This window comes from Anolis sagrei, chromosome 2, assembly GCF_037176765.1.
Source record: "Anolis sagrei isolate rAnoSag1 chromosome 2, rAnoSag1.mat, whole genome shotgun sequence".
Classification (NCBI taxonomy): Eukaryota; Metazoa; Chordata; class Lepidosauria; order Squamata; family Dactyloidae; genus Anolis; species Anolis sagrei.
In genome coordinates, this window is record NC_090022.1 from 15,014,828 (window position 1) to 15,066,060 (window position 51,233).

At 43.5% G+C, this 51,233-nt stretch overlaps 1 pseudogene; it reads left to right on the plus strand.

The window, feature by feature from the left end:
• Window positions 1-5,987: 5,987 nt before the first annotated feature.
• On the plus strand, window positions 5,988-45,788 carry LOC132765887 (zinc finger protein 658B-like; annotated as a pseudogene).
• Window positions 45,789-51,233: the final 5,445 nt, after the last annotated feature.

Genomic DNA, 51,233 nt, shown 5'->3' on the forward strand with positions numbered 1-51,233 from the left:
CTACATTTCTCCTCCAGCTTTTGCACAGCAGGTCTGCACGGAATTGCAACATTCTTCCCGTCCTTTCTAGAGTATCTACATAGCAAGCTCTGCTAGGTCCTGCTACAGTTTCCAGCAGAAGCAAGCTTTCCCGCTCTTTTGATTCTGCTTTGCCTTTCAGATTTCTGGAAAGGGTTTTTTGCAATCTCCTTTGGCTTTTTACAGCCTTTCAGCAAGAGTTTGATGTTCATTTGAATAACTGTGTATGCTGTGTCTATTCTGCCAGTAAAGTGATAAGGTTTTGAGTGTGTTTGCAACTGTATTGATTGAATTGCTTGCTTTACTTGTCATTATTGCATTGCTTCAAAGTGATAAGCCATTTGTGTGTGCATAATTGCATTGATATATTGCATTGCTCTATTTACTGTTATTTGCTGCATATTGCATTTTCATATTGATATACTGATATTATTTGTTATTGTGATTGTATTGCTATACTGTTTGGGCAATTTGCTATCATGGCTCATACCTCAAGCTCACCAAAATCTGAGGGCAAGCCTTATGATCTAAGATCCCACAGTTTTCATGCAGCCTACTTTGATCCCTCCCCCAGAAGGGACAAAGATGGTCAAGCTTCGCCCGTTGGCAGCATGATCCCAGAGCCGCTTAAGCATTCCCCAAAGGCTTTAAGTGCGCAGAGCAGTCAGGGAGGTGCTTCTGGCCAAAGCAAGCACAGCCACACCAGCAGGAGGCATAGCAGCAGACATAGCTCCGCGTCAGGATCGTCTGTCTCCAGAAGCAGCTCCTCATCTATGGCGGCTTTTTACAACAGGGAAACAAGGCGTCTCAAACTGCGAGAAAAAATCCTAGAAGCAGAAGCTGAGGCTGCAGCGGCAGACCTAGGCCTGAACTTTGAGCGGGCTCAACTAGAGTTAGAGGCGAAGCAAAAGCAGTCACAAGCCGAGTTAGAGGCGAAGCAAAAGCAGTCACAAGCCGAGTTAGAGGCGAAGCAAAAGCAGTCACAAGCCGAGTTAGAGGCGAAATTAAAGTTGTCGCGCATCCAGCAGGAGGTAGCGCAGAAAAGAGTCCGTGCCAACATCTTGGCAAAGGCACTGCAAGGAGAACTGTCTCAAGAAAATGTCAACCGTTTGTCAACACCTCCAACCACGCCTTTTCTGCCAGCCCACGTTGGTTTCCAAGATGGCAAGCTGGTGCATGCGGACAGCGACATCGCGCCACACAGGCTAGTCGAGCAATTCAGGGCCAGGAGCCCACAGCCATCAACTCAGGTACCAAAGCCTAGCCCAGAAATCAGAGTGTCACCCATTCCTGAGGCCACAGGTGTTCCTTGGAATGGACCTTCGACATTTCAGAAGAACTTCACCTTTACCCCTGACCAAACACCCCTTCCGTTCCTTCAGACTCCTCAGTTGCAGCTTGAGTCTTTGTTTAGGAACCCAAGAAAAGATTTGAGGGACAAAGGTGTGGAGAAATTCTCTGACCGGCCAGAAGATTTCCTACTTTGGAAAAAGACTTTTCAGCGAGCCATTCAGAGTTTAAGACTCTCCTCTGAGGAACAATTGACTCTTTTGATCGCCTGGCTTGGTCCAGTATCGGCTCAGCAGGTGAGAAGGATTTTCTCGGCTCTCATCGACCAACCAGATAGAGCTTTGGACACTGCATGGAGAAGGCTTGACCAGCGCTACGGGTCCAGTACCCAAATTGAAGCTTCGCTGATGGACAGACTTCATCAGTTCCCAGTGCTCAAACCAAAAGACTTTGAACAGCTTTGGGACTTGTCAGACTTATTGATTGAGCTTCAGTCTGCCAAGGGAAACCCACAGCTTCCAGGGTTTGCCTGCCTGGACCAACACCTGTCCCAAACTGCCATCATCCAGAAGCTGCCATTCTCCTTACAAGAAGAGTGGGGCAAAGAAGTCTTCAGATTCAAACAGGCCAACCATCAGGTCTACCCACCGTTCACCCATCTTGTGGACTTTGTTACAAATGCAGCCATGCAACTCAACGACCCACAGACGGGATTTCCAACTCTTTATGGGACCCCAAGGATGGACAGGCCCATCAAAGACCCTAAGAAACCTGCAGACAGTGGCACCAAAAGAAACATCACCGTCAAGTCCACGGAGACCAACTCATCTCCAGCTGACCCCGAGGATGTCTTGTGCCCACTGCATGCAAAGCCCCACAGTTTGGCCGACTGCAGGGAGTTTGCCAAGAAGCCTCACGCAGACAAGGTCGAGATCCTCAAAAAGTCCAGGATCTGCTTCAGGTGCTGCGGTGCAACTCCCCACCAGTCAAAGTCATGCAAAGAAAAGGTAAAGTGCGAGGTGTGCCAATCCGAAAAGCATTGCTCAGCCATGCATGACAAGGATTTCGTGCCCTCCAAGGTCAAGAGCGGGGCCACCAGTCAACGCTCCACAGAAGATTCAGCTGGACCTTCATCGGTCACTGAGGCACCCTCTGTGGCCTGCACACAGTTGTGCGGCAGCCCAAAGAAGACTAGGATTTGCCACCCTATTTGTCTGGCAGAGGTTTTTCCTGCCAGCAAGCCTTGGATGAAGAAGAAAATGTACGTGGCCCTTGACAACCAAAGCGACGGTTCCCTGGCCACCCCTGACTTCTTCAAAATCTTTAAGGGGCAGGCAAAGACTATTGACTATTGTATTTCTACTTGTACAGGCAAACAACAAAGACAGGGCCGCGTTGCGTCTGGATTTATCATTTCGCCATGTGGCAAAGACATTTGTTTTGAGTTACCTGACCTTATTGAATGTGCGTCCATCCCACGCAATAAGGACCAGATTGCTACCAGAGAGATGATGCAAGCGCATCCCCACCTAAAAGGACTACAGGACCTCATTCCACCCTTTGAGCCGGGTATCGACATAGTCCTGCTCATTGGATCCAACTGCCCCAGCTTGATGAGCATCCGAGCTGAAAAGAGAGGTCCTCCTGGTGCACCTTTGGCACAGAAGACTCCATTAGGATGGACCATACAGGGACCTGTATGTGTCGACAAAATGCATCCTCCGTCTTCTCTGCGTCCAGATCAGCCAAACACCCTCAGCTGTGGCAGAGTCACCCTCATGCAGAGTTGCCTCAGCCACATTTCTGTTTGCTGCCAAGGAGTTTCATCTGAGGTTTCATCCATCTGCGATGTATCCCAGGACGACGAGAACACTGCGCTGTCCCGAGATGAACAAGAGTTCCTGAACATCATGAACTCCAAGGTGACTCTCAGCGAGGAAGGGAATTGGATCGCCCCTTTGCCCTTCAAAGCAGACCGGCCTACCCTGCCTCCCAACAGACAGGTAGCAGATAAAAGACTGCAGTCTTTGAGACGCAAGATACAGCGTGATCCCAAGACCAAACAGCAAATCGTTCAGGTTCAAGATTTACACCATCTGAGCATCCCACGCCAACTCACGGCCAGGAGCCCTTTACAGAGCTTGCACACCGAACTCCATGTCTTTTGCGACGCTTCGGAGAAAGCTATCACAGCTGTGGCTTATGCCAGACAAAAAGGCTCTAGTTCTTGCTCTTTGGGTTTTGTTAGGGCCAGGGCCGAGATTGCTCCATCTGATGCCACCATCCCTAAGTTAAAAGTGCCCCCAGATAGGACCCCAGTGTCAATAGGTATTTGAGTACAGAAAAGGTTTCATGATTGTTTAATGCACTGCATGCGTCTCACATGGGGGGTGTGTGGGAACGTATGATTGGTTTGTATAGAAAGACTTTAAATGCTATGTTTCTAAAGTATAAGAATTTGACTCACGATGTTTTGGTCCGTTTATTATAGTGTAGATTTCTCATCATTGAGAAATCTAGGCCAGGAGTGTTCTGGAACAGCTGTTCCAGGAGCTCCAGATGTATTTGCTGTGTTTAAATGTTTGTGTGCAATCCTATGCTTGGGATTTTGCAGCAGGGGGTTTCCTGTTATAATTTGCATTTATAGGGTAAGCCACCTGCCAGTTATAGTTAGGTTCCCTGATCCCGCCCCTTGTTGAGTTTTGGAGGAAAAAAGCCATTTTGAGTTAGTTCTCACAGAGAAGCCTTTCACACAGGACATAGAACGAAGTGGCTCCTGTAGAAAAGCTTCGTCTTTTACAGCTTGGCCGGGGTTATACAGCCCTACGGCTTGGCCAGGAGACATACAGCCACAGCTTGGCTAAGGGACTCCAGCCGGCCATCACAGCAACCTGAACTCCTTCTTTTTCCCTGGAGGTCTACAAAGCTCTGTTGAGGCAAGTCACTCGCGGAAGCCAGACGCAATTGGTACCGGGTGCAGGGGCTCCACGTCAACAGAGGCAAGTACAGACTGCCCAGATTAGAAGCTAGGATTTCCCCATTGGTTAGCTACAGTTAAGAAGACAGTGCCTGTTCCTAGAGGACAAGATTTGAAAGAGCCTATAGACTGTTAAGAAAACCGTTAAAGTACCTGTTTGTTCCTGTTTGTTCCTTAATAAAAGAACTTTGTTGGACTTACTTTAAGCATTCTAAAGACTCTGTTTGGGGGAATCTAAGGGCCTTTATTCTGAGGCAGCCCCGGCGTCCCGTTGGGCACAGAGAATTTATGTCCTGTGTACGGTTTAATGTACAGGCCCAGCGTGCGACAGCACAGACTTCCTCTCACATATTTATACATGGCTATCATGTCTCCTCTCAGCCTAGCCCTCAGTTTTGCCTAGCCCACAGTTGACTACATTGACTAGCATTCTCTGTCTGAGAAAAATAAGTACTCAACAAAGATAGAGCCCCTGGTCGCACAGTTAAACCACTGAACTGCTGAACTTGCTGATCGAAAGGTCGCAAGTTCGCATCCAGGGAGCAGAGTGAGCTCCCGCTGTTAGCCCCAGTTTCTGCCAACCTAGCAGTTTAAAAACATGCATAAGTACCACTCCGGTGGGAAGGTAATGGTGCTCCATGCAGTCATTCTGGCCACATGACCTTGGAGGTGTCTATGGACAGCGCTGGTTCTTCGGCTTAGAAATGGAGATGAGCACCAATCCCCAGTCAGACACGACTGGACTTAACGTCAGGGGAAATCCTTTACCTTTACCTAAAGAGGGAGGTGTATCTAGGGCAGGCTTGGGTAAACTTGGGTCCTCCAGGTTTTTTGGACTTCAACTCCCACAATTCCTAACAGCCTCAGGCCCCTTCCTTTGAATCGCAGGTACTTCTCTTATATAGAATCATAGAATCATGGAGTTGAAAGAGACCTCATGGGCCATCCAGTCCAACCCCCTGCCAAGAAGCAGGAATATTGCATTCAAAGCACCCCCGACAGATGGCCATCCAGCCTCTGCTTAAAAGCCTCATAGAAGGAGCCTCCACCACATTTGGGCATTTGGGGCAGAGAGTTCCACTGATGAACGGCTCTCACAGGAAATTCTTCCTAATGTTCAGATGGAATCTCCTTTCTTGTAGTTTGAAGCCATTGTTCTGCGTCCTAGTCTCCAGGGAAGCAGAAAACAAGCTTGCTCCCTCCTCCCTGTGACTTCCCCTCACATATTTATACATGGCTATCATATCTCCTCTCAGCCTTCTCTTCTTCGGGCTAAACATGCCCAGCTCTTTAAGCCACTCCTCATAGGGCTTCTTCTCCAGACCCTTGATCATTTTAGTCGCCCTCCTCTAGACACATTCCAGCTTGTCAATATCTCTCTTCAATTTTGGTGCCCAGAACTGGACACAATATTCCAGGTGTGACACAATATTCCAGGTGCGAATATTGTGTGACACCTGGAATATTGTGTCCAATTCTGGACACCACAATTGAAGAGAGATATTGACAACTTTTGTATAAATACAAATGTTGATGGTGAAATTATTGTGTATATTACAATCTATAGCCTCTGAGAATCCAGGTACAGTACTTAGGGCAAGAAATCCCAGGCAATCCTTGCACAATTCCTTGCCAAATCTGTACACTGAAGGGGTTAAATACACAGAGCCGTGGCGGATAGACAGGCCTGTGCATTTGTGATTTCATTGGAGGCCAATTTCCTTCTTTTCTCTGTCCCAGGCTGAAGCCACTGGAGAGCGTGTTGCGGAGGCTGAAAGGAGGGGGTGAGTTACAAATGGTAGCAGGCCCCTTCGCTGCAAAGAAAAAGAAGACAAGTTGAGCATCTCCTATCCGAAATGCTTGGAACCAGAAGTGTTTTGCATTTTAAAACTCTTGCCTAAACATAATGTAGTATCACAAAGTTGAGATCAAAGCTTACACATGAAATTCATTTATACAAATCGCCTGAAGGTTATTCTATGCACCATATTGTAATTATTTGGTGCATGAAAGTCAGGCTGCATTAATGTCGCAGCAAATTGGCTGGGTTTCTTTGTTTAGCAACAAGCCAACCTCCTCCTTCAGCAGAAGCACTCCCCCCTCCGGTTAAGGAGCAGGCAAGCACAACTTGGATCTTTTGTAGTAAACTTTACACAACAGTAGTATAGAGGGAGAAAACGTGGAGGCCGTTACAGACTTTGTATTTCTAGGTACAAAGATGACTGCAGCCAGGAAATCAGGAGACGCTTACTTCTTGGGAGGAGAGAAATGACCAATCTCGACAAAATAGTGAAGAGTAGAGACATCACACTGCCAACAAAGATCCACATAGTTAAAGCAATGGTATTCCCCGTAGTAACCTACGGATGTGAGAGCTGGACCTTAGGGAAGGCTGAGCGAAGGAAGAGAGATCATAGAATCATAGAATCAAAGAGTTGGAAGAGACCTCATCCAGTCCAACCCCCTGCCAAGAAGCAGGAATATCGCATTCAAATCACCCCTGACAGATGGCCATCCAGCCTCTGCTTAAAAGCTTCCAAAGAAGGAGCCTCCACCACACTCCGGGGCAGTGAGTTTCACTGCTGAACGGCTCTCACAGTCAGGAAGTTCTTCCTCATGTTCAGATGGAATCTCCTCTCTTGTAGTTTGAAGCCATTGTTCCTTGTCCTAATTTCCATGGAAGCAGAAAACAAGCTTGCTCCCTCCTCCCTGTGGCTTCCTCTCATATATTTATACATGGCTATCATATCTCCTCTCAGCCTTCTCTTCTTCAGGTTAAACATGCCCAGCTCCTTAAGCCACTTGTTCTCCAGACCCTTGATCATTTTAGTCGCCCTCCTCTGGACACATTCCAGCTTGTCAATATCTCTCTTGAATTGTGGTGCCCAGAATTGGACACAATATTCCAGGTGTGGTCTAACCAAAGCAGAATAGAGTGGTAGCATGACTTCCCTAGATCTAGACACTAGGCTCCTATTGATGCAGGCCAAAATCCCATTGGCTTTTTTTTTTTTGCCACCAAATCACATTTTTGGCTCATGTTTAACTTGTTGTCCTTGAGGACTCCAAGATCTTTTTCACATGTACTGCTCTCGAGCCAGGCATTGTCCCCCATTCTGTATCTTTGCATTTCGTTTTTCCTGCCAAAGTGGAGTATCTTGCATTTGTCCCTGTTGAACTTCATTTTGTTAGTTTTGGCCCCTCTCTCTAATCTGTCAAGACCATTTTGAATTCTGCTCCTGTCCTCTGGGGTATTGGCTCTCCCTCCCAATTTGGTGTTGTCTGCAAACTTGATGCTTTTGAACTGTGGTGTTGGAGGAAAGTTCTGAGAGTGCCTTGGACCGCGAGAAGATCCAACCAGTCCATATTTCAGGAAATAAAGCCGACTGCTCATTGGAGGGAAGGATAGTAGAGGCCAAGATGAAGTACTTTGGCTACATCATGAGAAGAAAGGAAAGCTTAGAGAAGACAATAATGCTGGGGAAAATAGAAGGAAAAAGGAAGAGGGGCCCACCAAGGGCAAGATGGATGGACGGTATAAAGCCTCTATACCCAAGGAACTACTTTTTTCAGGGAGAAGGAACAGGGAATTTTAAGATTAGTGAATCCCACAAGCTACCAACACTTATAAGGAACTCACAGGAGGGAGACTGATAAATCAGGGGAGGATATAACTGTGTGTGTGTGTGTGTATATATATATATATATATGATGTCTGATGTCTGAACTGACAGGTTTTGTAACTGTTTCTTCAATTGGAGTATGCTGCCACCTTTTCTAATATTCAGGCTGAGAGGATACTTAGTAACCCTCTTAGAATCATAGAATCAAAGAGTTGGAAGAGACCTCATGGGCCATCCAGTCCAACCCCTTGCCAAGAAGTAGGAATATTGCATTCAAATCACCCCTGACAGATGGCCATCCAGCCCGTTTAAATGCTTCCAAAGAAGGAGCCTCCACCACACTCTGGGGCAGAGAGTTCCACTGCTGAACGGCTCTCACAGTCAGAAAGTTCTTCCTCATGTTCAGATGGAATCTCCTCTCTTGTAGTTTGAAGCCATTGTTCCGCGTCCTAGTCTCCAAGGAAGCAGAAAACAAGCTTGCTCCCTCCTCCCTGTGGCTTCCTCTCACATATTGATACATGGCTATCATATCTCCTCTCAGCCTTCTCTTCTTCAGGCTAAACATGCCCAGCTCCTTAAGCCGCTCCTCATAGGGCTTGTTCTCCAGACCCTTGATCATTTTAGTCGCCCTCCTCTGGACACATTCCAGCTTGTCAATATCTCTCTTGAATTGTGGTGACCAGAATTGGACACAATATTCCAGGTGTGGTTGATCTTCTGTGTTACTATGGGGTTTATTTTCCTCAGAGGGTTTAAATATCAATGACATTCACACAAAGGCTGTGGTAGAGAGTTGACTATAACAAAATGTTTATTTAACAGGTTTAAATTCCTCTGGTACAAATGTGTAAGGGTTTCAAAAGTAGTTCAGTGCTTGAATTACAGGTTCCAGTCAAAACCTTTAAACTGGGAAACTCTTATTATTCCACTAAACAGATTCTCCAATACAAACAGCCCAATTCTCCAGGGTCTGTTTACACAAAAAGTTCTTCCTTGGAGCAACTATTAAGAATTACCTCTCTAATTACCTCTCGACAAAGTTTGCCCCAGGCACAGTCAGGCCACTGTATGCTAATCAAGGTGGTCAGTTGAAACATTCACACCTAGCTACAGCAGAGAAGAGTTCTTTGTCTCACCCTGGTCTTTCCACAGATATATAAACCCTTTTTCCTAGTTGCAACAGACCTCACTACCTCTGAGATGCTTGCCATAGATGCAGGCAAAACATCAGGAGAGAATGCCTCTAGACCATGGCCATATAGCCCGAAAAACCTACAACAACCTATTAAGAATTTATCACAAGCTAAACTTCCTTCTTTTTCCCTTTTCAATTCCTAACTGTTATCCCCAAACTCCAACTGTCAAAACCCAACTGCCAAAACTCCAGCCTCAGAATTCAAAAAGGTGCCTTTTTTCTTTATCTGAATATTAGGCTCCGCCCCCTATTCTAACCAATCCTGGCCATCTACCCTTTTCTTTCTTAACAAGGACACGCCCCCTCTAAGAAAACCTAACCTAACCCTGTTTCCCTAATCTAAAATGGCTTCACTAGGCCCATATCCTAACTGTTAAAGGTAAGGGTTCACCACAAATGGCATCCTTGAAGTGACTGGATTGACCTTGAAGGAGCTGGGGGTGATGACGGCCGACAGGGAGCTCTGGTGTGGGCTGGTCCATGAGGTCACGAAGAGTCGGAAACAACTGAATGAATGAACAACAACAACAACAACAACAATGTATTTACAAAGGCTCTAGCAGATGTTCTTGACTCTCTTCAGCCCTTGTTTCCAACACTTTACACTCCCAGACAGTTCATACCTTTTCCAAAGTACAGTAGAGTCTCGCTTATCCAACATAAACGGGAGGGTGGAACATTGGATAAGCGAAAATGTTGGATAATAAGGAGGGATTAAGAAAAAGCCTATGAAATGTCAAATTATGTTATGATTTTACAAACTAAGCACCAAAACATCATGTTTTACGACAGGTCGACAGAAAAAGCAATACATGGTAATATTTATTTATCATGTCAGGAACAAACCAAACAGTTGTAAACTTTGCAAATCATTGCAAAGTTTACATCCTTAATCTATTGGACATACATAAGTATTCTTCTGTGTTGGAAGTAGGTTTATTTATTTATTTATCATGTCAGGAGCAGACCAAACCGTTGCATTGCATTTTTTAACTAACAAACAAACAACCAAACAAACCACAAAGTTTGCAAGCTTGGTAGTTGATTAAATGTCCTTTGACCAGTATCTGGCCACTTGGAGTGCCTCTGGTGTTGCTGCAAGAGGGTCCTCCATTGTGCATGTAGCAAGGCTCAGGTTGCATTGCAGCAGGTGGTCTGTGGTTTGCTCTTCTCCACACTCACATGTTGTGGATTCCACTTTGTAGCCCCATTTCATGAGGTTGGCTCTGCATCTCGTGGTGCTAGAGCGCAGTCTGTTCAGCACCTTCCAAGTCGCCCAGTTTTCTGTGTGCCCAGGGGGGAGTCTCTCATTTGGTATCAGCCATTGATTGAGGTTCTGGGTTTGAGCCTGCTACTTTTCGACTCTCGCTTGCTGAGGTGTTCCAGCGAGTGTCTCTGTAGATCTTAGAAAACTATTTCTTGATTTAAGTCGTCGGCGTGCTGGCTGATATCCAAACAGGGGATGAGCTGGAGATGTCTCTGCCTTGGTCCTTTCACAACATGAAGAACTGTATTAAGGAGCCGCAGCATTAGGAAGGTGGAGAATCATTGCGTTAAACAGAAACTATGTGTTCCACATTGGGCATGCATACTCAGCAGCAGAGTAGCATAGCGCAAGGGCAGATGTCTTCACTGTATCTGGTTGTGATCCCCAGGTTCTGCCAGTCAGCTTTCGTATGATATTGTTTCTAGCGCCCACTTTTTGCTTGATGTTCAGACAGTGCTTCTTGTAGGTCAGAGCACAGTCCAGAGTGACTCCCAGGTATTTGGGTGTGCAAGAATCACATTCTGACACAAAAACATGTTTTTTTCCTCTCTTTCGGCCCAGGTACTACAGTCACAAACAAAAATGGAGAAGTCATACCCAAAGGTAACTGAACCCCAGGGGAGACTGGAGAATGGAGAAAGAGAAGCTGACATTGTCCAGGCTGGGCCCATGAAGAACTTCCTGAAAAGAGATGTCCCACTACAGGTCAAGAAGGAGACAGTGGAGCAGCGCTGGGAAACCCAACTGCAGGAGTTTCTGAAGACCATGGATCCCCCTCATTCAGGAGGGAGGCCACCGCAATTCCTTGAGCCCATGTATGAAGAGGACACAAAGGAATCCCAAGCCTCTATCAAGGAAATAACCAACCAGTGGCCTACAAGAGAGTGGGCACCTAGGCCCCCCTCATGGGCTTCGGAAGATCTTCTCAGGGGAGCCAGTCAACCCAAAGGAGGCCTGGATTCTTCCATGAATATGGAGAAGCTCCCAAGTGAGGATGATGTTAGTTCAGAGGTTCGACGCCAACGCTTTCGGCTCTTCTGCTATGAGGCAGCCAAGGGACCCCGCGAGGTGTGCAAGCAGCTCTGGAAACTTTGTCACCAGTGGCTGAAGCCTGAGAGCTGCTCCACGGACCAGTTCTTGGATGTCTTGATCCTGGAGCAATTTCTGTCCATGCTGCCCTCGGAAATGCAGAGCTGGGTTATGGAGGGGAGTCCTGAGAACTGCAGTCAGGCGGTGGACATGGCTGAGGACTTCCTCCAGAGGCTGAAGGAGCCAGAAAAATGGGCAAAAGAGGTGAGCATTTGTGGTAATGGCAGGCATGAAAGGGATCCAAGAATATGTCAGGCCTTGTGCCCCACTGTATATACATCAACACATGTGACCACTTCTATGGCCCATCGACCTATAAACGAATCATTGCAAAGTTTACATCCTTAATCTATTGTACATAAGTATTCTTCTGTGCTGGAAGTAGGTTTATTTATTTATTTATCATGTCAGGAGCAGACCAAACAGTTGCATTGCATTTTTTAACAAACAAACAAACAAACAAACAAAACACAAAGTTTGCAAGTTTGGAAGTTGATTAAATGTCCTTGGACCAGTAGCTGGCCACTTGGAGTGCCTCTGGTGTTGCTGCAAGAAGGTCCTCCATTGTGCATGTGGCAGCGCTCAGGTTGCATCGCAGCAGGTGGTCTATAGTTTGCTCTTTTCCACACTCACATGTGGATTCCACTTTGTAGCCCCATTTCTTAAGGTTGGCTCTGCATCTTGTGGTACCAGAGCACAGTCTCTTCAGCGCCTTCCAAGTCGCCCAGTCTTCTGTGTGCCCAGGAGGGAGTCTCTCATTTGGTATCAGCCATTGATTGAGGTTCTGGGTTTGAGCCTGCCACTTTTGGACTCTCACTTGCTGAGGTGTTCCAGCGAGTGTCTCTAGATCTTAGAAAACTATTTCTTGATTTAAGTCGTTGACATGCTGGCTGATATCCAAACAAGGGATGAGCTGGAGATGTCACTGCCTTGGTCCTTTCACTATTGGCTGCTACTTCCCGGCGGATGTCAGATGGTGCAATATCGGCTGGACAGTGTAATTTCTCCAGTGGTGTAGGGCGCAGACACCCCGTGGTAATGCGGCATGTCTCATTACGAGCCACATCTACTGTTTTAGTGTGGTGAGATGTGTTCCACACTGGGCATGCATATTCAGCAGCAGAGTAGCATAGCGCAAGGGCAGATGTCTTCACTGTATCTGCTTGTGATCCCCAGGTTGTGCCAGTCAGCTTTCGTATGATATTATTTCTAGTACCCACTTTTTGCTTGATATTCAGGCAGTGCTTCTTGTAGGTCAGGGCACGGTCCAGAGTGACTCCCAGGTATTTGTAATGCTCCAGTAGGATTCCTCCCAGGTAATCATCAGAGCTCGAGATGCTTCTCTGTTCTTAAGGTGAAAAGCACATGTCTGTGTTTTAGATGGGTTGGGGATCAGCTGGTTTCCCCTGTAATAGGCAGTAAGAGCACCTAGAGCGTCGGAGAGTTTCTGTTCAACCATCTCAAAGCTCCCTGCTTGAGTGGTAATGGCACGGTCATCAGCATAGATGAAACTCTCTGTCCCTTCTGGCAGTGGCTGGTCATTTGTGTAAATGTTGAACATGGATGGAGCAAGCACGCTCCCCTGAGGCAGGCTGTTCTTCTGTTTCCGCCACCTGCTTCTCTGGCCCTGGAACTCAACAAAAAAGCTCCTGTTTTGTAGCAGGTTTCCTATGAGGCAAGTGAGGTGGTAGTCTTTTGTGATATTATACATTTTTCTCTGGAGGAGGCGGTGGTTTACGGTATCATAAGCCGCTGACAGGTCTATGAAGATAGCTCCTGTGATCTGCTGCCTTTCAAAGCCATCTTCTATATGTTGGAAGTAGGTGTGAATGTTTCAATTGGGTACCTTGATTAGTATTTGATGGCCTGACAGTTTTTAGTTGTGCCCTGTTACTACCTGGGGGAATTCTTTGTTGAGGGGTGATTAGCTGTTCCTGATTGTTTCTTCTCTGGAGTTCCCCTGTGTTAAATTTTGTTTTTTTATTTACTGTTATAATTTTAGAGTTTTTTAATACTGGTAGCCAGATTTTGTTCATTTTCATGGGCCCATGAAGAACTTCCTGAAAAGAGATGTCCCACTACAGGTCAAGAAGGAGACAGAGGAGCAGCGCTGGGAAACCCAATTGCAGGAGTTCCTGAAGACCATGGATTCCCCTCATTCAGGAGGGAGGCCACCGCAATTCCTTGAGGACACAAAGGAATCTCAAACCTCCATCAAGGAAATAACCAACCAGTGGCCTAGTAGAGAGTGGGCACCTAGGCCACCCTCGTGGGCTTCAAAAGATCTTCTCAAGGGAGTCAGTCAACCCAACAGAGGTCTGGATTCTTCCATTAATATGGAGAAGCTCCTGAATGAGGATGCTGTTAGTTCAGATGTTCGCCACCAACGCTTTCGGCTCTTCTGCTATGAGGCAGCCAAGGGGCCTCGTGAGGTGTGCAAGCAGCTCTGGAAACTTTGTCACCAGTGGCTGAGGCCCGAGAGATGCTCCAAGGACCAGATCCTAGAAGTCTTGATCCTTGAGCAGTTCCTGACCATTCTGCCTTCAGAAATGCAGGCCTGGGTTATGGAGCAGATTCCTGAGAACTGCAGTCAGGCGGTGGACATGGCTGAGGAGTTCCTCCAGAGAGTGAAGGAGCCAGAAAGATGGGCAAAAGAGGTAAGCATTTGTGGAAATGGCAGGCATTAAAGGGATCCAAGAACATGTCAGGCCTTGTGCCCCCCCCCCCCTGTATATACCTCAGTGGAGCGCATGTGATCACTTTTATGACCCCTGAAGCCTTACATCAACCTAGAAACTAATTCCTGCAGTTTCTTTCCATCCTTAATCTATTGTACACTGTTGATACCATTAACTCCTGCTCAATCCTTTAAGCAAATATTTCAATGTAATTTTGGGGCAACGTTCATCATTTACAGTGAAGTTTGGGAATGCTTAGGAGCTTCACAGAAGCTCCAGAGCATTCTCTAGTTTTTCCTAATGTGTGCTGTAACCAGAATAACCAATTGCACCCTGTGCTTGGGGTGAGAAGACAGCCTGCATTGTGTGGATGTCCAGTAGTGACTTCTTGCGCACGTCAGAGCTTGGGGCCCATGTAGAATGGTACCTAGTTTCCAGAGGAATTATTTGTTGGAAATAGCAACCTCCCAAGCCTTTCACTGTTTATATATAGAATACAGAGAAAGCTACATCCTATCTATGACTGCACTTCAATAAGAAATGTGCCTGTATGGTGAATTAATATAAGATGTTTATAAGTAAACAAGATATGTTACTTTTCAAAGAAGACTTTTTTTAAATCTTTGAGTGCATATTTTAACTAAGAGGTTTCAAGGGATAGTATATCTTTTGGGCAACTGCAACTTCAAAGAAACAACCAAATGTATTTTTGTAGTGGCATGTCTTTATCCTTGGCAGTTTAAAGACATAGTTCTTCAATTTAACAACTGAGTTACCTGTGTGCCATTACATGAATGCTTATAAATATCACTTGTTCAAAGGGTTGACTTCTCACAAGATCATGCTTTTTTTTTTACTAGTGCTTTTCAAAAGGTGGTCTCTATGTTCATGGAGATTCACATTTGCCAAACAGATGTAACATTATGTTTACCTTTTCAATAAGGTAATGGTACAGTTATTTCCAATAAGTTATGGAATTTCCAATATTATTTTCAGTGCACGCAAACTTTTTCTGAACAAAGATAAAAATCTCATGTGTATTTCTTAATCAACACTTTGAGATATTCATATGTAAAGAATGTACTCAAGTATAATGCAGCTTTGAATATAACACACACCTCAATTTTGAAGGTGCACATTACAAAAATGGTTTTTTGCTCAAATGTAAAGTACTCCACAGTGCAGGCATAGCGAATCAAGAGGCAGGCAGCCGCAGCAGTGAGACCATTTGGAAAGCTATGTCCTTTCATCAGGCCATAGCTAGCAAACTGGCCAATCTTCCTTGATTCCCAACTAGCTCATTCATGAGACCTTCAGAACCAAGAGGGAGGTTGGGAAATGCATGGGATGAAGCCAGGGGATATGGGCGGGTGGGAGGCAGGATACATGACCAAGGGGCAGAAATGACTGGATCGCTGCTCCTCCTCCTCCTCCTCCTTCTCCTCTGGGTGCCACGGATGCCACCATTATCAGGAACAGACTCTTCATGCCTCCCTAACTTCCAAGGTTCTGGGTTGTTCTGGGCCTTTTCACACAGGTGGTCTATAGGCCTGGGCAATGCATGGTTCTAAAGTACTTACAAAACTAAAGTTCTGGTGGTGAAAATTTCAGAACTCTAACAAAACTTTCAAATTTTAATTATTATTTCATTATTGGCGATTTTTATGAGAGAACCAATTAGGAACTGCCATTTATAATGAAATTTTGAGAGTTTTGTTACAGTTTTGAAATTTTCACCACCAGAACTTTAGTTTTGTAAGTACTTTAGAACCATTTAGAACCATGCATTGCCCAGGCCTAGTGGTTTATGTGCACAATTCTAATTCACCATCGAATCTAATGCTCACCCACTTTTGGCAATGTAATTTAGCCAAAAAGGGTGAGCATTAGACTCGAATAAATATGGTATTTTTCTCCCAAGGTGAGGGAATGTATTACAACAGTAATTCTTCCTTGCATGTGAGGACGAACCATTGGGGAATTTACCTCCCTACAAAAGATTTTTATCAGAATGTAATTAAACTTGCCATAGTATTAAAAACATGTTATACTGTATTATCTTTTTTTTAAAAAATAAAACAGCGACAAATGGTTTGTTCTTGTTACAAACCTTGAAGTTATTTATTTATTTATTTACTTTACTTGTATACCGCTCTTCTCAGCCATCAGGCGACTCAGAGCGGTTAACAACTAAGTATTTCTAACTTATGGTGACCCTAAAGCAACATTTCTCAACCTAGGGGTCAGGACTTCTGGGGAGAGGGGTCGCCAAACACCATCGAAAAAATCACAGTATTTTCTGTTGGTCATGGGGGTTCTGTGTGAGAAGTTTGGCCCAATTCTATCATGGGTGGGGTTCAGAATGCTCTTTGATTCTAGGTGAACGGGAAATCCCAGCAACTACAACTCCCAAACGCTGAGGTCTATTTTCTCCAAACTCCGCCAGAGTTCCCATTTGGGCATATTCTGTATTTGTGCCAAGTTTGGTCCAAGGTCCATCATTGTTTGAGTCCACAGTGCTCTCTGGACATAGGTGAACTACAACTCCAAAACTCAAGGCCAATGCCCACCAAATCTTTCAAGCAATTTCTGTTGGTCATGGAAGTTCCGTCTGGTTCATTTCCATTGTTGGTGAAGTTCAGAATGCTCTTTGATTGTAAGTGAACTATAAATCCCAGAAACGACAACTCCCAAATGACAAAATCAATCCTTCCCTCAACCCCACCGGTATTCAAATTTGGGCTTATCGGATATATGTGCCAACTATGGTCCAGTAAATGAAATTCCATCCTGCGTATCAGATATTTACATTACGATTCCTAGCAGTAGCAAAATTACAGTTGTGAAGTAGCACCAAAATTATTTTATGGTGGGGGTCACCACAACATGAGGAACTGTATTAAGGGGTTGTGGCATTAGGAAGGTTGAAAAACACTGCCCTAAAATAAACTTACGGTTTTCCTAAGGTATTCTTAGCAAGATTTGCTCAGAGGGGAGTTGCTTATTTCCTCGATGCTTCTCACTCAGATCTCACTCTGATAACATTCTTCTGTAATGCATAGCTGCTCTTTTTCCTTTTAATTTCTTTTCGCAGGAGCCAGAGATGGTGCTAGAGTCTTTTGTCAGCATCACAAAGTCAGAACAGGAGCCACTTGATCCCATTCAGACCCAGCTCCCTGTGGAAGCAAAGCAAGAGGGTGATGATGAGTCCAATTTCTTGGGTAAGTACTTACCCATCCTTAAAAAAAAAATCTGACAGGTGTCTTCTCTCTCAGCTGCTTTATTATTTATTTAGAACATTTGTATCCCGTCCTCCGAAGAGGGACTCCAACAATATGAAAACACCAATAAAATACACAATTATATAAAAGGATGATAAATATACATTTAAAAACAGTTCGGCCAGATTTAAAACGTCCTCCAAATCAGTCCAAAAGATGCGGTCCATACAATTTCATGCTTTATGATGCATGCCATGTATGTACCCACTATTTTTTATATAAAAATAGAAGCAAAAGCTGCACTTGCAAATTTTCAACTATAGAAGGCCACATTAACCATCTAGAGCAATGGTTCCCAACCTTCTAAATGCCGCGACCGCTTAATACAGTTCCTCATGTTATGATAACCCCCAACCATAACATTATTTTCGTTGCTACTTCACAACTGTAATTTCGCTACTGTTATGAATCGTAATGCAAATATCTGATATGCAGGATGTATATTCCTTTACTGGACCACATTTGGCACAAATACCCAATACTCTCAAATTTGAATACTGGTGGGGTCAGGGGGGGGGGTTGATTTTGATTTTTTCATTTGGGAATTGTAGTTGCTGGGATTTATAGTCAACCTACAATCAAAGAGCATTGTGAACTCCACCAACAATGGAATTGAACCAAATTTGGCACACAGAACTCCCATGACCAAAAGAAAGTACTGGAAGGGTTTGGTGGGCGCTGACCTTGAGTTTTGGAGCTGTAGTTCACCTACATCCAGAAAGCACTGTGGACTCAAACAATGATGGATCTGGACCAAACTTGGCATGAATACTCAATATGCCCAAATGTGAACACTAGTGGGGTTTGGGAAAAATAGACCTTGACATTTAGGAGTTGTAGTTGCTGTGATTTATAGTTTACCTACAATCAAGGGCATTGGGTGAAAAAATGGCGGCGTAGCCGGAGCCACATCTTTTTCACTCACTAATCATCGAGCAGCACAATTAGAGAGGAATACTGACAACAGACTCATAAGTCACTGCCAAATCACTGTTATCTTGGAGGGAGTTTTGGACCTACAATCAAAGAGCATTTTGAACCCCATCGACCATAGAATTGGGCCAAACTTCCCATACAGAACCCCCATGACCAACAGAAAATACTGTGTTTTCCGATAGTCTTTGGTGACCCTTCTGACACCCCCTCGCAACCCCCCCAGGGATCCTGATCCCCAGGTTGAGAAACACTGATTTAGAGGACCTTAGAGCACTGCTTCTTAAAGTGTTGGTCCTGGCCCCCAAAGGGGTCCCCTTAACTCAATATAGGGGTCACAAAAAAATTAGCAACAGTAAAAAAATTAGCAACAGTAAAACAGTAAATGGACCGCCATCCATTTACACAAATCTGTTCGTAACAACATGCAGTGTTTACAGTGGACTCTGCAGAAAATGCTTCACCTGTACATCATAAAAAGGGAAAATCAGTATGTTTAGCAAGACTTGCAAGTGCTGATTTATTATCAGTAACTGTTTGGTTTTTTTAAATATCTATTTTATATATCTATATACCTGAGGTCATGTAAAAATTTATCATGTGGGAAGGGATTTCCCCCCCCCCCCCGCTCTAAAAATGCAGGAGAGAATAATAAATAAATAAATAATAAAACTTTATTTATACCCCACCACTTTCTCCCCAAGGGACTCGGAGCGGCTTACATGAGGCCAAGCCCCACATTGATAAAACAACAAACAATAAGAAAAACAACAAGCAATAAGCAAAATAAACAATACAATTAGTATAACTCAGACATGGACAATAACACAGAAGAATTTAAAAACCTATGGCTGAGAATGTGACAGAAAATTTTGCCATGCTAACTAGAAGGTATTTGAGGAGGAACTCTTTTTTGATTTCTCCGTCAATTCGTTTTAAGCCTAGGAAGGAAAAAAACAAAACAATTGTAACCCTTAGATTGCACTTCGTCCACCCCTGAGATATAAGATATAAGTTTATTATGTCACCGGAGCTGACAAAGAAGAGTAAATATCTTGCCAACTACAGATCCCAAAATCCTATCGTATGGAGCCATGGCAATTAAAGCGGTATCAGACTGCTATAATTCTGCAGTATAGATCAAGCATTAGGGGACATCTACACTGCAGAATTAATGCAGTTGACTTATTACTATTTGCTGGGCCTCCTGAATTTATTTTATATACTTGCTGTACCGACATTGTATAACTAATGCAATTTGATACACTGTAACTGCCATTGTTACATTGGCCCAGGCAACCTCCGGCCTTTGAGCTGCTGACTGCTGTGGCTTCTGTTGTTGAGGAAGTGACAACTTCTGCTGCTCATGGCAGCTAGACTGCAACCTGAGTGGCTTCCCCAGCTAGGAAGCCTCCCTGGGCGGCCGAAGTGGAGGCAGTGCCATTCTGCCACCATAGCCACTTCCTCCTTCCTGCTCCCACAACCAACCCTGACTTGTGTCCGACCCCCATTCTGCCAGGAAGGAAGACACAAGGGAGCACTGAAGGCCTTGGATGGTGCCTTCCTTGGAGCCCCTTCCCAGAGATGGAGGGGGGAGGGAGGTTGGGAGAGAGGATGGATGAATGGACGGACGGGCAGATAGGCGGGAGGGGGGCCTTCCTCACCCATCGACCTCTTCCCAACAAGTAGGAGGAGGAGGAAGAAAGTGAGGAGGACTCAGTGTGGTGCCCAGCTTCCTTCATGGTGCAAAGGAGATTGCTGGCCCTTTTGGTAGGACACGTGACAATCTTCAGTAGGTCCTTGGTAGTTTTTTGGGGGGTTTTTTGGTCATGTCAGGAGCGACTTGGGAAACTACAAGTCGCTTCTGGTGTGAGAGAATTGGCCGTCTGCAAGGACGTTGCCCAGGGGACACCCGGATGATTTTCAATGTTTTTATCATCCTTGTGGGAGGCTTCTCTCATGTCCCCGCATGAGGAGCTGGAGCTGATAGAGGGAGCTCATCTGCCTGTCCCCGGATTCGAACCTGTGACCTATCGGTCTTCAGTCCTGCCAGCACAGGGGTTTAACCCACTGTGCCACCGGGGGCTCCACCGTCCTTGGTAGTGATTCACACAGACTTTGCCAAACAAAAAGTCAGAAAGAGTATAGTAGAATGCAAAGATTACTAATGAACTACTTACGATCTTTTCGGGATTTCCAGGGGAGCCCAGTTTTGTTCTGTCTGGTTTTCGGAGGGGGGGGTCAAGTTCGGTTTCGTTAGTTCTGTTGTAAATACGAATTTTGTCGGAATTAATACGACTTACGAATTTTTGCACAGCTCTAGTAGCCAGTACAGAATATTAGAGTGGTCTTTGAACAGTGAAATTGAACAATGCAGCTAAATCAGTCTTGCACACCTGTTTTTTCCAGAAGTATGACACTCATATTTTATTTTCCAGACAATGGGCAAGTACAGGAAAGTGAAGAGGAGTCTTCTCATCTACAGAAACATGACCAAGTGCCTATCTGTGGAATATCCTTGCAGAGCCTTGAGACAGATTTGATGCATGGAAATCCTCCAGTACCAGAAGCTTGCTCGGGAAACCATCCTGTGGAAGAGAACAAGCATGAGGAAGACCCCAGTTTGCAAAGCAATAGCTTTTCAGAGGAAATAAATCACTTCAAGATCAAGAAGGAACAAACTGACAACAAGAATGTCAAAGACCTGAACAGCCAGGTTGAGGAAGGGGCTGAAAAACCACATAAGTGTTTTTACTGTGGGAAGACTTCCAATTGTAAGGCAGACCTTGTGGTCCACGAGAGAATCCACACTGGAGAGAAGCCGTACACATGCTTGGACTGCGGCAAGTGTTTCAACCGGAAGTCAACACTTGTGAGGCACCAAAGGATGCACACCGGTGAAAAGCCGTATGAGTGTGCCGTATGTGGGTGGCGTTTCAGCGCCCGGTGCAACCTAATCAATCACGAGAGGATCCACACAGGAGAAAAGCCATACAGCTGCTCCAACTGTGGGCAGAGCTTCAGTCGGCGGATGCAGTTTGTCGTACACAAGAGAACCCATACAGGAGAGACGCCGTATAGGTGCATCCAGTGTGGAAAATGCTTCACTCGGCGCTCTTCCCTCTTGACACACGAGAGAAACCACACAGGCAAGAAGACAAATATTGTAGCATCGCAAGCACCGGATTAGCTTTCTGAGTGCTCAGAGGATGAGGATAATAGGCTGCAACCTGTAATTTCCGAGGAGTCTGCGGAAGATAGTAGGGGCCTGGAAAGAGATGTTTTGGAATCTCCAGGCCGTTCCCAAGCAACGGGAAAAAGTGATATCAGTTCCCATGAGACTAGGCCAGAGTGGGCTTTGGAGGAGAATGTGGGAGATGAAGGTTTTTCCAAGTCAAGTCGCTTGGAGATTAGGAGACAGAATGTAAAGCAAAGACAAGATAATGAGAGAGAAAGCAGGTGTGCACAAAGTGATGTCATGGGAGGGATAGAGGCCTTTTAAGTGGTTTCAGGGCTTTAGTGGGAACAATGTTGTAAAAGGGGGAAAACAGCTCCTGATTTCTAGTCTGAAGTTCCTGGTTCCTGTACTTCAAGATTTTTTGTTTGATTACTGTTTAAGACTTCGTGATTTTAAAGGTTTTGACTCTTGCATTGCTGTTTTTGTGTTTATGGAAATAACTTTTGAACAAGTCTCTGATAATTGCTTTTTGATGCCTTGGTTCAAAAGCTGAGGAACTCTTGATCTCAGGAATTACTTTTTGTACTTTTGCTGATTCTTTTTTGACTGGCTTTTTCCTTTTATACTTATTCATTAATAAACTTTTACTTATTGGATTATCTGAGTGTTGTGTGGTGTTGGATGAAAAAGTGTTCCAGGGCTACAATGCAACACCAAACACGTATACTGTATATACTTGAGTATAACCCTAGTTTTTCAGCCCATTTTTTAGGCTGAAAAATCCTCTCAGCTTATACTCAAGGTTATTTATTATTTTACTCTGTTATTAATATTACTTTACTAGCTGTACCCGCCACGCATTGCTGTGGCCAACCTTCCCTCCCTCTTTCTCTCCTTCCTTCCCTCTTTCCTTCCTTTCCTCTTTTTCTTTCCCTATCTCTCTTCTTTCTTCCATCTCTACCTGTTTCTTTCCTCCCTTTCTTTGCTCTTTGGTTACATCCTTCCTTCCTTATCTTTCGTTCCTTCTCTCCTTCCTTCCTTCTCTTTTTCCTTTCACTTTTTGACTTCCTTCTCTCTTTCCTTGCTTCTCTATCTTTCTTTCTTTCCTTCTTTCCCTCCCTGCTTCTCTTCTTCCTTCCTTCCCTCTTTCCCTCCTTCTCTCGTTACTTCTTGCACATGCACACATTCATACACCCCCCCTATATGCACAAACACACACAAATATGCACATATACACACATACATTTACATACACACATATATACATATACATATACACATGCACATATACATGCGCACACACATATTTACATATACATATGTACATGTACACATACATACATATATACATACAAATATGCATATAGACAAGCACGCACATATACACAATATGCATGTACATATATAAACACACAAATACACACATACATGTACACATATACACACACTCACCGCAAACACACATATATAGATAAATATATACACACACATACACACATATATACACACACAAAACACATATACTGGGCCACAGCAACGCGTGACAAGGGCAGCTAGTAATAATACTTTATTTATACCCTGCCACCACGGAGAAGGCCCTCTCCCTCGTCCCCACAAGTCGCACTTGCGATGGGGACGGGAGGGAGAGAAAGGCCTCTCCGGAAGATCGAAGGGATCGTGTAGGTTCGTAAAAGGAAATGCGGTCACGAAGGTAGGCGGGTTCCAAACAAGCTCTATGAGGAGTGGCTTAAAGAGCTGGGCATGTTTAGGAGTCTGGTGTCTAGATCCAGGGAACTCATGTTACCCCTGTATTCTGCCTTGGTTAGGCCACACCTGGAATATTCAGGGAAGTCATGCTCCCCATGCTCTATTCTGCCTTGGTCAGACCACACCTGGAATATTGTGTCCAATTCTGGGCACTATAATTGAAGAGATATTGGCAAGCTGGAATGTGTCCAGAGGAGGGCGACTCAAATGATCAAGAGACCTCCTGGGCCATCCAGTCCAATCCCCTGCAAAGAAGCAGGAATATTGCATTCAAATCACCCCTGACAGATGGCCATCCAGCCTCTGTTTAAAAGCTTCCAAAGAAGGAGCCTCCACCACACTCCGGGGCAGAGAGTTCCACTCCTGAACGGCTCTCACAGTCAGGAAGTTCTTCCTCATGTTCAGATGGAATCTCCTCTCTTGTAGTTTGAAGCCATTGTTCCGCGTCCTAGTCTCCAGGGAAGCAGAAAACAACCTTGCTCCCTCCTCCCTGTGGCTTCCTCTCACATATTTATACATGGCTATCATATCTCCTCTCATCCTTCTCTTCTTCAGGCTAAACATGCCCAGCTCCTTAAGCCACTCCTCATAGGGCTTGTTCTTTAGACCCTTGATAATTTTAGTCACCCTCCTCTGGACACATTCCAGCTTGTCAATATCTCTCTTGAATTGTGGTGCCCAGAATTGGACACAATATTCCAGGTGTGGTCTAACCAAAGCAGAATAGAGGGGTAGCATGACTTCCCTAGATCTAGACACTATGCTCCTATTGATGCAGACCAAAATCCCATTGGCTTTTTTTGCCGCCACATCACATTGTTGGCTCATGTTTAACTTGCTGTCCACGAGGACTCCAAGATCTTTTTCACACATATTGCTCTCGAGCCAGGCATTGTCCCCCATTCTTTATCTTTGCATTTCGTTTTTCCTTATTATTATTATTATTATTATTATTATTATTATTATTATTAACACAAGATGAGTCCACAACAGACACTCTACTGGCTGTTGTATTGGATTTTTTAAAACCATGTTTATTTTGGGCTCATCCTCATGTAAGCCGCCTTGAGTCCCTTTGGGGAGATGGAGGTGGGGTATAAAAATAAAGGTATTATTATTATTATTATTATTATTAGAAACACAACAAGATGAGTCCACAGCAGATACTCTACTGGCTGTTGTATTGGATCACACGTTGGACATTTCCCAAGTGTCTAGGATTGTGTGATGTATCGGCGAATAATGTGTGCAGATCCCAGTAAGGTGGTCTTTTGCAGCTGGCAGATCATAAAATCATAGAATCAAAAAGTTGGAAGAGACCTCATGGGCCACTCACTCCAACCCCATTCTACCAAGAAGCAGGAACATTGCATTAAAAGCACACCTGACAGATGGCCATCCAGCCTCTGTTTAAAAGCTTCCAAAGAAGGAGCCTCCACCACACTCCGGGGCAGAGAGTTCCACTGCTGAACGGCTCTCACAGTCAGGAAGTTCTTCCTCATGTTCAGATGGAATCTCCTCTCTTGTAGTTTGAAGCCATTGTTCCGCGTCCTAGTCTCCAAGGAAGCAGAAAACAAGCTTGCTCCCTCCTCCCTGTGGCTTCCTCTCACATAGTTATACATGGCTATCATATCTCTCCTCAGCCTTCACTTCTTCAGGCTAAAGATGCGCAGCTCCTTAAGCCGCTCCTCATAGGGCTTGTTCTCCAGACTCTTTATCATTTTAGTCACCCTCCTCTGGACACATTCCAGCTTGTCAGTGCCAATGGTAATTTTGTCAGTGCCGATTGTGTTTAAGTGCAGGCCAAGGTCTTGAGGCACTGCACCCAGTGTGCCGATCACCACTGGGACCACCTTGACTGGCTTGTGCCAGAGTCTTTGCAGTTCGATCTTTAAATCCTCATATTGTGCCAGCTTTTCCAGTTGTTTCTATTATTAATATTATTATTATTATTATTATTATTATAAATAAATAAATAAATAAATTCCTGGCCTATTCCCATTGACCATATTGCATTCCCATGCTGCTCTCTGCTCTCTTTCATGCCTCAAGCCAAAGGTTCACACCTGTCTCCATCTTTGATGTGAAAGACTCCCCAAAGTTCCTTCAAGTTGGCCAGACAAGAGGAAGGAGAAGAGTGACGCACTTCCCCTCTGACCTCATTTCCGGAGGAGGGGCCAAACTCTTTCTTGGCGGGAAAAGGCAGAGAGCAGGAGGAAGAGGACCAAGGAGGAGGTAAGTGGTAGCCATTGAAGGCCAAAGAGAGAGAAAAAGAGATTTTTCCCTCTTCCCTTTTAAAAAAAAAATAGATACACACACAAATAGTTGTATTGCACCAGCCCAAGGCCATTCCCCAAAGGCCCCAAATGCACAGAGTAGAGCACTCAAAGCAAACAAGAAGCAGAATGCTCCCCAAACCCAGGCTACCCTATTGTTCTTAGGCTCCTTCTACCCTGCCATATAATCCAGAATATCAAGACAGATATTCTTCTTTGAACCGGATTATCTTGAGTTTACACTGCCATATAACCCAATTCAAAGAAGATAATCTGGATTTTATATGGCAGTGTAGAAGGGGCCTTATATCCCAGAATATCAAGGCAGAAAATCCCACAGTATCTGCTTTGAATTGGGTTATTGGAAGGCCCTTCCCTTTTAAAAAAAAATAGATACACAAATAGTTGTATTGCACCAGCCCAAGGCCATTCCCCAAAGGCCCCAAATGCACAGAGTAGAGCACTCAAAGCAAACAAGAAGCAGAATGCACCCCAAACCCAGGCCACCCTATTGTTCTTAGGCTCCTACCCTGCCATATAATCCAGAATATCAAGACAGATATTCTTCTTTGAACCGGATTATCTTGAGTTTACACTGCCATATAATCCAATTCAAAGAAGATAATCTGGATTTTATATGGCAGTGTAGAAGGGGCCTTATATCCCAAAATATCAAGGCGGAAAATCCCACATTATCTAAGATCTACAGAGACACTCGCTGGAACACCTTAGCAAGCGAGAGTCCAAAAGTGGCAGGCTCAAACCCAGAACCTCAACCAATGGCTGATACCAAATGAGAGACTCCCCCTGGGCACACAGAGGACTGGGGGACTTGGAAGGTGCTGAACAGACTGCGCTCTGGCACCACGAGATGCAGAGCCAGTCTTAAGAAATGGGGCTACAAAGTGGAATCCTCGACATGCGAGTGCGGAGAGGAGCAAACCACTGACCACCTGCTGCAATGCAACCAGAGGTCCTCCAAGTGGCCAGATACTGATCAAAGGACATTTAATCAACTACCAAACTCACAAATTTTGTATTCTGTACTTTGTATTTTTGTATTTTGTCTGTTTGTTTGCTTTGTTCTGTTAGAAATGTAATATAATTGACTGGTTGCTGATGACTCGATAAATAAATAATCTAAGTGTGGACTCAGATAATAATAATAATAACAACTACTTTGTATTGTTGAAGGTGGTCAGTTGAAACATTCACACCTAGCTCCAGCAGACAAGAGTCCTTTGACCCACCCTGGTCTTTCCGTAGATATATAAACCCTTTTTCCTAGTTCCAATAGACCTCACTACCTCTGAGGATGCTTGCCATAGATGCAGGCGAAATGTCAGGAGAGAATGCCTCTAGACCAGGGGTCCTCAAATTTTTTAAGCAGAGGTCCAGGTCACAATCCCTCAAACTGTTGGAGGGCCAGATTATAATTTGAAAAAAAACATTAATGAATTCCTAGGCACTGCACATATCTGATTTGTATTGCAAAATTACTTAAAACAATACAATAATTAAAATGAAGAACAATTTTTAAAAAATATAAACTTATTAGTATTTCAATGGGAATTGTGGGTCTGCTTTTGGCTGACGAGATAGGATTGTTTTTATTGTGTGCTTTCAAGTCATTTCAGACTTAGGTTGACCCTGAGTGAGGGCCGGTTAAATGACCTTGGAGGGCCGTATCTGGCCCTTGGGCCTTAGTTTGAGGACCCCTGCTCTAGACCCTGACCATATAGCCCGAAAAAACCTACAACAACCCAATAATAATTTTATTTATACCCCACCACCATCTCCCCAAGGGGACTCGGGGCGGCTTACATGAGGCCAAGCCCAACAACACATCAGTAAAGCAACAAAACAATAAGCAAATCATACAATTAATATAACTCACACATAGACAATAACACGCAAACATTTAAAAACCTATGGCCAGGCCAGATGTAATAGTCTAAAATTTTAAAAATTAACACTGGGCATGAACAGAGGTAGGATGTATCTAAGCAGGAGGGTTTTAAAGAAAATGTTGGGAGAGCAACCCAATGGGTAGTTAAAGTGCTTCTGAGGACATTTTGCAGGGAATTGTTTCCTTTCCTTTATTCAGGGAAGGCACACTGGAACAGCCACGTTTTCAGGCTCCTAAAGACAGCCAATGTGGGGGCTTGCCTGATATCCTTGGGAAGTGAGTTCCAGAGTCAAGGGGCCACCACAGAGAAGGCCCTCTTCGAAGCAGATATTGTGGGATTTTCTGCCTTGATATTCTGTGATATAGGACTGTGTGGAAAGGCCCTGAGTCCACACTGAGATAATGTGGGATTTTCTGCCTTGATATTCTGGGATATAGGGCTGTGTAGAAGGGCTCCAAGATGTGGGGACTTTTAATGCCTGAATTGCAGCAGCTTCAGAAGGCTTCTTACAACTCTTAGGCCTACAAGTTGAAGATATATTTCTAACTTCACATATCTCCTTGGACCATAAATATAATCATTCGGGAATTAAACTGTTAGAATTTATGTACCTGCATAGTCAATACCAGGGGTTCTCAAACTTTTTCAACCGGGGAGCCCTTTTTGAAAGAAAAGTTTAAATTATTTATAATGTGTGTGTGTGTGTGTGTGTGTGTGTGTGTGTGTGTGTGTATCTGACATGGGCAAGCTGGAGCCCCCGGTGGCACAGTGGGTTAAAGCCTTGTACCAGCAGGATTGAAGACCAACAGGTTGCAGGTTTGAATCCAGGGAGAGGCGGATGAGCTCCCTCTATCAGCTCCAGCTCCTCATGCGGGGACATGAGAGAAGCCTCCCACAAGGATGATAAAACATCAAAATCATCTGGGCGTCCCCTGGGCAACGTCCTTGCAGACAGCCAATTCTCTCACAACAGGATTCTCCTGACACGACAAAAAAATAAAATAAAATGGGCAAGCTTCCAGCCTTTGTTGTAGTAATTATTATTATTATTATTATTATTTGTCGATACATCACACTTTCCTAGACACTTGGGAAGTGTCCAACGTGTGATCCAATACAACAGCCAACAGAGTGATCTTGTCTGCTGTGGACACATCTTGTTGTGTTTCAAATAAATAATAATAATAATCTATATAAATAAAAATGTAATGTTCGTTTGTGGTGTTCACAGAACTCAAAAATCGCTGGACGAATTGACACCAAATTTGGACACAAGACACCTAACAACCCAATGTATGTCCTTCACTCAAAAAATATGATTTTGTCATTTGGGAGTTGTAGTTGCTGGGATTTATAGTTCACCTGCAATCAAAGAGCATTCTGAACCCCACCAATGATGGAATTGAACCAAACTTGGCACACAGTTCTCCCATGACCAACAGAAAATACTGGAAGGGTTTGGTGAGCAGTGTCGTTTGGTTTTGGAGTTGTAGTTCACCTACATCCAGAGATCACTGTGGACTCAAACAATGATGGATCTGGACCAAACTCTACAAGAATACTCAATATGCCCAAAACCACATATGTACACAAATACACATATACACAAATATAGACACATACACAAACAAAACATATAGACACAGACTGGGCCACAGCAACGCGTGGCAGGGAATAGCCAATAATAATAATAATAATAATAGCAACCCCAGGGACAATCCTGTCCAACCCCCTTTTTACTTGCGCACTCAAAGCACCCCAAACAGATGCCCATCCAGCCTTTGTAATAATAATTATAGGAGCAACCCCCGGGACCATCCAGTCCAACCCTCATCTGGCATGCAGGAAAAGGTTTCTGGAAGCAAGGAAGACTTGGGGAAAGGGTCATGGCGAGGAGGGAAGGGAGGAAAGAAAGGGGAAGACGTTCGATGGGGGCATGTGGGTTTTGAACTTCCATCTCACTTGAGCACCGGGATTGTGGCGCAGCTGGCTGAGTGTCAGCTGCATTAAGATCACTCTGACCAAAAGGTCATGAGTTCGAGGCCAGCCCGGGCTGGAGTGGGTGTCCAGCCATTGTGTAGCTCGTTGTCGACCTTTGCAACCCGAAAGACAGTTGCATCTGTCAAGTAGGAAAATAAGGTACCACCTTAAAGTGTGGGAGGCTAAATTTAACTAATTTATGAGGCCATAAAGAAAAAAGACTCCGGGGAATGTGGAATGCGGAAGAACTTCATCGGTGTCGTTGATGGATGATGAAAAGCAGCAGCTCCCCTGGCGGCCAGAAAAAAGTTAAATAGCCTTGGTGTATTTGTCGTTAAATGTTGTCTGTCAAACTGGCATTGAATGTTTGCCATATATGTGTTGACTGTAATCCGCCCTGAGTCCCCTGCGGGGTGAGAAGGGCGGAATATAAGAACTGTAAATAAAATAAATAAATAAATAAATCTCCTAGAGCTGTGGTTCTCAACCTGTGGGTCCTTAGATGTTTGGCCTTCCAACTCCCAGAAATCCTAACAGCTGTTAAACGGGCTGGGATTCCTGGGGTTGTAGGCCAAAACACCTGGGGACCCACAGGTTGAGAACCACTGTCCCAGAGACCTCAGTTGCTGCGGCCATTGGGGTGGATTCTGGGAGATATGAAGACTGAGGTTTGGGGGCAAAATCTGCTTTAAGAGCCAAAATGAAGCCTCCTCCTTTATTCTTCCCTATCCTGGCTCCTCTCCCCTTTAACAAAAAGCAAATGGTGAAAATGGTTTGTTCTTGTTACAAACCTCCATGTTATTTTCCATGTTTTGGTGACCTTTAGGTAAACCTACAATAAGGTTTTCTTAGCAAGGTTTGCTCAGAGGGGAGTTGCCTATTCCCTTGATGCTTCTCACTCTGATAACATTCTTCTATAATGCACAATTGCTCTTTTTCTTTCTTCTTTCTTTTTAAAGGAGACAGAGATGGTGCTAGAATCTTTTGTCAGCCCACCAAAGTCAGGACAGGAATCACTTGAGCCCATTTGGATACAGTTCTATGTGGAAACAACAGAAGAGGGCGACAAAGAGTCCGCTTCCTTTGGTAAGTACTTACCCATTAAAAAATATATCTAAGGACAGGTGTCTTCTTTCCCAGCTGCTTTGTGTGGCATCCACACAAAGCAGCTGGGAAAGGAGGGCGACTAAAATGATCAAGGGTCTGGAGAACAAGCCCTATGAGGAATGGCTTAAAGAGCTGGGCATGTTTAGCCTGAAGAAGAGAAGGCTGAGAGGAGAGATGATAGCCATGTATAAATATGTGAGAGGAAGCCACAGGGAGGAGGGAGCAAGCTTGTTTTCTGCTTCCTTGGAGACTAGGACACAATGGAACAATGGCCTCAAACTACAAGAGAGGAGATTCCATCTGAACATGAGGAAGAACTTCCTGACTGTGAGAGCTGCTCAGCAGTGGAACTCTCTGCCCCAAAATGTGGGGGAAGCTCCTTCTTTGGAGGCTTTTCTAAAGGCTAAACATGCCCGGCTCTTTAAGCCACTCCTCAAAGAGCTTGTTCTCCAGACCCTTGATCATTTGAGTCACCCTCCTCTGAACACATTCCAGCTTGTCAACATCTCCCTTCAATTGTGGTACTCAGAACTGGACACAGGATTCTGGATGTGGTCTAACCAAGGCAGAATAGATGTTTACATTACAATTCATAACAGTAGCAAAAAGTAGAGTTATGAAGTAGCAACAAAAATAATTTTATGGTGGTGGTCACTATAACATGAGGAACTGTATTAAGGGATTGCAGCATTAGAAAGGTTGAGAAACACTGATATGCATTAACAAACAAATAGTGAAGGCTTGGAAGGTTGCTATTTCCAACACAAACTGCTGTAATTCCACAGTATAGATCAAACATTAGGGGGCAGTTGATGCAGTTGACTTATTACTATTTGCTAGGCTTACTGGATTCCTTTCATTTGGTTTATTTACATTGTAAAATTAATGCAATTTGACACAATGTATTGTCGAAGGATTTCATGGCCGGAATCACTGGGTTGTTGTAGGTTTTTTCGGGCTATATGGCCATGTTCTAGAGGGATTTTCTCCTGACGTTTCGCCTGCATCTATGGCAAGCATCCTCAGAGGTAGTGAGGGTGCTTGCCATAGATGCAGGCAAAACATCAGGAGAAAATGCCTCTAGAACATGGCCATATAGCCCGAAAAACCCTACAACAACCCAATTTGACACAGTTTAACTGCCATGGCTCCATGTAATGGAATCCAGGGAGTTGTGGTGTCACAAGGCCTTTAGCCTTCTCTGCTAAAGAATGCCATTTGTTTATGTATTGTTTATTTATGCATGGCTCTTTAGCCACAAAGGCTCTCAGAGTGGCTTGCTATCTAAGTCAAATGCAACAGATGCACCAATTTTCCTCTGGGAGGATGGAAATGATATGGATACTGTCATGTATGTGCTGGAGCTACAACCCCCAGGATTTCATAAGCACCAGGACTGTGGTGCAGCTGGCTAGGAGTCAGCTGCATTAAGATCACTACTGACTGAAAGGTCATGAGTTCAAAACCAGCCCGGGTTGGAGTGAGCTTCCAACCATTGTGTAGCTTGCTGTCGACCTTTGCAGCCTGAAAGACAGTTGCATCTGTCAAGTAGGAAATTTAGGTACCACTTATGCGGGGAGGCTAATTTAACTAATTTACGATGCCATAAAATCTCCAGCAAGCAAGCAAATAATGAGGAAGTATTCCATCAGTGTCGCAAATGGATGGTGAAGCGACAGCTCCCCTGGTGACCTCATGAAAGCTGGAAAGTTAAATAGCCTCTGTGTCTGTCTATATATGTTGTGTGTTTATGGCATTGAATATTTGCCATGTATATGTACATTGTAATCCGCCCTAAGTCCCCTGCAGGGTGAGAAGGGCGGAATATAAATACTGTAAATAATAAATTGATCATGACAGTTAAGGTGGTGTGAAACAACTTCAATTCCACAATGTAAATCAACCCTAAGTTATGCATTGATAACTGGTAGCCAGTGCAGAATATTAGAGTGGTCTTTGAATAGTAAAATTGAACAGTGTATCTAAATCAGTCTTGCACACCAGTGTTTCTGGAAGTATGACACTCATTTTTATTTCCAGACAATGGGCAAGTGCAGGAAAGCGAAGAGGAGTCTTCTCATCTACAGAAAGATGACCAAGTGACTATCTATGAAATATCCTTAGAGAGCCTTGAGACAGCGTTGATGCCTGGAAGTCTCCTGGTACTAGAAGAACAAATAGAGCAAAAAGACCCTGACTTACATAGCAGTAGCTTTTCAGAGGAAATAATCCACTCTGATATCAATAAGGAACAAACTAATGACAGGAATTTCAAAGACCTGAACAGCCAGGTTGAGAAAGTGGCTGAAAAACCGCACACGTGTTTGTACTGTGGACAGACCTCCAGTTGTAAGGCACAACTTGTGGCCCACGAGAGAACCCACACTGGAGAGAAGCCATACACATGCTTGGAATGCGGCAAGTGTTTCAACCGGAAGTCAACGCTTGTGAGGCACAAAAGGATGCACACCGGCGAAAAGCCATACGAGTGTACCAAATGCGGTAGGCGTTTCAGTGTCCGGTGCAACCTAACCAATCATGAGAGGATCCACACGGGAGAAAAACCATACAGCTGCTCCAACTGTGGACAGAGCTTCAGTCGGCGGATGCAGTTTGTTATACACAAGCGAACCCATACAGGAGAGACGCCACATAGGTGCACCCAGTGTGGAAAATGCTTCACTCGGCGCTCTACCCTCTTGACACACGAGAGAATCCACACAGGCAAGAAGCCAAACACGCATACGGACTGTGCACAGGAGGATCCAAACAAGAGAGAGACCGTATAAATGTCCATCGTGTGATCAAAGATTTCTAAATTGGATTTGCGTAGACTTAAGAAAATGCACATAGGAACACATCCCACAGGCTGCTGGTGTTGGGACCTCAATCTCAACTGCTAGCTACTAGGCCTGGGCAATCCATGGTTCTAAATGGTTCTAAAGTACTTACAAAACTAAAGTTCTGGTGGTGAAAATTTCAGAACTCTAACAAAACTTTCAAAATTTAATTATTATTTCATTATTGGTGATTTTTATGATAGAACCAATTGGGAACTGTCATTTGTAATGAAATTTTGAGAGTTGTTAGAATTCAGAAATTTTCATCACAAGAACTTTAGTTTTGTAAGTATTTTGGAATCATTTAGAACCATGGATTGACCGGGCCTACTAGCTACATACCCAGAAACCATGACATTTTCTGAAAAGAGAAGTGCCTAATTTAGCTTCTTAAACATATCAACTTTTTATTATTATTATGGAGAACAGACAACTCCACATCTGCCTGCTTGTCCACTATGCCCTGCCTCATGTACGGAGGAAAGATTGTTGGAGGCTACAGACAATGCCGTTGTTGTTGTCCGTTTTTGGTCAAAAGATATTCAGCCACCTGCGCTCCTCCTATTTTTATCAGTTTTATACCAATGTATGCAATGCTTTCCACATGAAATAAATAAAATTATTGTTATGGAAAAGTAACAAAAGATGAAAGTGTAAGTGAGAAGACACAAAGATTGGAACAAGTTTAACATCTGGATTAGATGTTCACAAGACCCGTGTCAAATAAAATGTGTTGTACCCAAGATGCCTCAAAGCTCTTTGTTGTTTTAGAATTCTTAATGCAACATTAAATCTAATACAAAGTTTTGGTCGGTACACTTTCCTGCATGATGGTGGAGGAGTATCGCTTTTTGGGCTATATGGCCATGTCCTAGAGGCATTCTCTCCTGACGTTTCGCCTGCACCTATGGCAAGCATCCTCAGAAGTTGTGAGGTCCCTCACTACCTCTGAGGATGCTTGCCATAGATGTAGGCGAAACGTCAGGAGAGAATGCCTCTAGAACATTATTATTATTATTTTATTATTAAACTTTATTTGTACCCCGCTAGCATCTCCCGAAGGACTCGATGCGGCTTACAAAGGCCAAGGCCATATAGCCGGAAAAAACATACAACAACCCGATAAATTGACATGTAGGTTAAGAGTCAGGAATGGGGTATGGAAGGAAAACGACTGATAAAAGTTTGGGGAAAATTTATTGAGAATGGCTTAAAAGAAGTAGATGGGAAATTACCTCCACAAGAAGAAATGGTATTTTGGAAAGAGAATGTAAATTGAAGTGGCTCGGAAGGGTGAAAAAAAAAGTATACAAGGTATATATACACTTACAGTTGATGTAAGTGTGGAATATAAGAGTACTGAAGGTATGGATGTATTCTAAGAAAACCAACAAAAATATATTTTTAAAAAACAAATTCTGCAGCACTGCTGGTCACATCTGACCTCCAGCTGAAGCGCTCAAGAGCCAGGGCTTCAATGGAAGGTAGTGGCGCTTCATGCAGTCATGCTGGCCACATGACCTTGGAGGTGTCTACGGACAACGCTGGCTATTCGGATATTTATTTATCGTGTCATCCGCAACCAGAACATTGTATTACATTTCTAACAGAACAAAACAAACAAACAGATAAAAAACCCACAAATTTTGCAAATTTGTTCGCTGATTAAATGTCCTTTGACCAGTATCTGGCCACTTGGAGTGCCTCTGGTGTTGCTGCAAGAAGGTCCTCCATTGTGCATGTGGCAGGGCTCAGGTTGCATTGCAGCAGGTGGTCAGTGGTTTGCTCTTCTCCACACTCACATGTTGTGGATTCAACTTTGTAGCCCCATTTCTTAAGATTGGCTCTGCATCTTGTGGTGCCAGAACGCAGTCTGTTCAGCACCTTCCAAGTCGCCCAGTCTTCTGTGCGCCCAGGGGGGAGTCTCTCATCTGGTATCACCCACGGATTGAGGTGCTGGGTTTGAGCCTGCCACTTTTGAACTCTTGCTTGCTGAGGTGTTCCAGCGAGTGTCTCTGTAGATTTAAGAAAACTATTTCTTGGTTTAAGTCGTTGACGTGCTGGCTGATACCCAAATAGGGGATGAGCTGGAGATGTCTCTGCCTTGGTCCTTTTGCTATTGGCTGCTACTTCCCGGCGGATATCAGGTGGTGCAATACCGGCTAAGCAGTGTAATTTCTCCAGTGGTGTAGGGCGCAGGCACTCATGTCTCATTAAGAGCCACATCCATTGTTTTAGTGTGGTGAGATGCATTCCACACTGGGCATGCATACTCAGCAGCAGAGTAGCACAGCGCAAGGGTGGATGTCTTCACTGTGTCTGGTTGTGATCCCCAGGTTATGCCAGTCAGCTTTCGTGTGATATTGTTTCTAGCACCCACTTTTTTGTTTTAGCATGCAAGCAAGCAAGCAAAACAACCATGATCTTGGAGGTGTCTACGGACAACGCCGGCTCTTCAGCTTAGAAATGGAGATGAGGCACTGACCCCCAGATTCAGACCCTACTGAACTTAATGTCAAGGGGGAAAATGTTTACCTTTACCTTTGTGTGTTTAAATGCATTACAACTGTACCCTCAGTTTGCTTCTGACACAATAAATAAATAAATTTTTCTATTCAAATATACTTATTGTTCAGAGACTCTTCTGCTCCCTCCCATTGCTCAACCCAAGAGTTCCTATTTGTGGTGAGAAGGGGAGGCACAGGCTTAGAACTTCCTTCAAGTTGGCCAGAGAAGGCAGAGAGGAGGGAGAAGAGTGACACATCCCCCCGCTCTGGCGTCACTTCCGGAGGAGGGGCCAGGCTCTCTCTTGGCGGGAAAAGGCAGAGAGAAGGCGGAAGAGGACCAAGGAGGAGGTAAGGTGGAGGCACTGAAGGCCCAAGGGAGAAAAGGGTGGGGGAGAGAGAGACGAAAGGTAGGGAAAGAGAGAACAGGGAAGTCCAGGGAGGGGGAGAGGCCCCTCCTATTTTCAGGATCTTCGCGGTTTGTTTATCATTAATAATAATAATAATATAATCTGGGGAGAGTGTGGATGAGCTCCCTCTGTCAGCTCCAGCTCCCCATGCGGGGACATGAGAGAAGTCTCCCAAAAGGATGGGTAAAACATCCCCCTGGGCAACGTCAATGCAGACGGCCAATTCTCTCACACCAGAAGCGACTTGCAGTTTTCTCAACTTGCTCCTGACACATACACACAATAATAATATAATAAACTTTATTGATAACCCGCCACTATCTCCCCAAAGGGGACTCGGGGCGGCTAAGATGAGGCCAAGCCCAAAAATAGTACAACTTAATTAGACACAAAACAACAAAAAATACATCAAACAGGATATATAAAATAACAAACAAAATAAACAGTATAAAATCTATTTATCTAAATAAAATGTTTGTGGGATCAACAGAACTCAAAAACCAGTGGGGCAATTGACACCAAATTTGTACAGCATAGACTTAGCAACCCAACGTATGTCCTTCACTCAAATTTTTTTGATTTTGTCATTTGGGAGTTGTAGTTATTGGTATTTATAGTTTACTTACAATTAAAGAGCATTCTGAACTCTACCAAAAATGGCAGTGAACCAAACGTGGCACACAGGACTCCCATGACCAACAGAAAACACTAGAAGGGTTTGGTGGGCATTGACCTTGGGTTTGGGAGTTGTAGTTCACCTACATCCAGAGAGCACCGTGGACTCAAACAATGATGAATCTGGAACAAACGTGGCACAAATATTCCATTTGCTCAAATATGAACACGGATGGAGTTTGGGGAAAATAGACCTTGACATTTGGGATTTGTAGTTACTGGGATTTATAGTTTACCAACAGTTAAAGAGCATTCTGAATCCCACAAATGACAGAATTGGGGCAAATTTCCCACACAGAACCCCCATGATCAACAGAAAATACTTAAGGCCATCCAGTCCAACACCCTTCATCAGGGCAAGAAAATATAATCAGAGCCCTCCTGACAAAGAGCCATCCAGCCATAGATATAGACAGATAGATATGAGTCTCACACCAGATATTAGAAACCAACACTTTCTCATTACTTTATTTTCCAGATCACCAGCCTGAGCCACAGCAACACGTGGCAGGAGACGGCTAGTAATATTATAAATATTACATGTAATTATATTATATTATAAGAATAGCACAAGAGACAAGGTGGAAATGTCCTCTGCGCCCCCCTCTCTCTTCACTCTGGCCCAGAATAGAGCATCCTCATAGCAGACAAGAAGCAGAAAGCTCCAAACCAAGGCCACCCTATTGCTCTTCGATGTGGGGACTTGGAGCAGATTCAGAAGGCCTTTCTGGCAACCCTTAGGACTAGAACTAGATGATGTAAATTTTACCTCCACATACCTCCATGGGCAATGAATAGTTAGCAGAGAATTAATTTTTTATCATTTAAGCACCCACATAATCTATACCAAGTATGGGCAAACCCAGACCTGGGGGCCAGATGTGGCCCCTTGGGCTCTTTTCTCAGGCCTTCCTCTCTATCACTTAAAACTTGACTTAAACTTTATTTATAACCTGCCACCATCTCCCCACAGGGACTCGGGGCGGCTAATATGAAGCTAAGCCCAACAGTTATAATGAAACAAATAAAATACATACAGCAAGTAATAACTTAAAAAAATATAAACAATAAGAAATAATACAGTAGGGTTGGTGTCAGGATAATTGCAAGTATTATATGTATTTTTTCAATGTGTTAATAATGGATTTAGTCATGTACATTCTTGTTCATTTGTGTAGTAGATTATTATTGTAATAGGCCAGAGAGTAAAGTCCTTGAGACTGAGATAACAGAAATTCTTTTGCCCGGAGAACAAAAGGGAGTTAACCAGCTACAAGATAGATAAGGCAGGAGGGCGGATTTTCTTTGACTCTGTGTGTTTATTCCTGTACTTTGTCAGTTGCCATTTTCAGCCATCAAGATGTAGTCGCTTGTAGAAATGCTTTCAGTAAAGTTTGTTGTTTTTGAAACTTAAGAAGTCTGCAGTGTGATAATTGATCTGGAAACCTCAAGTACTCTGTGCATGACCCAGGTGTCTCACTCTGACAGTAGACACAGGGTATGAAATAAAATAAAATTTACAAACAGCGTTGAAGGCCAAAGAGAGAGGAAGGGGGAGAGAGAGAGATGAGAGAGAGGAAAGGGAAGTCTAGGGAGGGGGGCAAGGCTCTTTTGGGGAAAGAAAGACCCCTTCCAGTTGTCAGGATCTTAGCCATTTGTTTATCATTGCCTTGCCTGCGTTTCTCCTGAGTCTCTCCATTGCACCATTTCCAGGGCTTCTGAGTCTCGAGCACCATTTCCAGGACTTGGGGGAAACGACTCTTTTTTTCCAATGGGCTGAATTGCATTTTGAAATTTCACTTAGAAAAGGTAAGTAAAGGTTTTCCCCTGACATTAAGTCCAGTTGTGTCCGACTCTGGGGGTTGGTGCTCATCTATAATGATAATAATAATAATAATAATAATAATAATAATAATAATAATACTTTATTTATACCCCGCCACCATCTCCCCAAGGGGACTTGGGGTGGCTTAAATGAGGCCAAGCTCAGCAATACAGTAAAGCAATATACAACGAAACACAGCAGTAAAATATAAATAAAATAAAATACAAGAACCAGTATCAATAACACATCAGCAACATAAAATTGCATCATTTAAAACACAAAAATTAATCACAGTGGGCAGAAACCTGTTTCAATAAATTAATTTTTTTAAAAACACTGGGTGAGAGAACAGTGTAATGTATCTGGACGGGGAATCTGAGGGACAAAGTAGGGTTGGGTGCACTAGAAGGTAAAAAATAAAGTTCTTCCGAGGGCAGTTTTGCAGGGTTTGGTCAAGTCGGGATTATTATTCATCTCCATTTCTAAGTTGAAGAGCCGGCGTTGTCTGTAGACACCTCCAAGGTCATGCGGCCAGCATGACTGCATGTCACACTGTTACCTTCCCACCGGAGTGGTACCTATTGATCTACTCATATTTGCATGTTTTTGAACTGCTAGGTTGGCAGAAGATGGGGCTAACAGCGGAAGCTCACGCCGCTCCCCAGATTCAAACCTGTGACCATTTAGTCAACAAGTTTAGCTCAGTGGTTTAACCCACTGGAAAAGGGGTGCTTTTGCCCCTCCTCTCTTCCATTGATACACATATAAATAGAATGCTAGAATTGGAAGAGACCTTGTGGGCCATCCAGTCCCGACTCACTGCCAATAAGCAGGAAAATCGCATTCAAAGCACCCCCCGACAGAGAGCCACCCAGCCTCTGCTTTAAAATCCCCAAAGAAGGAGCCTCCACCACACTCTGGGGCAGAGAGTTCCACAGTTGAACAGCTCTCACAGGAAGTTCTTCCTAATGTTTAGGTGAAATCTCCTTTCTTGTAGTTTGAAGCCATTGTTCCGCATCCTAGTGTCCAGTGCTCCATTCTTATTGTGACTTCCCCTCACATCTTGATCCATGGCCATCATGTCTCCTCTCAGACTTCTCTTCTTCAGGCTAAACATGTCCAGCTCTTTAAGCCGCTCCTGATAGGGCTTGTTCTCCAGACCCTTGATCATTTTGGTCACTCTCCTCTGGAAACATTTCAGCATGTCTACATCTCCTTTCAATTGTGGTGCCCAGAATTGGACACAGTACTCCAGATACTGTATTGCATCAGCTCAAGGGCATCAAATGCACAGAATAGAGCACCCTCAGAGCAAAGCAGCAGCAGAAGACACCCAAACCCACGCCGTCCTGGTGCTCTTAGATGTGGGGACTTTTAATGCCCGAATTGGAGCAGCTTCAGAAGCCTCTTGCAACCCTTAGGACTAGAACTAGAAGACATATTTCTAACTCCACATACCTCCAAGGACCATAAATGTAACCATTAGGAAATTGTACTTTCAGCATTACACACCCACATAGTCTATACCAGGGACTTACGCGAACCCCCGTTGTCCAGAAAGGTGCAACACAGAACATAAAATACAACAAAATTTGCAAAAATCAATAAACAATACTAACTAACATAAAATAACAACTTACAGAAAATGATAGAAAACAACTCTACTTAAATAAAATAACTAATAAAAATAAAACAATAAATTATAGTTAAAACGAGCTGGGTGAGACCATTAAGTGCCATTGATGACATAATGGTCTCACCTGGGTTGTTTCCCAGAGTAACAATGTGATATATTCAAAACGATACAATTGTCTTGTCGCAGCACCTGTTCTGAGAGGAGTCCCCAATGGTGCAATGGGTTAAACCCTTGTGCCAGCAGAAATCCAGGGAGAGCAGGTTGAGCTACCTCTGTCAGCTCCAGCTCCCCATGCAGGGACATGAGAGAAACCTCCCACATGGATAGTAAAAACATCCAATATCTGGGCGTCCCCTCGGCAACTTCCTTGCACACGGCCAATTTTCTCACACCAGAAGTAACTTGCAGTTTCTCAAGTTGCCCCTGTCAAGAGATCCAGATCCCCCCTTCATTCATCTAGTATTAAGAACTTTCATATATTAGGACCCAGACACCAATCAAGTCCTCAGTAAAAGGGTTGACTAACTTTTCTTTACTTTTTCAACAAACATACTTGCCATAGCATAATACCTTTTGAAGCTTTCCTTTTTTCAATTTGTACCCATACAACAGAGTTGTTATTCTTGAAAAATGTCCTTAGTTGAACTATTTGAAATGCATAATAATATAGTTCCAAATTTGGTATTACCAGCCTCCTCCTGAAGAGTGAGCATATTTAGAGCCCTTAACAAACTTCAAAGATTTTCCTTTTGCAAAAGCATTCTCAATATATTTTAGCCATTTCTTAAATTTTCCTTGTACTTTTTTTTTGTTGTGTCAGGAGCGACTTGAGAAACTGCAAGTTGCTTCTGGTGTGAGAGAATTGGCCATCTGCAAGGACGTTGCCCAGGGGACGCCCGGATGATTTGATGTTTTTATCATTCTTGTGGGAGCCTTCTCTCATGTCCCCACATGAGGAGCTGGAGCTGATAGAGGGAGCTCATCCGCCTCTCCTCGGATTCGAACCTGCGACCTGTCAGTCTTCAGTCCTGCCAGTACAGGGGTTTAACTCACTGCGCAACCGGGGGCTCCTGGGAAATTGTACTAACTAAAAATAACAATGGAGGAAGAGTATGTGCTGTAACCACTGCTAATTTCCCCAATAATGATTATTTAGACTCAGTTCCTCCTAGGAACAAGGCCACACACCCACCCCAAACCCTGGGATTTACCTGGTGGGTAAACCAGAGGAGCCTGGCAGCAATGCCTACCTGTGGAGCCTGCCAGCAGTGTAGGCCTGTCACAGAGCTCTCCTGGTGCTCAAAAACAAAGTATCGGCAGGTGGAGAGAGAAGGAGGAAAATCCTTCCCACCACCACCCCCTGACACATTGTTTTTGAGCACTGGGAGAGCTCTCTGGAGATAAGCTTTTGGGGGGAAATGGGGGGCTGTGAGGGTGGGGGCACGATCCTACTCGTTCAGGTCCTTAAAGGCCAAAGAACTTGTATCACTGTGGGGATGGACTCCAGGGACACCTCAGTTATAACCAAAAAGAAGCCTATGCTTTAAAGTATTTAAAAAGTTATTCATAACATGTGCCCCAACAGTTCCAGCCACAGGTGCTTTTATCAATTATTGAACAGATAAGGTGAACTCACCCTTATTTTTCCAGTTGCGTATTTGTTTATTATTGAGCTTATCTTGCAGTTATTTTAAAAAACAAACAAACCAAACTACCACTTTGTAGAAGCAACATATTCTTTTGACCAGTTGGGTCTTAATTGATAGCAAACCAAAAAGCATTATTGGTAAGAAACCAATAGGGATATCCCACAAGGAGAGCTTCCCAGTTGGATCAGTCTTCTCCTCTCAACTCCAGGCCTTGCTATACTTTTGAGCGATCAATATTAGGCTTGGGCAATCCATGGTTCTAAATGGTTCTAAAGTACTTACAAAACTAAAGTTCTAGTGGTGAAAATTTCAGAACTCTAACAAAACTCTCAAAATTTCATAATAAATGGCAGTTCCTAATTGGTTCTGTCATTAAAATCACCAATAATAAAATAATAATTAAATTTTGAAAGTTTTGTTAGAGTTCTGAAATTTTCACCAGAACTTTAGTTTTGTAAGTACTTTAGAACCATTTAGAACCATGGATTGCCCAAGCCTAATCAATATTGAAGTCCGACTGAAATCTTTCTGTGTTCAACCACTATTTAGATGTCACCTCTTATTGTCCAACAGATACCCACTGAATAAATCTTCTGAAGAAAACTCTGTGACACTTCTCCTAGAGTTGCAGTATTTCCAAAAGGACTTCAAGGCACACAGCTATAAAAGCAACAAGGAAATAATTGAGCATAAAAACCCACAAGCCATCATCCTGTAGAATCAAAGGAGAAAAAGTATTGCATTGTAAAGATAGCGGTTTAGAAAATAGGACAACAAAAGACTGGGAACCAGAAATGTTATGTTCTTTGAGTTGTTCATATTTGTGAAATTCTCACTTAATATACGAATTCTGACTGAATATTCAGATCCCATACATCCATTTTCAGTGGTATGGAACGTGCAAAGAGCTTGCATCAGAAAACTATTCTTCCTATACATCAAGAAACTCACACAGAGGAGAAACCATATAAATGCACAGAATGTGGAAAGAGTTTCTCTCATAAAAATAAATTTAATTTACATCAAAGAACCCACACAGGGGAGAAACCATATAAATGCACAGAATGTGAAAAGAGCTTCTCTAACGCTCGAGGTCTGCGTATCCATAAAAGAACCCACACAGGGGAGAAACCATATAAATGCATAGAATGTGGAAAGAGCTTCAGTGAGAGAGGATGCCTGCGCAGACATAAAAGAACCCACACAGGGGAGAAACCATATAAATGCACAGAATGCGAAAAGAGTTTCAGTGAGAGAGGATGCCTGCGCAAACATCAAAGAACCCACACAGGGGAGAAACCATATAAATGCATAGAATGTGGAAAGAGCTTCAGTGAGAGAGGATGCCTGCGCAGACATCAAAGAACCCACACAGGGGAGAAACCATATAAATGCACAGAATGCGAAAAGAGCTTCTCTAAACCTGACAGTCTGCGTATCCATAAAAGAACCCACACAGGGGAGAAACCATATAAATGCACAGAATGCGAAAAGAGCTTCTCTAGCGCTGGAGGTCTGCATCGCCATAGAAGAACCCACACTGGGGAGAAACCATATAAATGCACTGAATGTGAAAAGAGCTTCTCTAACGCTGGAGGTCTGCGTATCCATAAAAGAAGCCACACAGGGGAGAAACCATATAAATGCATCGAATGTGGAGACAACTTCTCTACCAGTACAGGTCTGCGTTGCCATCAAAGAACCCACACAGGGGAGAAACCATATAAATGCATAGAATGTGGAAAGAGCTTTATATATTTGAACAAGATGAGTGACCATCTAAAGACCCACACAGGGGAGAGACCACATAAATGCATGGAATGTGGGAAGAGCTTCATTCGGATTGACAGGCTGCGTGACCATCAAAAGACCCACACAGGGGAGGAGCCACATAAATGCATGGAATGTGGGAAGAGCTTCTCTCGGAGGGACAACCTGCGTACTCATCAAAGGACCCACACAGGGGAGAGGCCATATGAATGTACAAAATGTGGGAAGAGTTTTAGTAGTAGTGCATATCTGCGTTGCCATCAAGGAACCCACACAGGGGAGAAACGATACAAATGCACAGAATGTGGAAAGAGCTTCCAATACAAAGTAAGCTTTACTGCCCATAGAAGGCTCCACACAGGAGAGAAGCCATATAAATGCATGGAATGTGGAAAGAGCTTCCGTGTCAGAGAAAGTTTGCATTTACATATAAGGATCCACACAGGAGAGAAGCCATATAAATGCATGGAATGTGGAAAGAGCTTCCATTTCAGAGAAAGCTTGCATTTCCATCTAAGGATCCACACAGGAGAGAAGCCATACAAATGCATAGAATGTGGAAAGAGCTACAGGGACAGAGGGAACCTGCGTTGTCATCAAAGGACCCACACGGGGGAGAAGCCATATAAATGCACGGAATGTGGAAAGAGCTTCTGGGAAGATGGACATTACCGTTCACATTTAAGGATCCACACAGGAGAAAAGCCATACAAATGCATGGAATGTGGAAAGAGCTTCCGTAATAATAGAAATTTGCGTTCCCATCTAAGAAGCCACACAAATGCATAGAATGTGGAAAGAGCTTCCGTGAGAGAGCACACCTGCTCCGTCATCAAAGGACCCACACACGGGAGAAGCCACATAAATGCATGGAATGTGGAAAGAGCTTCAGTAGTCATGGACGTTTGCGTTCCCATTTAAGGATCCACACAGGAGAAAAGCCATAGAAATGCATGGAATGTGGAAAGAGCTTCAGTCGCAGTGATAATTTGTGTTCCCATCGAAGGACCCACACAGGAAAACAACCATACAAATGTATAGAATGCAGCAAGAACTTCATTACTAGGAAAGCATACACCAGACATCAAATTGCTCACATAAGTGAGAAGCCTTAGCAATGCATGGAGTGTGGAAGGAACTTCACTAATAGCAGAGTCTGCACTATGTATTAAGGAATATATATATATAGTTGGCTTGCTTAAAGCTTTGTTTTGTGGACTGTTTTTGTGTTCATTTTTTCAATAAATTGTATTATAATTTGTTTTTAAAACAGAACTCATGTGGTGCAGAATGTAAAGGTCCCTTACCTTTTTGCAGCCAGGATTGCAGGGCCTAGAGTAAGTCTGCCAGCTAGTTTGCAGCTTAGGTGGGCCTGGCGAAGCAGCAGTAGCCATTTTAGATCAGGGAAGGCACCATCTTAGTGAGAGTTTAGAGAGGGGGAGTGTCTTAGGCCTGAGTCAGAGAGATCGACCATGATTGGTTTAGAAAAGGAGGCGGAGTTGAGAGAGGTTTGGAGGGAAAAAGGGCTTTTAAGTGAGAGAAAGGGAGTTGAAGATTAGGCTTTGAAGAGAAAGGATGTTTTAGAAGTTTGTGGTGGTTTAAGAGTTAGGATAGGGCAAAGTTTGCCAGTGGTTTGCCAGCAAGTCAGCTGAAGCAAACTGTCAGCTATTAGAGACATAGCTGGGGTGTAGCTAGATAGGACTTAGGTTAGTGTATCTTAGCTATAGAAGAAATCCTGACAAGAGATTTAGTTCCTGTTAAGTTTTCTTGTTAGTGAAAAGAAAGAAGCAACTTTACTGTAACAAAGATAGAACTATTTCATGTAATCGTTACGCATTGAAGTCAAAAACCAAAAATTCTCTGTAACAGCCAAGATATTGAACTGCACATACTTTCCTCTTTTTCAATCAATAAACTTTCATTGATTATTTAAATTTTAAAAGCCTGACTCAAGTGTGCCTTTGTGGCTGAAGTTTCCTAAACATTCTTTACTGCTTTTAAAGAAGAAATAAAAAGGCAACAGTGCCTGGTGGTCTCAATACAGCTTTAGGATTTGACAGCTAGAGTCCCCTTTCATTATAGTTTGGTGGCAGCGGAAGAAACTTGAAGTATACCCCTCAAACATCCTTATTAGTTCCAGGGATGTGGGATTGATTATTGTATATCCCCATCTTTATAATTGGTGTATAGTGGTGGGATCTGACATTGATTGGATCTCCCTTCGAAGTCAACATATCTTTATATTGGTGGCAGCGATGCGGGATTGATCTATAGCTATATCTTTATACAGAACACATATAAAGGCTTAGATTTTGGAGAAAGCTAAAAAGGACTTGCTTGGATTTGTGTTCCTGTATAGTTTTACTGAAAAAAATTCCAGAAGACCTGAGAAGTAAACTTAAGAATAAAAATTAGTGGAGGCGGAAACTGCTCTTTCTTGGAAGGAATGGGAATAAAATTCCTACGTATAGGACGACTTAAATTGGCAATAGTTTTAATGTTTTACAATGTTTTATACTGTTTTGACTTGATATGTAGGCCTATGTTTTCTGTTGTTAGCTGTCCTGAGTCCCTCTGCAGAGGTTGAGGTAGGGCGGGATATAAATGTCCTAAATAAATAACAAATAAATGGATGGGCAAGTTTAATAAGTTAGAAGAACAAAGTATCCTGAATGGGTTTGAGAGGCAACAGCTATATAATTGTTAAAAGGACTGGTTAGGTAAAAACCCCAGATGTAGAGAGTTGAATAAATATAAAGAATGGCTAAGTAAACTTTAAAAGCATGCAATATCGGGGAAAGGATGAGTTGGGAAATGTCAGGTTTTACAATGTATTGTAATATAGCTGAGTCATGTATAAAGAACGGCAAATCAATCTCAATCTCTGCCACCAATTATAATGATCGATCACAGATCAAATGATACACCAATGCTGCCACCAATATTATACCTGGATCAATTAATGGATCCCGCTAGCTGCCAAATCAAATTATAAAGATTCACAGACCAAAATAACTGCTGTAAACCAATATAATGGATTCATTTACATTACAATTCAGAACAGTAGCAAAGTTACAGTTATGAAATAGCAATGAAAATAATTTTATGTTTGGGGGTCACCACAACATGAGGAACTGTATTAGGAGGTCGCGGCATTCGGAAGGTTGAGAACCACTGACCTAGGGCCTCTGACAGACCTTGATTGGGAAAGGGTTTCAAAGTGGCGAGTGGTGAAGAATCTATTAAGATTAAAAGAAAAAGTGTACAAAGTCATATTGGAGATGGTATATCACTCCAGTTAAACAACATCAGGTGGATAGTAAGACAACTAATCTTTCCTGGAAATGTGGCCTGCACAAAGAGACATATTTTCATCTATGGTGGGCATGCCCCCAGTTGAAGATTTTTTCAAATAATATATTCACTGAAATAAATATATAGGCAACATTGTAGGACTAAACATCACCCCGGATGCTAGGTTAGCATTACTAATGGATGCCACAAAGTTGCATTTAGAAATGGAAAAGAAAGAATTGGTTATTATTTTACAGTTGCAAGAATTATAATCACAAGGAATTGGAAAATAGTAACTAATCTCACACTGAAATCATGCTTTGGGGAGCGATGGAACGTAGCTTTAAATGATAAACTATCAATGGAAATAAGGGTGTTCAGGGGAAACTAATAGATTAGATTTTGATTTATACTGGTCAGTTTTTTATTAAATATGTATTAGTGAAAAAGGAAAACAATACAATCTTGTTGGTCAGGAATTTTGGTTATGACATTTGGTTAATGGTTGTGTTGTAGTAGAGTCTGCTGGCAATGTTACAACTGATAGTAGGAGTAGTAGAAGAAGGAAACGAGGTACCAAGGTGTTAGATGAGGAGCAGCAAAGGAAGAGAATTCGGGAGATATTTATGTCACCCACAGATGAGGAATCCTTCGAAGGTTTCTCTGAGAGTAAAATGAGTGAGGAGGAGGAAGGAGATGGGAGTAGAGGTATTAAGAGGATTACTCGGGAGCAAGAGTCAGACATGGAACGTCAGAGAAAGAGGATCCAGGACATACTTACTGCTCCCACAGAGGAAGAGGATTTCATGGGCTTTACTGGAAGTAATGGGTCTGAGAGTAGTGAAGATGAAGAGGAACCAGTACACAACCCACGTCTAGCGATACTTTTGAGGGATTTTTTGGTGGAGATTGGCAATCTGGTGATACCATGGAATCATGAGGAGACCTAAGTCTTGACAAAAGGTGGAAGAGTTGGGGGGATGGGTGTTGGCGTTCAGCTGTAGAGGCTGAGCCAGCTGACCGATGAGGATGAGGTGGAGGGCATCTCATCAACGGATGATGAGTTGTAAGATAAATGAAGGCACTGGAGTGATAGAACTTTGCAGTAGGCAAAGTGTTGGTTTCGTGCCTTTGGTCTTGTTGCTGCCGCTTCTCTTGTTGGGCTTGGGTCCTGGAACTTCAGGTTGCTGTTTACTTCATGTACCGACTGGCTTGGATTCTCGTAAGTGCGGATCTCCCCTCTTCTTGACTTCGGACTGTTTCTGACGGCAACCTTGCCTTTTGGACTTTGGAATCTTCATCTGGGACTTCTTTGTCTTTGGACTGCTTTTGGACAACGGCTTCTCTTCACGGCTCTTTTTTTTATCATTATCTTTGAACTGTGTGCTTTCGGTGTGTTTTGAAGTAACTCTTGTTTAATCCGGATTTTTTGCCAGTTTAATCCGGTTTATTTTCCAAGTTTGTTTTTCAAACTGCAAATTGCTAAAACTTTGAGTTTTGATCAGAGGCACTGAAGCAAGTGTCTCTGAAGCCAACTTTAGTTACTGTGGCCTTTCCAAATTTTGGGGGTAAAGATTTCGAAACTTTAGGAAACTTAGAATCATAGAATCATAGAATCAAAGAGTTGGAAGAGACCTCAAGGGCCATCCAGTCCAACCCCCTGCCAAGAAGCAGGAATATTGCATTCAAATCACCCCTGACAAATGGCCATCCAGCCTCTGCTTAAAAGCTTCCAAAGAAGGAGCCTCCACCACACTCCGGGGCAGAGAGTTCCACTGCTGAACGGCTCTCACAGTCAGGAAGTTCTTCCTAATGTTCAGATGGAATCTCCTCTCTTGTAGTTTGAAGCCATTGTTCCGCGTCCTAGTCTCCAAGGAAGCAGAAAACAAGCTTGCTCCCTCCTCCCTGTGGCTTCCTCTCACATATTTATACATGGCTATCATATCTCCTCTCAGCCTTCTCTTCTTCAGGCTAAACATGCCCAGTTCCCTAAGCCGCTCCTCATAGGGCTTGTTCTCCAGACCCTTGATCATTTTAGTCGCCCTCCTCTGGACACATTCCAGCTTGTCAATATCTCTCTTGAATTGTGGTGCCCAGAATTGGACACAATATTCCAGATGTGGTCTAACCAAAGCACTTCTGAATCTTCATGGTGGTCACGCATGCACATTAAGGAAAACATTATAGTCAGTGGGGAAAATTGGGGGGCTTCTCTCTCCCTCATTTTTTGAATATCCTGATGAAACTTGTACAGTGGTAGAACACATTTACCACTGTTAGCTCACCAAATTTCAGAATGTTTGACTTATCCATTGATTTTTGGTGAATTTTCAAAGTTTTTATAAAAAAACATTTTTAATAATAATAATAATAATAAAAAATCTGTTCCTGGATTGAAAGTGTTATTTCCTGTTTCATTGTGTGGCCTTTACTTTGAAAGTAGTTGTTCTACTCCAGAAACTTTGTTTTTTGTGTGGCGGAAACTGTGTTAAATTAGTGGAGACTCAACAAGGCCAAATGTGCTGCTTTGTCCCATGACCAAAGACAAAAGTTTTTCCAGTGTAATAAACTTTCACCATGTTTTAATGACACAACCAATTAGGAAATGGCATTTATAACCCAGGAACAGAAACCATAGTACAGACACCATCAAGGAACATCTAGACTAGGCATGGGAAAACTTCAGCCCTCTAGGTGTTTTGGACTCCAACTCCCACAGTGGCCTCTTGATGTCAGTGAACTACAACTCCCAAACTCAAGGTCAGTACCCACCAAACCCTTCCAGTATTTTCTGTTGATCAAGGGAGTTCTGTGTGTCAAGTTTGGTTCAATTCCATTCTTGGTGGAGTTCAGAATGCTCTTTGATTGTAGGCTAACTATAAATCTCAGCAACTGCAACTCCCAAATGACAAAATCATCTCCCCCCTCCAACCCCACCAGTATTCACATTTGATCAATCATTCCACCCACCCCCCGCCTGACCCCAGCAGTATTCACATTTGGGCATATCGTGTATTTGTGCCAAATTTGGTCCGTTGCATGAAAATACATCCTGCATATCAGATATTTACATTATGATTCATAACAGTAGCAAAATTACAGTGGTGAAGTAGCAACAAAAATAATTTTATTTAAATTTATTCCCATGTAACCCCCTCACAACCCCTCCAAGGGGTCCCGACCCCCAGACTGAGAAACACTGCCTTGAAGAAAACCAAAGGTGCCTCTTCATCAATATATAGAAGAGCGCCAGGTGAGAAAAGATGCAGACAGGGGCACATAGGAGACTGACGACTGATCTCCAGGGTGGGTTGGAGTCCCCCAGCCTCTGGGCACATGATTCCTTCCTTCCTTTTGTAGAACACCTCCTTTTGCAGAAGCCTGTCTGCCCCTCCTTTCTCTCCCTCTCTCTCTGCCAGCCAGGCTGCTGTTCTTTTTATTTATTTATTTACAGCATTTATATTCCGCCCTTCTCACCCCGCAGGGCACTCAGGGCGGATTACAATGCACATATATATGGCATGCATTCAATGCCATTAGACATACACCATATATAGACAGACACAGAGGCATTTAACATTCTAGCTTTCCGGCTTCATGAGGGTATGGTCAATTCCGGTCACAGGGAGAGCTGCCTCTTCACTGTCCACTTCTGACACTGAGTCCTTGATGGAGTATGTATAGAAATTGATTATAAATTATATGATTTTAACTGTATTTGTGTTTAGATTGGCTGCAGTAATGCTGGAGCGGCCTAAGTCAGTGGAGTGCGTTGCCATGGAGACGATGCAGTAGAGAGAGAAGTGGGAGGAGCTTAGAGGGGAGAGTTTGAAAAACGACAGTTTATGTTCAGTTAGGTTTTAGGTTCCGAGGAGTGAGGAGTTAGGGTTTGGAGCTCGGAGTGAGCAGTTCCAGTTAGGAGGTCGATTCAGTCAGCCGTAGGAGATATTTGTTTAGTGGAAGAGCAGTGAGAGGGAATAGCAGTAGGTTTTCCAGCCTAGGAAGGCGGGAGGGAGAAACCTAGATAGTTTCTTTAGTCAGGGAAGGCTAAAGAAAGCTAG